Source organism: Pinus tabuliformis, chromosome 4_2, assembly GCF_031772625.1.
Source record: "Pinus tabuliformis cultivar Carrire ecotype Pingquan chromosome 4_2, CPIR1, whole genome shotgun sequence".
NCBI lineage: Eukaryota > Viridiplantae > Streptophyta > Pinopsida > Pinales > Pinaceae > Pinus > Pinus tabuliformis.
Genome location: NC_142304.1, coordinates 13,099,485 through 13,171,573, shown reverse-complemented (window position 1 = coordinate 13,171,573; position 72,089 = coordinate 13,099,485).

Below are 72,089 nucleotides of genomic sequence, written 5' to 3'. Positions count from 1 at the left end.
GTTGGGTAGCAAGAGGACTAACAGTGAAAACTGTGCAATTTTTAGCCAGATAGTAGAGTAGGAAAGTAAGGGAACTACCTTGAAGAATTGTGCAATTTCCTAGGACAGTGTAGTGATAGGGAGAAGGTGCATTTCCCTCATGTCTACGTAGTTTCTATAGGTAGTTCATGTAATCGAGCTGGATAGCTACTGTATAGTTTTGGAGATGAGTGCATCCCTAGGTCACAACTCAAGTCAAATTTTCTAGTTGACCAGTGGGAGGCTTGATGGATAGGCTTGTAGGAAGTGTAGACTAAAATGGCTTCTTGGGCCACTTCTTCATTGCTTTGGGTGACAGTCAACTAGCTTGATTCCAAAATTTCAGAGTGCATACTGCCTAGAGGACAACCTCAAGCTCTACGGAGTTCTGGGCAATAGTGCAGGGTCACTAAGGGTTGACAATGCACAACACACCTTAGTGAAGGTCTGGTTAATGGAGGGTTGTCCAGTCGACAGATTCTTGGAAAAGTGGCTAAGTGTGTGAGCGAGTGAACTTTTGTATACATGACCTTGTGAACACACACTTAACATGACTCAATGACATAAGACCTCAAACCAACAAGACAACATGTCTCAGTGTGACTTTCTAAAGGTTGAGAGCAACAAGTGCAACACTTGGGATAGACCTTCAGATGACCATGACGACACTTTCGTGACAATGCTTACAACATTGTGTGTGAGTGCGACAACCTTTTGCATAGTCCAAACAACTCATGACCATAAAGACAAACCTTCAATATCTCCAAAAGAAGGTCGCAAGAATGACATATCAATCAATATGCTGAAGATGACAGTTGGTCAAACAGGCGAAAATGAAGTAAGGCATGTAGAGGAAATGCATGAAATGAATTTTGTATTTTCACACATGCATGTTACTAAAGACATGATGATATGACAATGAAAAGCAATCCTGCAAACTCAACTAAGAGATGTACTTCAAAAGGTGTTCTTTACTTACCATACATACCCTTGAGATGATCATGCATCTGATGGAGTTTGCATGCGGTCCTAATATTTTGCCATCACTTAGTCTCTTGGTACTTATGCTCAACTACTTTGGGATTATCTTAGCATTTGACCTTTTCTTGTAGTCACTGAGAATAGATCACGGAGTTTCACAGGGTAGTGACTATTGCAGGAATGAGGCCCTAGGAGGTCGATCTGCGCAATTTCTGAATGTAAGATAGATAGGAAAGCTTGGACATCACTATGTAGTTTTAAGGAAAAGGACTCTATTCTAGGATAGAGTCCTGGGGTTCTGGAGACAATATGTTCCGGATGGAGAAAGGACACTAGAGGAAACCATTGTGCAGTTTTCGATGCCAAGGGAAGCTATAGTATCTATGTACTATGAATTTCCAGCAAGTAAGGGAGAAATATTAATGGTTGCAGAAGCAAACTACCCAATTCTGGGAAGGTGGATGAGGATAGGTTTCTCGGGAAATGCCTAAGTGTGAGACAAGTGACACAAATATAAATAGTGATAGGAATTAGTTATGATCGTACACAAATACTTAGTGATACAACGTAGACCATCCTGAATGTATAAAACATACTCTTCTTGATGCAACAACTTTCATGACAAGAGTGCGTGAGGTGAGTGTGAAACATGCCTATGTGATGATAACAAATCGTGCATGCCTCCTTTCCCTTGAAGCAAAACAAAATCCCCATTACATGATAGACAATAATCCCTATGCCCAAATATGATAGATGTTGCATAAAGATGAGAACATGGACAACTCTTATATCAAGGAGGGGATCTCGATATCATCCTCTTACCAACAAGTGACCAAGGAATGATCGATCGTAGTTTCTAAGGTTGGCTCTGAAATTTGCATGGTAGCCAAAATTTTGTAGGGTGGATGTAGCCGCTACAACATTGGTGACACACTGGTAGAACTCCAGCTCTCTTTATGGACCTTGTTTCGTGAAAAGTGAGTATACATGACCTTGTGAACACACACTCAACATGACTCGATGACATAACACCTCTAGCCAATAAGACAACATGACTAAGTGTCACTTTCTAAAGGTTGAGAGCGACAAGTACAACACTTGGGATAGACCTTTAGACAACAATGATGAAAATTTCGTGATAGTGCTTACAACATTGTGTTTGAGTGCGACAAGCTTTTACATAGTCCAAAAAACTCATGAGCATAGAGACAAAATATCAATATCACCAGAACAAGGTCGCAAGAATGACCTATCAATCAACATGTTGAAGATGATAGTTCATCAAACAATAAAAAATGAAGGCATGTAGAGGAAATGCATGAAATTAATTTTGTATTTTCACACATGCATGTTACGGAAGAGATGATGATATGACAATGACAAGCAATCCTGCAAAATCAAATAAGATATGTACTTCAAAATGTGCTCTTTACTTACCATACATACCCTCTAGATGATCACGCATTTGGTTGAGTTTTCTTGCGGTCCTAATCTTTTGCCATCACTTAGTCTCTTGGTCCTTATGGTCAACTCCTTGGGGATTATCTTAGCATGTGACCGTTTCATGTAGTCACTGATAGATATATCACGTAGTTTTAGCCGGTAATGACTACTGTGAGGATGAGGCCCTCGGAGGTCCATCTGTGCAGTTTCTGAATTCAAGACAAATAGGGTAGCTTGGACAACACTATGTAGTTTTAAGGTAGACGACACTATTATAGGATGGAGTCCTGGGGTTCTGGAGACAATAAGTTCAGATGGGGAAAGGACTCTGGAGGAAACCATTGTGCATTTTTCGATGCCAAGGGAGGCTGGAGTCTCTATGTACTATGCATTTCCAGCAAGCAAGGGAGAAATCTTGAGGGTCGTAGAAGCAAAATTAAGAGTTCCGGGAAGGTGGGTCAGGTTAGGTTTCTCCGAAAATGGCTAAGTGTGAGATTAGTGACACAAATATAAATAGTGATAGGACTTGGCTATGATCACACACAAATACTTAGTGATACAACATAGACCATCTAGAATGTATAAAACATACTCTTATTGATGTAACAACCTTCATGACAAGAGTGCATGAGGTGAGTGTGAAACATGTCTATGTGATGATAACAAATCATGCATGCATGTTTTCCCTTGAAGCAAAACAAAATCCCCATTGCATGACAAAGAACAATCCCTATGCCCAAAGATGACACATGTTGCATAAAGATGAAAACATGGACAACTCTGAAGATCAAGGAGGGGATCTTGAGATCATCCTCTTACCAACAAGTGACCAAGGAACGATCGATCGTAGTTTCTAAGATTGGCTCTAAAATTTGCATGTGAGCCAAAATTTTGGAGGGTGGTTGTAGCCGCTACAACATTGGTGACACACTAGCAGAACTCTAGCTCTCTTTATGGACCTTGTTTCATGAAAAGCGAGTCTAACCCTTCTGGAAGTATTGTTCGATTTTTGATCGTGATGGCTTTCACACTAGCTTGTGTGAGAGATGTAGTCCCTACAATTCTATTAATCAATCAACACACATTCGAAGCCAAGTCAACTTAGTTTTTTTGATTGGGTATGAATATATTGATGCATAAGTAGTATACTCCACTACCAATAATCCTGGATAGTACCCCGATGAAGTCACATAGGAGCACAACCATCACTCTGCTACTAGTGAGCCTGGTCAGTACCCTCGCAAATTTACTTGTATCACCTCTCAATAGAGGAAGCCTTTCTCTTCTTTTGCCTTATTCATTTTTCATTTTATTCATTTTTATTTTTATTTTTTCAAAGTACTGTGCATAGGCACTTATTTATTTCAGAGGCGGAAGAGTGATCTTAACTTATTGAGAGAAAAAGAGGTTGTTCCTTCAAAGGAGTATGTTATATATACCTTCGATATACTTGTTAACATTTCCCCCTCACCTTACTCTACTTTATGGAGCTGACAAGGGTTAAGCCAAAGGAATCGATTAGACTACGTGGTACTAGTTAACGGTGCAAGCGTGGTGATTTCAATAAGACTCACTCTAAATAGAACGTGTTTTCCATCAAGGTATCATCGAATGAAGACAACAGGATATTCATAATGAGAGAGGAAAATAGATAACCAGATGTTGATAGTTGTACAAGTCCTCTTATATTTTCCCAGCTTGTCTCAGGAGGCAAACACGGTTTCATGAGAGGCTAACCTATGGGTACAAGAAAGAAAAGAAAGAAAAAGAAAAAAAGAAGTACACTGAATTCAAAAAAAGTAAGAAAATAAAGCAATAAAGAAAACCAAACCAATTAAGCAAGAAAAGCAAACATGCAAACCAGAAAGCATCTTAAAGCAAGAAAGAAAAGACTACTCCTACTCCTACGCTAAACAATGCATGGGCCTACTCACCTAAAGTGATATTTCTAATGTAGCCACTGATGCATTTGCTGACCCATGTTGGTGAAGGCACGGTAAATGAGAAATATATGCATGTAAATGAGTGAACAAGAAATATAGATCAGCAAAGACCAACATGCTCCGAGCTCTAAAGCGTTTGTAGAATAGAAAAGAGCGAATTCATAGGATAGAAATTATGTAGATGCACCATGGTGTTGTGATGCACTGCGTGATGACGATAAACATACACACTCCTTGGACTATGACATAGAAGAAAACATGAGAAAGAAATACAACTTATGCTTTTCTACTGTGCTCGTTATGTAGGATTCCTCCAAGGCATGAGTGATCGGATCATGTGATTCAGCTGGAGGGAGTGAACTCTGTGTAATAGATTGATCTTCAATATGAATCAGAGAGTGATGAGGAGCCTTAGATGTTTCAAAAAAATTCTAATTGGAAGTGGAACTAACCTTGGGACAGTGAGGGACTGACATAACCATCAGCTTAGGCTAAGGTGCCTCGACAACCTCCAGGGTTTGCACTTCGTCAATAGATAGATTGTCAAAGGCCAGTGGCTTAGAAATATTAATAGCAAGTGAGTCAACATAATGATGAAATGAAGAAGTAAAAATATCACGATAACCACGATTAGAAAATTTGTGATTTTCATCGGCATCCTAATGATTTGATGAATCATGCAGAGGGGTAGATGAGAGATAAGGAAGTTAACCCTCTGTGTTTTCAAAAATGGAAGATGATGGATCAAACATATTTTCATAAGAATATGTACTCTCTCCAATGTAATGATAGGCTAACATCCAGTGCATGTTGCGAATGATCAGATTAGACACATCTGGAGATGAGTTTTCGCAGGGAAAATAAAAAGGGGAAAAATCATAAGAGATGTCAGGGTAGAGGGGATGAAGTGTAGATGGAACAGAGTCATTGTTCACTGTGGGTTCTTCTTCAGATTCCCTCACACACTCATCATGAATGATATTGAAGGTTGGTTGTACAACACCTTCCGTCGACAACTTGATCCTCATGTACACAAGATGTGGATTCCATAATGGGATAACACAACACAGCATAATTTGAAGTACCAATGGAATGTGGGGACGTAGGTTGAGGTAACGAGTCCACGTGACAACTAGTAGGCTTGCAAGCCAAATCTACGCAAACTTTGAGAATAAGTGGGGTGGAAGGATGTGACATTTCAACTAATCTATGTGCACCTTCTCCTACCTCACACTACGAAGCTAGAGCTATTTGATGAGAAGGGGAGGCACAATCACTTATGACACCAAACTTTTCTGTCTTAGATTTGGTAGCTCTAACACTGACATGTGCTGGGAGAGGTTCGAATGATTTACGATCAAAATAATTGAAATCATGGGCTATATCGGTGGTCAACTAAGAGAAAGAGTGATTATATTTCTCATGTAATGTGGAACACCATAGCAGTGGGTGCCTTCAAAGCGAGAATGTGAACAACATCAGTCATGCAGTCTTCTTGGATTTCATTCATTTCACATGAGCCTGTGAAGGAAACTGCGTGTCTACGCAAGGTTGCGTCGCCTTCCCCATTTTATATATTATGTGAAAGTTTGAAGACACATTCATACACCATACATCATTAGCGCCAGTAGTGGAGAGTTGGAGCCACTACTCGCTCCTCAAAGAAAAGATTACAGACTCTCAAGGCTATTTTGGAGGAGCCAAGGTGAAATATGTCCTTTGCATGTACAAATGAAGGGGTATATATAGCCAAGGGTAAAATGACCCTTTTGACTATTTGAATTCCCTCATGACTATTCGACTTACATGATTGTTTGACTTACATGAATCTTTAACTTCATCTATGGGTCTCTTTGACTTCCACGTCACATTACATTGATTACACAAGTATGACCCAACCTAGTGATGTGGTCGAGGTGACTCATGACACAACTCGACATGACATTGTTGGTATGCACATGCTGGTTGTGCTTTTTGTGTCAAGATACTATGCTATTGAGTGATGAGTGTGCTTGTGGTGTACCATAGCTTCACCTCTGCATGGAAAAGTGTGTAGAATCTTCGATGGTCTTGGTGTTCGCTTGATGGTTCATGCATGTGCATGTGTCTCCTCACTTGCTACTCGGTATGATTTGTGTGTTCATCCAGCCGCGAGAAACTATTCTAGCATGCGCTCCTTGTTCATCCCATTCATCATTGTGCCATGTCTCATCCATGTACCTATTTCTGTAATCACTCATGATGAGACAACATCAAATAAAAAAATCCCTTAGTATACCATGATGCATTGTCTTTCGTTTCCAGGTGTAGGTGACCGAGAGAGACGGCGAGGCTCTAAAACAGTGCAGAGCACATGTCAGGCTAGGATGTGAAGCTTAAGACACTGTCGGGGAAAAATATGTAGAGGTCACTGCGAATTTGGGTTGAGCAGTCTAGGATAGTAGTGACATCTGTGGGAGATGGCTTAACTGGGAGACAAAATTTTGTAGTTTTTCCTAGAAGGCATTATGTGTAGCAGGGACAACTGGTAGTGAAGACTGCACAGTTTTCCAGAGGAGGCCGAGATTGGGCTGCGGGATCTTCCTAGTATGAACTACGCAGTTCTAGGAGGAAATCAGCAGGACATTACTATGTAGTTTCTGGGCCGAGAAAAGTTTTGTGCAATAAGAGGACTATCAATCAAAACTGCATAGTTTTTAGCATGAGAGCAAGTCAAGCCAATAGGGGGACTACTTGGTAGAACTACGCAATTTTTCGGTACATTGCAGTCACAGGCAGTAGGTGCCTCTCCCTCACGTCTATGCAGTTTATGCAATCAGTGTAGTAAATTAGGTTGAACAACTACTGAGCAATTTTGGAGAAGAGTGCAGCCCTGGGTCACAATTCAAGTCAAATTTTATGGCTGGCTAGTGGGAGGTTTGATGGATAGGTTTGCGACAAGCACAAACTCAAATGGCTTCTCAAAAAACTTTTGCATTGTTCTAGGTGACAGTCATCTACCTTGATTATGGAATGCACAGTGAAGATTGCTTGTAGGAAAGCCTCAGTCTCTGCACAATTTTGGGAAATAGTGAAGGGTCACTCGGTGCTGAGATTGTGCAGTGTAGCTTAGTGAAGGTCTAGTTGATGGATGATTGTCCAGTTGACATATTTTTAGAAAAAATGGCTAAGTGTGTGAGCGAGTTAAATCGTATATACATGATGTTGCGAACACACACTCAACATGACTTGACGACAGGACACCTCAAACCAATAACACAACATGTCGAGGTGAGACTATCTAAAGTTTGAGAGCGACAATTCTGACACTTCGGATAGACCTTTAGACAACTATGATGACACTTGCGCAATAGTGCTTACAACATTATGTGTGAGTGCGACGGGTGTTTACATATTCTAAACAACTCATGCATACAAAGAAAAACCTTCGATATCACAAGAACAAGGTCACAAACATGACATAGCAATCAACATGCAGAAGATGACAGTTGGTCAAACAAGCAAAAAGGAACCAAGACATGTAGAGGAAACACATGAAATAATTTTGTATTTGCACACATGAATGTTACTGACGACATGATGATATGAAAACTACAACAAGTCCTGCAAACTCAACTAAGAGATGCACTTTGAAAGGTGTTCTTTACTTACCATACTGACCCTCGAGATGATCATGCATCTGACGGAGTTTGCATGCCATCCAAATCTTTTGCCATCACTTAGTCTCTTGGTCCTTCTCCTCAAGTCCTTCGGGGTAATCTTAGCATGTCATCCTTTCCTGTAGTCACTAAGAGATAGATCACGTAGTTTAAGCAGGCAGTGATTATTTCTAGGATGAGGCCCTAGGAGGTCCATATGCGTAGTTTCTGAATGGAAGACAAATAGGGCAGCTTTGAAAAAACTGTATGGTTTTAAGGAACATGACATTGTTCTGGGATGGGGTCCTAGGAGGACACATCTATGCAGTTTCAGGTTGGAAGGCGGACTAAGTAGATGACGGACAATACTATATAGTTTTTGGAGATAATGGGTTCTGGTTGGGGAAAGGACACTGGAGGAAATGGATACACAGTTTTGGATGCCAAGGGAGGTTGAGGTCTCTATCCACTGCACATTTCAGAAGGCAAGGAAGAAAGCTTGAGGGTTTCAAAATAAAATTGAATAGTTCCAGGAAGCTGGATGAGGCTAGGCTTCTCAAGAAATGGCTAATTGTGAGATCAGTGACAAAGTTGTAAATAGTGGTAGGAATCGACTATGATCACACACGAACACTTAGTGATACAATTTAGACCATCCAGAATGTATAAAACATACTTTTCTTGATGCAACAACCTTCGTGACGAGAGTGTGCGAAGTGTGTTTGAAACATGTCTATGTGATGATAACAACTCATGCGTGCATGCTTTCCCTTGAAGCAAAACAACATCCCCTTTGGATGACAAACAAAAATCCCTATGCCCAAATATGACACATGCTTCATAAATATGAGAACATGAACAACTTTTAAGATCAAGGAGGGGAGCTCAAGATCATCATCTTACCAACAAGTGACCAAGGAATGATCGATCACAGGATCCAAGATAGGCTTCAAAATTTGTATGCGAGCCAAAATTATGGAGGGTGGTTGTAGCCGCTACAACACTTTCTTGAATTCATCTAGTAAGTATCCCCTATCATTCCTCCTATAAGGATGATAGGGATGACAATAATGATTTCTATTAGAACTAGAAATCGAACAATACTTGTACTCATTGCCCCTCCTTTCCAGAGTGTCCAACAACCTTCCATCTCTCACTATATTAGATCTATCTGACCTGTGTCTACCAGGATATCTACTACCATATGCCCCAATAGTTTTATCCTCATGTCCATGGCTGATCCAAGTGGCCCTTGTCACTGCAAGTCTGACAAACTCTGAATAAGTATAGCATTCACATGTACCTGCTTCTCTTGTGCCTATATGATCTAGTCATTATCTAGCTTACAACTCCTTATCTCTTCCTTCAAACTTCTCATTGTAACTACCAAATATGAAGAGTTACCAACACCATATTGCTCTTCATATTTGTAGGAAGAGTCACTTAGTCAACCATCTTACTAGCCATTTGATATTTCTTTTCCTGCAATGCATAATATGTTAGATAAACCAAATCACAGTAAACCAACATACCTGAGTATACCTCGGGGAGGATACCTTATTTGTACGATCACCAAATAAGCATGATACATGTTTAACATAATCATAATAACATATCAACATATGCAAGTAAAAGTATCAACGCATAAACATCACTCTAACTATCAACATATGCAATGTAAAACCATATCAACGCATAAACATCACTCTAACATTAGGATCCAATCATCATATGTAACATGCAACTGACAATATGCATAAGCAATGCTTATCCAACTACAAATATGCATAAATGCATGTAGGTTAACATAATCGACAAAGTCTTTCAATCAACCTACAGGACTCATACATGTAATCAAAATATTCAAAATGTAACCTAACATACAAGGATGCAAGTAGTGACATAAAATCAACATCTAAGAGACAAATTACCATATATAGTCACTCACATACTAATGTCAAATACTCTTCATGAAATCAACATCAAAGTAGCCATGATAACCATACTAGAACCCTAATCCAACATCAAGAAAATGAAGCAAGTATATCTGTGTAAGAGACACACATGCTACTGACATGCATGCATGGCTAAAAAGTTCAACCCATCCAGTCTGAGAGTTGAACTTGGCTCTGATACCACTCTGTAACACCCTCCTTCCACATCCTCCTAAGTAATCAAATTCAACATCCTAGGTGACCTTAAGGAATTGGAATCGACAAACTATCACACAAAATCATCCAACATCATCAACAAAACCCTCACAAGATAAGTCAACCACTCAGACAACTTGTCCCTGGGTCCCGCTACTGTTCTAGACCTCTTAGGCCATAATCACTCTCATACTATGGGCAAGGGAGCGACTAGAGACCTACAGTCATTGTCATATGCCTACCTGCCAGCGACAATAGACTAAAGTTTCCAGGTCTATCCCAATGACCCCAGGATTTAAGACAATTTTTTAGGCCCAGAGCATAGGCTACTACCCAGAATGGAATGAAAGCTCAGAATCAAGTAAAGTATAGGGAAACAATGATGCAAAAGAAATAAGCTCAACAAGACCTTAACCAGACCTCTACTAGCCATGACAAGTATTGTTTCAAACATATCATCAACATGTAACCTACACGTGTAAACAGCAAAATTAAGTGTATGGATCTCATATTTATCTGAGAATCATTATGAACCATTATTCCCTCATGCCATTTGCTACATTATCCTCTATTGGGCCATAGGCACATTATGTGTTCAAATACAAGTAAAAAAATGCTGAGATCCACACCTAGTTGTTGTCATAAAATGTGCATATAACCAACATAATAGGAACAAAAATAGAATAAACATATCAGCCATCAAAATCCATATATACACCATTACCTTTTCACATAGATAAGAACGGAATGAATTTCTCATTAATGAATGCAATCAACCAATCTGAGATGTGACTACCACATTCCACCTGACCACAAAATGGCTGAGCCAAACCTCTCTTCAACCATTCACCCCAATGCCATATTCCAACCATGAATGTGGGACTCAAACCAAAAGAACCAACTAGGGCATACCGAGGCTAAACCACCTCACCCTCATCAATAGAAACTAGGCTTTACCATAATCCATCCTGGATGACAAGGCCAAGACAATTAACACATCATAACAGAATTTACCATGATCTCCCCTCGATCACTAGGCCAAACAATAATGGATGCCACCAGATTTCTCCACCTACACTGTGAGGAATTTTATTGCCTCTATTCTTTCATGGTTTACCACAATCCAAGCCTGTATCACTTGGCCGTAAACCAAGACCCACTCTAAAGGATTTACTTCATATTCCTAACCCAGATTACTAGTCCCAATGGAGAGAAAACCACATCTTGGCTTTACTGTATATCCTGCCATTCACTCGCAAGGATTCCTAGGCCCATTGAGGCAACACAATCCTTTCTTTACTACAACCCACAGTCTATATTAGGGGCCACTAGGCCAGTTGTTTTACCATGATCCATAGTCTATTTCAGGGACCACTAGGCCATGTACTCTATCATTCATAGATCCGCACCACTCAGCTTCAAATCCATCTGACAATCCAGCTGAACCCAAACATGAGAACCCCATCACATCATGGCTATCTAGAAATGGAAAGGCTATGCTAAAAAACACTGTCACACATCACAAATCCCATGCCATGATAGAAAATAACCACATGCAATACCATGCGTGCCAAATATCACAAAAAAAAAAACATGGAAGTAGATATGTGCAATGAAGCGCATTGTAGCTACTTGATCATGCCTTTCCCTGCTTGATACTTCTTCCTCTTACCTTCTTTTCCTTTCTTACTCCAATGCCAAAGGTATCCAAGAAAAATCTAAGTATCCAAGAGTATGAGAGAGAGATAATTATGGGAGAGCTCCAAAACTGAACTCACAAAAGGTTACCAACTAATCCTCAAAAGCATTTTTATCAATGACGCCTCTATTTTCTTCATTTTCCATTATTATCCTTCATTTTCCTCCTCACATTAAACCTGTGACCTTTCACCTCCCTTTTCTCCTAATTTCCAAAGCCTTAGCCATTTCCTTTACCAATTTCCTTTGCCATAAACAACCACATGAAGAGCCCTTAGGATGTCCTACCCATTATTCAGCTTTGAATTGCCTTTCCAAAGCCTTAGCCATTTCCTTTACCAATTTCCTTAGCCATAAACAACCAAATGGACAAACCTTAAGATGTCCTACCCATTATTCAACTTGGAATAAGTGTCCCATTCATCCGTTGTTATTGTTTTTAACTTTTATTACATGGAATTTTCACCATGGCTATTACAATTGGTATCTCATACAAATATGATGCATACCATCAACTTTCACAACATTCTGCAACACTTTGTTTCTCTTTCATAATCTACTTCACTCGTCCATCACTTGGTTGCTCGAATTTTAATTTTAAAGAATTCTAAATAGATATTTTTGGTATTGGACTTGAGTTAACTTTCACTTTGATATACTACATGGTTTTTCTTAATTTTTCGATTGTCATTTTGAAGTTGGTACTCCTAATCTCCTCTTCATTTTATCTCAACATTCTCTAAAAATCTTAGCCTTTTCTATGAGTTTTTTTCTAGTTTCATTCAATTTTGGCCTTCTATAGATTTATTTGAGGTTAGCTAAATTTAGTGACCCTCCAAACTTAGCTAATACTACCAAAAATCCCTCCACCATAAGTTTGCCAAAAATTCCTCTTAGCAAGTAATTTTATAAAGGAAAACATCCAAAAATAGCTATTGGCCCATCCATGCTGCTATCAGGATCATCCCACCAAAAATAATTGTAATCTCATGTTTTCATGCCAAACCTCAAGGATTTTTAACCTGTCGCTACTGCTAAAAATATCGTTACTGCTAAATAGAGCTTCCACAGGCCTTTTCCTTTTACAATATAAATGTTGCCACCATTCCTATTAGAGGAGAGGGAAAGGGTTCCTAGAACATTCTAGCTAAGTGGGTTTGATGTAGTCTTTGAGCTCATCTACTGTGTTGTAGATTTTTCTATCTACTGTCACACAATTTATTTCCGAAGCTATAGAAGCCTCATAGAGAGAGTCTCTGGGTTGATAGGAGACCAATGCCTAGGGCATCAGAGAGGAGTTCTTTTGAACATTGTCTAATGGATTTCTGCTGCACTCCATATGTCACATAGTTTGAAAATGGATAAGTCAGGGGATTTTTTCAATAGTCCTTCATCAAGGTAAACTTAAGAAAACACATAGATATAAATACCTAGGGGGTAAATATGGTTAATATTAAAGAGAAATGTCTTAGCTATGATGGCTAACACACAACAATAGGCAACTTAATATTGGTGTTGTAGTAAATATTAAGAGGAGGAAAGAAAGGAGAAAATTCAACGTAGAGGGATGGATGCAACACAAAATCCTAAACAACAAGTTTGAGCAGAAGTATGGAAGAGTGAGAAGATTAAAATGCAGAAAGAGTGGAGCATGAATTAAGGTCTCAAACTCTTTGCCTCATGAATACATTTATCACCAAACAACAATTAGTAAATTTGTGGACACGGAAGTACTATAGGCTATAAACTAACACAAGTAAATTTTTCATTTGCACAAGTACTGTTCACTACTTAGCAGCATAGATACATCCATAAATGAGAGTGTAACCTGTAGCTTCATTCCATAATTTCAGAAGAGGAAAGACATACATGAAATGATATAAAAAGGGGAAAAAATAATGCGCATTTTTTTTATTGGAATCAACAAAACAATTTCATTAACCTTGAAGATGGAGTCCATATCACTAATTCATTACATTTAGAAATTATACAGCTCAAGCCCCTCTCAAACAAGCAAAATTGAGCCAATGTGGAACAACAAAATTCGAGCCTCTTGTATGAAGAATTCAAGAACCTTTTTTAGGTTTTTCTTCCTTGTTTTTATAAGTAGAGGGAGAGCTTTGAAAGAAGGTACAAGAATATGTCGGGCGAGCTCTAGCTGTCTGATCGAGTAGTTATCTCAGTGTGCAAAGGTCTTTGGCCCAAATCATTACAATCAGATTTTATTCCTTTCTTTAAAATGAAAAAATTACAAAATAAAAGACAAAACGAATACTGAATGATAACTGAAGAAAATATCTCCCTCCCATTCCATTGATGGCCTCTGATCACACCATGTCTTTGCCACAATGCTCTTCCTTGGCTACTCAGTCGATTCAATTGTCGATTTCCTCGTAGCCGTTTGAACTTCCCACTTTATGGAGTTGGGAGTGACCAGTTGTGGTGGCCTTAATGGTGCCATGAAATCACAACTACTAACTTGTTGGCTTAGGGGGTCCTGACCCAGGTTCAAAGTTAGTTGTGCCAACCAACAAATCCCTACACTTCTGTCCCATTTGGAAACAACTTGCATAGCATAGGCTGCAGTATCACCTGAAGTAGTATCGGGGAATTCAAGAACTAAGATTTTGCATCCAGAGATTAGTGTTATGTCTTTTAGTGCCCCATATCTTCCTTTGTGCATACGAATACACTCCTAGGGCACACTGCTTGAAACTTTGTCAACATGGCCTTTAGACATTCGTGAAGGTCTATGATTAGTTTTTGCAGACCTTTAACAATCAATCTATCTACTTACGTGCATTAGAAAGCAATCCTAAGTTAATGTTTATGCGGATTTACTTGTTATTAGTAAATATCACAAAGATCATCAGAGTCTTTGCGAAAATATATAAACATTCTTTGCATACATCATTAATATTTATTCAATAAAATCGTGTAACATTCAATCAATATTCCATAAAACACATCATTCATTGGCAACATATATCATAAACACAAGTAAATAGAAATACACAAGAATTCTTCGGAAACTATCTTTATTGATCTTCAACTCAGGATTACAGACTCAAAACTACCCTCTGCACTCAGCTGGAGGGGTCCGCGCACTCAGGTACATACTCTACCTAGGCCTCTGCGCACTCAACTATAGAGAATTTCTTCTCCTATCTGATCCACTTCTCTTCGCTATCACTTCTCAACCATCATCAATCACTATCACACCTCCTTCCTTAGACTCTATAAGAAACACCTATTTATAGCCTTTTTCATACAATGCCATGGTCCACAGTTCATGGGTGGATCTCAAAACTTACTCAAACTTTACGTAAAATAAGGGGCTAAAACCCTTCGACTCCTAATCATATATGCACTTTGCATCCACAAATCGTGGAGACTTTACATTAATTTAAAGAATGTACCAAAAATAGGGTTATATTAACCCCAAAACCGACAGAGGGGACCCCATCCCAACAGGCCCCCAACACAAAGATTGTGAACCGCCCTTGAGTCACTCTACTGGTGTTGCAATCTTACTATGAAGACCTCCCAACTCCACCTCGATCATTGCAACTTCGGCAGTGCTCTGCATTGTCGCCTTCTTGACTTCCTCAACCAGTTTTTCCATGGTCGGTCCTTCTACAGCCAACCTCATCGTCTACTATGTTTGTTGGAGTCCTTTAAGCTTATCATGAATAGTATTCGTGACTTGATAAGCCTCCTCCAACCATGGCTACAACCTAGCCTTTAGTAAAGTCTCCTTCTTCTGCACTTCCTCTACCTGTGCTAGGAATTGCTTTCCCTCCTATAATTTGGCAAGGAGTTGCACTGGTGTTATGGAGTGCGTAGTTTCCTTGACTTCATCGTATTGCTACTAAAACTCCCTTGCTTCTGTATTCAACATCTGCAGGTCCATATCCTCCTGTAGATTGGTCACTAAATCCATTGCTTGCTCGAACAATGATGTACAGTCAGTGACTGTGGCACCCAAGGTAGCCATTCCTACCTTTATCGTGGCTCCACGTTCTGCCCAGAAATTAGGTAAAGTCATTGACTGCAACTTTAACTCTAGCTATGTGATCTTCATGTTGAGCTCAAACTGGAGTCGCCCAACCTTTGCTTTAGCCCCAAGCACACCAATGACTAGTTTTCTGATCTTTGCTTCTGGTTAGGCAACCTGCAGGATGTGAAGTTCAGGAACTATTTTGCATGCCTCTTCTACTGTTGAATCCATACTAGAATTACGCATCTAAAGTGCCCCCCTTTCCTTTAAATGCTACATCTTTTTAGTGAACATCTGCTCATTGATCACTCTGTACTCATTGATAAGGATGAAGGCGCGTTGCTTCCTACTTCTGAATTCATCTACCACCCCTATATGTAGTGCGTGGAGGGTCTTGTTGGAGAGCGCCACTATATTCATCCCGATGTTCTTGATTGTGCTTAGGACAATGTGATTGTCGGCTGATTCTATGCGAGGGACCCTTCTAGAAATTCTATGATGTGGAGGTCAAGGGTCCTTACTAACTTTGTTGCTTGGCTTTTCCCAGGTGCTAGGCTCCCATGCTCTGTGCTCGCTTTTCCAGTGCTCACCTGTATTCTACTTTCTTGGATCTGGAGCTCATTCAAATCCTTTTTGACACTCCCTAGTGTCTTCATATATTTCTTCTCGAGCTACTGCAGCACTTTAGATGTGGTATCCATGACTTTATCCCTGATCTCATCATGATCGCCTTTTGTTAATACCATGGGATCAACTTGTAACTTAGCTGATTTCTCCTTCTTTCTTCTACCTTCCTAATACTCCTTGCCATGTTTCTTCAAAATGAATGTGGTTCTCTGCCCCTTATCTCCTCTGTCGCCTTACCCAGAAACTTCCTCGTCCTTTATCTCTAGTGAAGGTAACTTGTCACCATTTTGTGACTCATGCTACTCTTGTTCCGTCTGCTCCTTGGGAGCGAGTTCTATCTCCACGCGAGCCCTTTCAACAACTTCCTTTTCTGTGCTACTAGATTATGTGCAACCCACTTAGTTGACTTCTTTATTTTCTGTAGGGTAGAGCTCTCCGCACTCGTGCTTGGTCCCACAGCTAAGTTTGACGGGGCATGCCACTCTGCAGGCCATTGTTCTACCACTTCCTGTATATTTATTTCTAACACCAAATATGGCAAGTCATGCCATTTCTGCTCTAGATCCTTTTGCACTTGAATGTACACTCTGTGGAATTTGGCCTTGAATTCCAAATACGGTGATAGTTGCGTGAACAAGGATGAAAACAACATCAGACATTGATTGATGGCCATGTGGAGACTCATTTCTATAAGGACCCAAAATAAATTTGTTTCTGTAATTCAGGAAGGATCATTTGTGGCCCATAAGGATGTGAATTACGGTCCCTCCGACAATCCTTCCTTTAGCAGAGAAAATTGGTTGTGCTATGACAATTCCCAGGAAACAACCACAATTGATAGAAACAACCAAGCATAGTGGAACGACTTGGTTTCATCTTGGGCCTCTCGGCAGTTCCCTAAGAACTCATAACATAGGTATCTTGACCATTTAAATTGCACACCCTTTGTGCACTATGTGGCTAGGGAAACTACAAGTGTCGGAACTTCATCTGCGTGACATTTTATCATCAACTTCCCTGCTAAGATCTGGGTGGCTAATTGAACTGTTAGGTTTGCTATAGACATAATTGAATACCCTCGTGACTTCTTCATGAGCCCATAATATCTCTTCATTCTTTCTGCGAGGTCATTTTCCCTCGTCTTTCCACCAAACTCCTTGGTTGGGTTGGTGCCCTTATAACGCAGGTGCATGATTCTGTGAATAAGAATATCTATGATAAGTATAGGCCCTCCTAGCCATATACACCCATTGTGCACCAATGTGAGCAGCTGGTGCACATAGAATTTTTTAATGGAGGTGCGGTGATAATGGGATACCCACAGTAGATTGAGTAACCGCGAGTGCTCCACACCGCGGACCCATTCCTCCATCTCTAATTCTTTCACAGTTGATTCTTCATAATAAACCATTCTCATATACTTATCTATCACTAAGTGGGGAACCTAGTGTGATCTATGAGGTCCCAATTCTCCATTTTCAATAGTGGGATCCTTGCAAGCTGCGGACCTTCAAATGTGACCTTGCTCAGGTCGCTGAGGCATGGATACGGTGAGATTCTTAGAATCTAGGTCCTTTGTGACCTTTTTTTTTTCCTCTGCAGAGGGATATACTTAAAGAGCCTAGTTATGGGCTCCACTCCATCAGTGTCAATGTCTTTTGTTCCCTGGCCTTCTTCCGCCTCTAGGTCAACTACTTTCTTCAGCTACTTATCTTTCTTCTATTTCTAGGTTTCAGTATGCTTCCCAGGGGACACGTGAATTGGCACCAACTTCTTTTGCTTATCCTTCTTTGATTTGGCTATTTGGTTCTTTTTGGTAGGGGTAGGCTTCGGTCTAGGTGACCTCGGTTTCGTAAGCATAGGAGTCAGAGCTTCCATACTTACAACTTCTGGGGCGGCTACCTCAGAGGCAACATTGCAAGTACTCATAGTTTAGCAGGACTAGGTGCAAGCATTTTTTCTAGAATAAAATTTTGGTTTAGCTTAGATAACTTAGCAAATGCGAGGCTCACAACTAAATATTCCCACGCTGATTAGTTTATAGGTTGCAGATAGAAAATTTCATTAACAATTATAATACCGCAATGTGTTCTCTGTTGGACTGGCACGCGTAATTTATAGGGAGATTTTAATTCAAATCTGACCATTCCTCCCAATTTTTGATAATAAAGGTTGTTTTTGTGGCATATCTTCAAAGCTTTTTTCCTTAAATTTTGCCATCCCACTCCTCTTAACTGTCTCTTGGCCGTCAATTCATGAAGATTGACTGTAATGGTCACTTTTCTAATGTGTTGCGCGACACCTCCCTCAATGACGTAGCTTCCTGCGTGCAACTTCGTAGGCTACAACTTCGTCACTTTCTGCATCACCTATTTGTTGCTTGTCCTCCAAAATGGGAAGTGTAGTTTATAGTATCACGCTCACTTGCAACTTCTTGGAGCACTAAGACTATCCTACCACCATATACTCATTATGTAGGATCCCCTGTGTACAATTTCAACTTACTCCCATTCACTCTTCCTGAGAAAGGTTCCCCATTTAGCTTCACGAGTTGAACTGCACCTTCATCTGTAATTTCTTTAATAATATATGGCCCTAGCTAATGCGTATAGAATTTACCAAGAAATTTAGTGAATTTACTATCATATAAGATGACAAGATCATTTACTTTGAAAATTTGAAGCTTGATGTGGCAATCATGCCATGCTTTTTCATGTTCCTTTTGTACTTGTTCATAAAATCTTGCAAAAAATCAATCCTCTTAAAGCTTCATTAGTTGCGGGAGCCGTTCCTCCAAGGCCTCATGATCTTCCATACCTGTCAGAGCTATTATGTGCAAACTAGGCATAATATACTCCATCGACATTAAATATTCTACACCATATACCAATTTGAATGGTGTTTGCCCTGTCAACTTCTTTCAAGTAGTCCTATAAGCCAATAGTACTACAACTTCACACACATCCCAGTCATTCCACTGAGTGTTGCAGATATTTGTCAACGCATTGTCCAAAATATTATTGAAAGCTTCATTTTTCCCATCGACCTTTAGGTGATACGGTTTACTCTTCTGATGATATACCTTAAATTCATCATTCAACATGCTAATCCTTTCATTCAAAAACTGCATACCTCTATCACTCATCAACACTTTCAGGCAACCAAATTTGGTTAAAACATATTCAAACAAAAACCTTGCTATCGTATCCTCTATACAATCCTTAACCGGCTGTGCTTTCGTGCATTTGGTCATATATTTTGTCACAGTGGTAATATACCACACACCTATTTTCTTTCCTAGGGATGAATTTGCCCAACCAAATCAATCACCCATTTCTTAAAAGGTTTTAAAGATACTTCATTATGGTTGGCTAGTTCACTGACATGCATTTCACGCCTTACAGTATGCCTTGGAATCCTTGTGCAGCATTGGCCACTATAGACCTGCGCACAAAATCTTCTGCACAGATGCCTTTTGTGCGTAATTCCATCCAATAGCTCCCCCATGAGCTTCAATAAGAATGTTATCCCTCTAAAAATTTGACACATATCTTCACAATATTTCATCTACATCCATCTTATACATATGTCCTGCAATAACCAAAAAATCTATTGTGCACACTACTAATTCCTTTTTTTGTTTACTTCTGTATCCGTTTGGTTCCATCCACATAGTTAAGAAGCGAATAGTGTCTGCAAAATGATTATCTGTTATGCGCATGGCAAAGAGATGCACGTTTGGAAATCCTTCCTTCAGATTATTGGGCTCCAGGCCTATTTCCATCTGTGATAGATGGTCATGTCCTGCATTTAAATTCCCTGGCTTCACAATGACTTCAAAGTCATACTCTTGAAATAGTAGAAACCATATGAAGATATTCCCTCCAACACAAGCTTATCGACCAGGTACTTCAAGGAAGAATGATGCATGTACATTTTTAAATGCCCTCCTAACAGATAGTGCCTGATTTTCTATAGCGCATACACCATGGCCAATATTTCATGCTCAATCATTGAATAATTCTTCTCAACCTGCGATAACTTCCTATTGGCAAAGGCTATAGGATGGTCCATTTCTCCTTCACTAGCCTGCATTAACACTTCACCCAACACAATGCAAGAGGCATCCACATATATGTGGATCTCCTTTTTCCAATCAGGGAATACCAAGATCAATTTGATGACCATCTTTTCTTTCAATACATCTAAGTTGCACTGGCATTATTCATCCCAATGCAATGTTGCATCTTGCTTCAACAGTTTCTCCATGGGTGTAGTAATTTGAGCATAAGCTCTGATAAATTTCGATAGTATCCTGTATGTCCCGGTGTTTGGGGCCTCCAAATTCTCAATCACTACAATCTTTGCAAGGTCCACCATCAATCCTTGCTTGCACACCACATGACCTAGCAAGATCCAAAAAGGAACACAGAATATGAATTTATTCAAATTTAGCACGATTTGGTATCTATGACACGTATCCAACATCAAGCGCAAACTTTCTACATGGCGTTTTACTAATCCAAACACCATCCAATCATCAAATTATACTTCCAAGAACTTATGAATGTACTCCTTAAACATTTCTATGATTATGCGGGAAATTACTGAGGCACATTCTTAAGTCCAAATAGCATCATCATGTACTAAAAACAACACCATTCCGTTGTGAATGTCATTTTGCTCCTATCCTCGGGCATGATCTTAATCTGATGATACCTAGAAAACCCATAAGTGAATGAATATGCATCCTTCCCTCCAACATTGTCTAACACTTGATCAGTAAACGGTGTTGGGAATGGGTCGTGGACACATGCATCATTAAGCTTCCACATATCTATGAAAATCCTTATTTCTCCCTTTGTTTCTTTTGCTAAACCACCATCAGGCTCATCCAATCAGATTCTTCGACTGGTTCGATGATGCCTTCCTCCAACATCTTATCCAACTCTAGGCAAACCTTTTCCTTGTATTTAGGATTAAGGTGATATGACCTTTTCTTAATAGGCTTTGCGTCCGGCTTCAGAGTGATCTTCATAATGCCCAAATTGCCAATTATTCGCTTCAAATCTGAAAACTTGATAGGGAATAGATCCTAATATTCACGGAGTAACTCAAAAGCTTTATCCACAATAGAGTCATCCCAATAATCTCCAAAAATTGCAAACTTCAGTTCTGCTTCAGTACCAATGTTTATTTTCTTTGTCTTCAATGGAGCGATGTTGTCTAGGTTGTATATTTGTGGGCCTTCGACTTCGATATGCCCTTCTTCCTCTGGAATATTAATATTTCTTGAATCTTTGTCCTCCTCTTTAGCAGTCACATTATAGCATTCCAAGACATGGCATAGTTGGGTGCTCCAATGTAGTTGGACCCATTCCATAGGCTCTTGCGGCATTCTGAAGATAACAGCCTTAATTTCTTTTAGAGCTTCATTGATGCTTGTGAAGCCATATTCAAAGTTGAAGGTCAATAAGAACCCTTCCTTCAACAAATCCCATTCCATAGTACCATGGGAGAGCTCCGTTTGTAGATGCCAGTTCATGGGAATTGTCTCTAAAGTATGGTGAAATATGTGTACCCACTTTGGTTGCAGTTTTGTTCCCCATGCTTTAGTCCATTTCAATAGGTGATCACGCAGATCATCCTTCCTGTTATATTTCTCAATGAATCGAGTGTTAGGAATCCCAAACTGTAACTTCATCATCCTTCTGTAATCTCGCCATCCAGCAAAACTATCTTTATGCGTACCCCACCATCATGCAAGCGTATCACACAGTGCCAGATATAATTCTTGGAAGTGGCGATCCTCAGGGACATCACATTAAAATTCATCCAAAAACTTATCTACATCAATTAAACCATCATAATAGGTTAATTTACTTACCTCCGAAGAAACATAGTGCAACGACTTCATCATCATATTGCATAGCAATGTGGATACTTCATGGAAGTGATTCTGCCAATGCTCCAACTCTTCATTTCAATCCGAGGTGTAGGAAATCTCCTGGTCCCATGCAATCCTTCCATCTGTCATCAACTTGACCTAGTCTTGGTCTCGCGATGTTATTTTTTAGATTTGATCTAGTTCATCGTCACTTTCTTCATAATCATGAACTAGTTTAGTATAGCACTCCCCTTCTACAGGGTCCAATAGTACTACAAGCTAAAGCGATTTTCTTTCAAACGACATTGTCCTCTTCTTCAGAATGATGACCCTATTCATATCAATGGCATAGTAAATTCCCAGGAGCACAAGATACAGATTGTTGTCATCGATGATCTCTATAACCTCAAAGTCGGCCATTGTGCTCGAACGTTCTATATCAACTGTTACTCCATATAATCGTCCCATCGGGATGATTTTCTATTGGTTCGCCATTCTGAGTTGAATTAGAGACCAATGCAGTGCATGTCTCCCCATTCTTTCCCATGTTTGTTTTGGAAAAACGTTCACATCGGACCGTAGAACTAAAATGACCTAGTCCATCTCATAATCACCTATCTGTGCAGTGAGCCTCATCGTTTGCCCCATTCTTGCCTTATGTTTGCCAATATTTCAGGCCACCCAGTGCCGACAAGGGACCCTTTCTTTGCTCGCACATTTTTTTATTAATTCCTGTAGGCCTTCCATAGCTTTGCTATCATACAACAGTTTTACACAGGTCTCCAAAAACGTAGTAAGTACAAAGGGATCAACCTTTATAGGCACACTGGTTTCTTGCACCTTGTTATGGCTTCCTAAGGTGGAGGCCTCAGTGAATCTCTTCTTGGCTTCCATAAAATTTTCCTTACCGTGCTCCAAATCAAAACCAAATTCCTTCTCTGGGACCTTATGGACCAATCCATCCTCTTCGGGTTGTTTTTCTTTATCATCGCCAGTTGCTATTCCACTTCTCAGCACTATATTCACACTTTGATCCTCTTCATGGGGCTAAGCTCTCATCATTTGTAATTTATGAGTAGGCTGTTAAGGTTGCACTTTCTTCTTTTGCATTTTAGCTATCAGCACCAGCCACTCTTCTATAGTATGGTCAAACTGGTTGCAGTATTGACATGACAAATGTGTTTGATTCTGGCATTCTCACGCATAGTGCCCTGACATTCTGCATTTGTAGCAGATGATCTGACCTCGGCATCTACCAGGTCCTCCTACTCCTTAGCCTCATCCACATCCCTAATAACCTTCACATGCCCCCTCAGTGCCCTGATATGGAGGTCGATTTTCTACATGCATTTAGTATGTAGTTGTTCTTTACATCATCAGCTCATAGCTCTGAAAATGGTGCTCATTGTGGCCCACAGATTTGCATAACTTACAAAAAAACTTCTGAGGTGTCTCGAAAAGCTTTTGAAGTAAATGATAATTATCTGTCGCATGTTGTCCAATGACCTAACAAATAGCACACAATAACACAGCCCCCACGCTCATCGCTACTGGGGCTTTTGGCTTTAGGGGGATTGGCCCCCCTCCTGTATTACAATTCGATACATGAGACAATGGTCTTGATTGTGCCCCTAGCTCTTGCACTTCAGACACCAGACTTACGCACGCACCTCTGGTTTAGTCTCCTTACCTTTCTTCAAGCTCTGCAATTCTAAGTGCAAGCTCTGTAACTGAGAGTGGATCTACTGTACCCCCAAGGTCGCATCGTAAATAGGTGTTGCATGCAACCTCATCACGATCTCCAAGGTTTCTACATGTGTTCATATCTTCTATTGTGACAAAGAAATTCTCAGGTGGGGGAGAAGCAATTCTATAAACCTTTCGCGATGCTGACTATCTGTGAGCTACATGTTAGCTTTTCGAACCTAACACTTCAACCTTTGATCTAATTCCCAAGGTGTCTCATCGAAGCTCATCATGATTCCTTTGAATATGATTATTAACTGTGAGTCATACTTATGCTTACTAAAATCCTGATTTAAAACTGCCTTAGTTTCGACTAGCGATGCAAGAGGATTATCATAACAATACTTGATATAGCAAGTTAGCGCATGATCTTGCAAAGTAGTAACCAACTGTGACTTATTTATATTGTCATCAGTAATATATTGTGCTTTCCATAGATCATTCACAAGAAACTAAAGCTTTTATATATCTTCACTTCATATTCGCTTGAAAAACAACAGCTTCATTGTGTTTGCCATGTTGAATGGTGGTGGTGGAGGTGGAGGTGTGGGTGAAGGTGTATGCAGTGGAGGTGGAGGTGGAGTCAAATTGGATAGATGATGTGTTCGTGGAAAACCCTATGTTATCATCTAGACAACACTTCGCAATGAAGCTTGCACCGCTCCTTCATCATCGCTTGAAGGTGGTTTGATTAATGAAGTATATTCTGGACTTGATCCCTCTCAATATCTAAATAGTATTCCACTTTTTGTAGCTCCGAACATCAAGGCAATGGCATAACCCATTTTTCACATAACAACATTTTAATCCAAGTATTCAAAGATCTTAAATACTTACCTCACGTTCCTTTAAAAAATCTCCACTCCGCATCATTGTAGCTAACTGACGTATCAACTAAAAATTATGTGACAAATCTTCCTATAATTCAATCCAGCCAATGATCGACAACCCGCATGATCTTGTTTTCACAAGCTTCTAACCATCACACTAATTCTCGAGTCCACACTATTGAATTATCAAGCTTCCACCTTTCTTGGCTATCTATCAATTTATCCAGCCACTCATACAGTTCAATGGGGAAGGTGCAGAATAAGATCTCGTGTATCTCCATATGTAGGTACCTATTGAACCACGCTTCCCTTGACAGGCATGGATTCTAGTTTTATTTTACCGTGAACTCAAGAATCTTCTGACTCAACCACTTCTCAATTTCTTTCTTGGACAGATTCCAATGATGCGACCTCACGCTTCTCTTTCAAGCAGATCATGGTCCCAGCAATGGAACCATTTGTTGTCTTAGGGGGTCCTGACCTAGGTTGAGATTTAGTTTCATGGGCCAATGGATCCCTACACTACTATCCCTTTTGGAAACAACCTACGTAATACAGGTTGCAGTCTCACCCGAAGTAGTATGGGGGGATGCAAGAACTAATTTTATACATCCAGAGACTAGTGTGATGTCTTTTAGTGCCCAAAATATACCTTCGCACAGACTGATACACTTCTAGGGCACACTATTGCAACTCTGTCAAAATGGCCTTTAAACATTCGTGAAGGTCTACGATTATTCTTTGCAGACCTTTAACAGTTAATCTATATACTTACGGGCATCAGAAAGTAGTCCTAAGTTAGGTTTTTCACAAATTTACTTAAGTTATTAGTAAACATCAGGGAGATCATTAGAGTCTTCATGAAAATACATAAACATGATTTGTGAACAGTTATCCAAAAGAATCGTGCAACATTCAATCAATATTCCATAAAACACATCATTCATTGACATCATATATCATAAACAAAAGGGAACAAAAATACACAATAATTCTTTGAAAAATGTCTTTATCGATCTTCAATTCAGGATTACAGACTCAAAACTACCCTGCACACTCAACTACAGGGGTCTACGCACTCATTTGCAGACTCTACCAAGGCCTCTTCACACTCATCTGCAGAGCCTTTCTTCCCCTATATGACCCACTTCTATTCTTTATCACTTCTCATCGATCATCATTTACTATCACACCTCCTACCTTAGACTCTCTATGACACACCTATTTATAGCCTTTTGCATACAATGGCATGGTCCGCGGACGATGGGTGGATCTCAAAACCGAATCAAACTTTACATAAAACAAGGGGCTAAATCCCTTTGACTCCTAATCATCTACCAGTTCTGCATCCACAAATCATGGAGACTTTACATTAATTACAAAAATGTACCAAAACTTGGGTTATCTTAACCCCAAAACTGACCTAGGGGACCCCATCCCAACACAACTCATCCATCTCTTTAAACTTCTATGTTTCACTGTTAGAGTGCTATATGCTATGTAATATAGCCATAATGTTATATCATAGTTATGCCTTATCTAAACTTTATTCTTAACAAACATTATGAAAACAATGAGTTTTGATGTCCTTGGCCCCTTTTGTTTAGGCCATTTCCACATTTCTCATCATAGGACCAAGGGTTGTGGCTCACTACTTAGCCTTAAGGTGCTAGGGAATTTTTTTCCTGTTGGGGGCCATTTTTCCTTTGTAAAGTTCTTTGCATGTCTAGTCCTTTAAGTTCTTCTAGTCTATGTGCTAGCCCAATATTGGAGCTCCTCTCATCAAAACATTTTCAAGTGTCAAGTATTACAAAGTGTCAATATCCTCAACCTCTTATATACTACCTCTGATATGATGTCATCACTTGTGCATGGGACATGATGAGTGGTGACATGTGTCACTCAGATTTTCCCTAGTAGGCCCCCTCAAAACACCAAAACTGCCTACCACATGTCCGTCCATACCTCCACATCATGTTGATGTAAGATGCCACTATAGATTTATCGGAGCCAATCCCATGCTGCCATGTGTATTTATATAAGCCAATCATTTTCTGCCACATTTAGCTTAGCAGAACCAATCATATATTGCCATGTGTCGTGTTAGAGGAGAGAGAAATGAGCCCATCCACCTTTGGTTTTGCAATGAAATCCTTTGTTAATATTTATTGTATTCCTTGATGGTTTTGACACTATCAGCACATTACCCATGTCACAACTTTTAAAAGGTTGTCACCCTAAAAAGTTTTGATTCTCTGATTTTTTATGTTCTCCAAGCTCTGATGTTGCGACCATTTATCTGTTGGGCTTGTAACATCTAGACCTCTGATATGCGATCGTTGATATCTTGACCTCTGATACATCCAGAACTCTGATATGGGATTGCCAATATCCCTAGACCTTCGACATGTGATCTACGATGTTTCTGATATGCCTTCATAAGGCTTCAATCCATGAAACTTCAGAAGTCGATTAATTTTGATCCAGGAGTCCATTTTTGGACTTCCACAGATTGTTGCAAACCTTGTTCATAGAAATTTCCAATGGATAAGGTATGGTTTAGGCTTCAAGTCATTGGAGGCTTCGAAGATGATTGCAAACTTCTCTTCTCATTTACTCTTTGGACAATTGAGAACACATTTTGCAGTAAGTGACAACATTGGCTCCAATTGTGGACAATGCCTTGCTGGCAAGGTGCTGAGAACTTGTAGAGTAGTAGTCTTCACCATTCGAAATGGAGTCAAAAATATATTGAACCTATAAAACTAGAAAATCTCCATGGGAATTTATTTGCAGTGGGTCATTTCTTCATAATATTTAAATGAAGAAATATTAACTCTAACAACTAAAAATTAAATGCTCATCTAGTGAGTTTATTTATATACAACTCGCACTTATGCATAAGGCTTAATTCACCCAAGTAAGGTCAACCTTCCAATGGTACCAGGTCATTAATTGGGTGCTGGACCCAATGCCTCCATGTTGCTGAAATTTAAAAATAAAAACAAGCTTGCACCATGAAAAATCTTCAAGGAAAAACTTGATACATACTCTAGAAACAAAATCTACTACTGACCAAAGAATGTTGTCATGTAGTCATCTACTAGGTCATAGAACTAGTGAGAGAAAATTGCGTTTGCCTCATTTTCTTAAGAAGTCTACTGACCAATATCTTCTTGGTTAGGGTAGCCACAAATATTGTTAAACTCTTCAACTTTGGGCTCCTCGTGAAGAATTTGATGCTATTAATATTCCCCCCAGTTGCTGGTAAGTAAATCCGTTTGAATATATGCAGCAATCACATTCTCCTCTGAATCGTATGAATAATAAATCAGAGAATCTTCATCAAATTTATTACTAGCTTCTTGAACTTGTTCTGTGAATCGTGAACTGGAGCCTCTTTGTTCACCTCCTGGTGGGTCTCCTCTTTTTTGACATCTTCCCATCACTGGGACCATTGCAGTCCTGCATTTCTCAACATCCCATTGGAGTCATACAAATCATAAAAAGGAGAATCACACAACTCAATAGAATAATATCTCTTACCATTTTTTTTTAGCTCGGTTATGTCTCCTTCTCTTTCTTGATCGATGGGTGATGCTTCTTGATGTGAGTACATATCTTATTGGAGTGGAGCCCCACAAATATCTTTTGCAAGATCATTAAACTTGGAAATATTTTCAACATTAAAATGTGCAAAAAAATCTTCAAACACAACATCCGATGGATATAATCTTTTGCAATAATGATTAAATGTTATGTAAAAAATATTTAAGGAAGATATGCTACCATGAGGTGTTATTCTGTACCAAACTATATCATCTTCATCTCAAGAATACATGAACAATTTCATTTTCACATGTTCAAAAATAATACCCTATATTTCCATTAATTCATGAAACTCCTTGAGGTGCTGGTCTAAACTTCTATCTGTGTTTCCATTGAATGTAGGAAAACATGTATACCATTCATGAACTAAAGGGATATGATGGGGATAACCTACAACAGAAGAAAAATCTAGTGGGGAAAATTTGTTGGCCAAGAATGCAAGAGTGGCCATTTTGAAAACCCCTTTAAGTGAGTGATCTCAATTTCACATGTAGGGGACATTTTTTTTTTTAGCATCACAACCAGTATGAGGCCTCTTGAAAGCCAGGATGACCAAATAAGGATATAGATAGTGGATTTTCCAGGGTGTTTACAATAAGATTCAAACAGTGGAGCCGTCAAGATGTTTACAATAAGATTCAAACAATGGATTTGCCAAGATGTTTACAATAAGATTCGAATAGTGCCGTTTCCAAGGTGAGAGATCTTCAACCCAGACTTCCCTTGCTCACCTGATAAAGGGAATCTAAAAATTGTCGTATCCAAGGAAAACTATTTTGATTCGTTCCCTCGCAACCACTCCAGAAAGATGTTATAGCCTTTTATATCTCTTGTCACACAATTTATTTTAGAAGATATAGAAGCCTCCTAGAGAAAACCTCTACGTTGATAGGAGACGAGTGCCTAGGGAATCCGAGAGGAGCCCATTTGAAGGTCATCTAAGGGCTTTCTCCTGCACTCCATATGTCACGTAGTTTGAAAATGGATAATTCAGGGGCTTCATTCAATAGTCCTTCATCAAGGTAAACTCAAGCAAACACAAATGTAAATACTTAGGGGATAAATGTCACTAATCACAAACAAAAATGTCTTGGTTCTAGTGGTCTATGCATAATAATAGGTAGCTTAATATTGGTGTTGTAGTAAAAATGAAGAGGAGGAAAGAAATGAGGGAATTCGATGTAGAGGGTTGGATACAACACAAAATCCTAATCAACAAGTTCCAAAAAACGTATGGAAGAGTAAGGAGATGAAAATGTAGAAAGAGTGGAGTGCTTCATCAATACATTTATTGGAGAAAAAAAATTAATAAATCTTTGTACACACAGGTACTCGAGGCTATAAAAAGACAAGTAAATATGTCATTTGCACATGTACTTTTCACTACTTAGCAACATAGATACATCCATAAATGAGAGTGAAATTGATAGCTACATTTCAGAATTTTAGAAGAGGAAAGACATACATGAAAATATATACAAAGGGGAAAAAATATTGTGCATTGCTTTGATTGGAATAAATAAAACAATTTCATTAACCTTGAAGATGGATGCAAATTCACCAGTCCATTACATTAGTAATTGTACAGCTCAAGGCCATTGTGAACAAGAAAAATTGAACCAATGTGGAGCCATAGAATTCGAGCCTCTTGGATTCATAATTTTGGAACCTTTGTTAAGTGTTTCCTCCCTCTTTTTATAAGGAGAGTGAGACATTTGAAAGTAGCTACAAAAAGATCTTAGCCGAGTTCCAGTTGTCTCATCGACTAGACGTCTTGACGTGAGAAGGCATGCTACCACAATCATTATGATCATATTTGATTACTTTCTTTAAAATTTAAAAATTACAAAATAAAAGAAAAAAGGAATACTGAATGATGATTGAGGAAAATATCTCCCGGTTATTCCTATGATGGCCTCTGATCAAGCCACGTCTCTCCCACGATGATCTTCTTCAACTACTTAGATGATTCACCTGTCTCTTTCCTCTTAATCATTTGAACTTCCCACTTTCTAGAGATAGGAACGATCAGTTGTGGTGGCCTTAGTGGTGTCGGAGAATCATAGTTGTTGACTCATCCATCTCTTTAAACTTCTGTGTTTATCAATCGGAGTGCTATATGCCCTTTAATATAGCCATAATCTTATATCAAAGCTATGCTTTATGAGAACTTTATTCTTAACATACATTACGAAAACAATGAGTTCTAATTTCCTTTGTCCCTTTTATTTAGCCCCTTTTTGCATTTCTCATCATAGGATCGAGGGTTGTGAACATCTTCTTAGTCTTAAGGTGCTAGGGAATTTTTTTCCTATTGGGGGCCATTTTTCCTCTGTAAAGTGATTTGTGCCCCTAGTCCTTTAAGTTCTTCTAAACAATTCGCTAGCCCAATATCGAAGCCCATCTCATCGAAACGTTTTCAAGTGTTAAGTGTTACAAAGTGTAATATCCTCAACCTCTGATATGACATTGTCACTTCCACGTGGCACCCCATGAGTGGTGACATGTGTCACCTAGATTTTCCCCCATAGGCCCCCTAAAAATGACAAAATTTCCTACCACATGTCCTTCCATACCGCCACACCATGATGACATCAAATGCCACTATATATTTATTGGAACCAATCATATGCTGCCACGTGTCTTTATTTGAGCCAATCATATGCTGCCACATGTATCTTATTGAAACCAAGCATATGTCACCACATGTCCTACTAAAGGAGAGAGAAAAGGGCATGTCCACCTTTAGTTTTCCAATGAAATCCTTTGTTAATATCTATTGGAGTTGTTGGAAATAATGATGCTTTTACAATGACTCTGTACAATGATACTTTTACAATGACTGCATGTAGTGCTGCCCACTTGAAGATTTCATGTGGTGAACTTCTTGTTGTTGTTTTGCACCTTTATTGTTGCTCTTTTCATGCTACCCTTTCTCACTCTTCAGAACATTAGATTATGCATTGAGTATTTTCTTGATGAATATATAATACCTACAAAAATTCTTCAAGGAAATACCCATGACATGATAATAACAAAACTTACCTCATCCTGCAGAGCATATGTCAGTGCTAAACAAAAAGAACAAATTAGAATACAAAGAACCTAATGAAATTAAGATATGAACATGCATATATAGAAGATAGTTACCTAGAGCTTACCTCTTCTGCATCATTATTTTGCACCATGCTCTTTGGTGCCCTAGAAAGTCTGGTCCTTTGTAGCCCTTGACAACACTTGATCTAGTTTTTGTTTCCTTGCCTTCTATGAGTATGCTATTTAATCTGATATATCTATGTGATTTCATATCCCTAATATGCGATCTTCAGTCCTGTAGTATCCCTCTTAGTCTTGTTTTGAATGCCATAGGTTTGACCCGATTTGGATTCCTCAAGGCAAAGTTATGCACAATCTCTCACAATGACCTAATTATGGACTAGTTCAGTAGAGCGAACTTTTATGACCCACCACGTGTCACTGTTTCCTCTTTCATCTTTGAAATTGATACACAAAAAGCTAGAGTCCATTCATTGTCTTCCACTTTTCACATAATTCCGATCCCCTTCTCAAAGAGAGAGTTATGACTATTTTCCCAAGGTCACCTCTTTGACATGAAATTCATGAGCCTGCACACACCCTAACTTCCATAGTTCATATGTTTGAAAATATACTAAACCAAGATCTGAAATTCAGTCATGATGTTCCTCGAGATTTTGGATCACATGGGCTTTAATTTAAACATCTAAGACTTCGCAGAAATAAAGTGATAGCACAAATTCGACGCTCGCTAATTTTGGAGGATATATGAGATTTCTTTTTATAGAATTGAGAGTGGCTTGTATAGAGAATGCTTGAGGAATTTTAGGAGCTTGAAAAATTATTGATTACTGACTATTGAGTGACAAAGATCAATGATAAATTCCATGCCACAACCCCATGGGGTTTTAGCCCACTAATTGGGGTTACTAACTTCAATCTTGAATAACTCACAAACCATGAGGAATTATGAGGAGAGGTATATACCGATAGAAAGATAATTTGAGTAAAGTATTCCTACAATGGTTATGAAACAATAAACCATGAATTATGATGCCCAATGTGCCATGAAGTTCAAGGTCATCTTTGGTGCTGCTTGGGTTGACATCAATGACAACCTCAGATCATCTTTAGATCAACAATCTCCCCCTTTGGAATTGATGGTAACACAGGCACTCCCCCTTCGATCAGGGCACCTATTCCTACTGCTTTCTCTCCCCCTTTGACATCAATGGAAAAGGGTAACTCCCCCTGGAACACAACCATCCTGCAAACTTGTACACACTTCCACGCCCCCTTTATTTTTTGAATAAGGAAAATATAATGAGAACTCGGGAGAATTCTAAGCTTCTGGCAGAGATATTCAAATGCTTCACGAGATAAAGGTTTAGTGACGATACCAATGATGTGTTCTTTTGTACCAACATATTAAAGTTTTATATTTTTTTCAGCGACTTGTTCTCTAACAAAATGATATTTGATCAGAATGTGTTTTGTTTTTCAATGCATGATAGGATTCTTAGAGATGTTGATGGCACTGGTGTTATCACAGAAGATGGGAATAGGCTCACTGAATTGTACTTGAATATCTTGCAAAGTTTGTTCATCCAAACTACTTTAGTACAACAAGCTGCCCCTACAATGTATTCTTCTTCCGCTGTAGATAACGATACTGAGGTTTGATTTTTTCTCAACCATGATACAAGACAACCACCAAGATAGAATGTCGATCCACTAGTACTCTTACGATCATCAACGCTTCCTGCCCAATATGCATCTGTAAAGGCTTGAATAATGAGATTGTTGACCTTGGGATACCCCAAGCCATATTCTATTGTTCCCTTTAGATATCAAAGAATTCTTTTGATGGCAATAATATGTGATACTTTTTGTGCTGCTTGGAATCTCGCTACTTTTCCAACTACTTGCATAACATATGGTCAAGAGGCTATTACATATACAAGAATAAAAATCGTATATCTGTACAACCTTTGATGCAAATCCTTAGATGAGCCTTCTATGCTCAATTTGCAACCAATTACCATCAGAGTAAGGATGGGTTTGCAATCTTCCATTTTGAATTTTTTGAGCATTTCTTTGATGTACTTGGCTTGACATCTAAATATTCCTTTCTCTTGCTGAGATATTTGAATCTCTTAGAAGTATGTCAACTCACCAAGTAAAGACATCTCGAACTCACTTTGTATCTTTGTAGCAAATTTTGTACTTAGTCGATCATCATTGCTACCAAAGATTACATCATCCACATATACATCAATGATTGTTAAATTGTATTTATCTATTTGTACGTAAATATTGCTATCAACAATACCTTTCTTTAACCCTTGTTAACGTAGATATCAATCAAGGCGAGCATACCATGCTCTGGGAGCCTTCTTGAGACCATACAGAAGCTTCTTTAACCTACAAACATAGTCTTCTTTTTCTGATAGTAGAAAACCTTCGAGTTGTTCGATATAAACATCTTCTTCTAATTCACCATTCAGAAATGTTGACTTAACATCCATTTGGTAGACTTTTATTTTTCTTGAACATGCATAGGATAGAAACATTTGGATGGCTTCCATTTTGGCGACTGATGAAAATGTTTCTTCATGATTGATTCCTTGAACCTGTGCATATCCTTTACAAACTAATCTTCCCTTGTTTCTGGTAACCTGTAATCCTTCAATTATTTTTCTATCCCTGAACCTTTAATGAAACTACCATATTGTTCAAACTATCTTATTGTCAATCGTAGACTTCTGCCATATACTGCTGCATGGACTCCTCCTATACAAACATCAAGGGGTCAACAAGCCAGATTGTTCAAAATAGTGAGTCAATTAATTAGCCATCGTGAGTTGAGTCATTATCTAAAGCAACAACTAATTCCTCATGACCTTTTGCTTTTACAAATCCTGAAAGCATAATTATTGAAACCTTGTTATCTACTTTGTTATCCTTTACCCGTTTCCTTTTACAGACCTTCTTATTCATGCGATATCGAGCCATGTGCCCATAGTTATGAAACTTGAAGCATTAAATGTTGTCCATAGGTGATTCCATCAGATATCTATCATCACGAGTTCTATGGCCATAGTTATGGAATTTGAAACATTCAATATTTTGCCCATCTAGCATGTATTTTCTTCTGACAAAATCGTCGTGGAACCTGTCTCTTGATCCCGCAAACTTGCTTCTAGGGTTTTCCAGATAATGATTGTACTTGTCAAAACTTGACAATCCCTAGTCATGTGTCCACATTTAGCACATAAAAATAAATAACCATTAAATAAATGAACATACCTAGAAGATTTTTCATTCTTCTTTGAAGGCAGTGTTGTAGTTTGTTGTGGTCCTTTGTTCTTGATTGATTTAGTCTTGCTCCTTGGAGTTGCAACATTCTTCATTGGATTTTCACCTTGATCAACGTCCTTCTTAGAATCATCCTATGAAGATGTGGAGCTTGTACCTTCATCAACTGGAGCTTTACCATCTTTAATTGCCTTCATTTTTTCTTCTTCATCTGTCTTATCTTGTAAGTGTTCTTTTTGTGATACCTTGAGTTTGTTGATCTCATCACGGGTTGCATCAAGTTCTTATTTCTTTTGAGAAAGATCTTCTTGAAAACATATTTTCAAGATCTTCCTTCGTTTCTTTTTCTACTCAACCTATAGCTTGAGAAGAGTGGTCTTCTCTACTCCTCTGTTGAGAACCTATATATGTTCCTTCTTCTTCTCATTTTTGATCATGAGACTTGTTATTTCTATTGAAGATGTTTCTAATTCATTTTGCTTTTGGTCAAGAGTGGATATGTATCTTTTATCAGATTTATTCCTTTCAATTTATGCTTCCTGTATCTGTTGTGTGATCCTGCTAATCTCTACAAATGTTGTGTCGAGTTCTTGTTTCTTTTGTTGGACTTCTCTCTTGAGGTCTCATGTCAATGTATTATTCATTTCTTCCAACTTCTTTTGAAGTGACTCTTCAATACATTTTTTCCTTTCAACTTCAATTTGAGACCTTGAACTTGTTCTTCAAGAGTATCGGAATGAATCTTCTCAGTCTTGAGCTCTTTTATAATCTTGATTGCCTCCTTAGAAAATCCTTTTATGGTCAACCCTTCTTCTTCGTTGTTTGATACCTCTTGTTTATTGTGCTTGGCCATAAACATTATTCTCTCACTAGCTTCTTCTTCACTATCATTGTATTCATCGGATAATGAGCTATCTTTGACATTTGAGTCACTTGTGTATATATTCTCAAGCTTGTCACATACATCTTTTGCGGTTTTACAACCCAACACCTTATGATAAGCAGATTCAATAATTCCACTGATAATAATATTCTTTTCTTTTGCATTATTTACCAAATTCTTCTTACCTTGTTCATCCGCAGTTGGTGTAAAGCCATTTTGAATAGTGTCCCATACCTCATAACCTTGAGTCAAGAGATAGACCTCCATTCTTCCTTTCTAGAGTGTTACCTCATAACCTTGTGTCAAGAGATAGACCTCCATTCTTCCTTTCATTGAACAGAGGTACACCATTCTTGGTATGCTCCATGATCTCCTTACAGCTGTTAAACTGCTATTGAAGGAACCAAGCTCTAATACCAATCGTTGGAAATACTGGGAGGGGATTGGGGTGAATAAATATTCCTTTCAATTATTATTATTATTAATCTTTCAAAGCATTAGTTAATCTTTAATTATTATCAGTCTTTGTAAAATGATAGGACTAAACAAAAGGAACACAAATGCACACAATTTTTAAGGTGGAAATTCCCTCCGAGACAAAAACCACCTGAATGATTTTCTAATAATTCTTTAATCTTCAACTCCAATTTAAAAGGAGACTTCAACCTCCTAGAATCTAGAAAAGCATTCTTCTCCAGCTCCCATCGGTTGGACGCTCCAACGGCTAAGATTCTTCATTAGTCAACTGAATGGATGCCCCAACACCAAATGAGCTACAATTCACCCTAACAGCACCCTACCACCCTGAATTTTTCACAGGCTTGAACCTATTGGAGACTTCATGCACCATCCTAGCACCACCCTACCACCCTGTAGAAGAATAAAAGAAGAATGGACTCACGTACCAGGGAAAATGGTCCACTTTACAATGATATAGAATGATGTAGAAGAAGAAAACACACAAGACCATAACCCCGACTATGATACAACGACCTAATGCTAATCCTAGACCTCTCAAAACTGCCTCTTCAAATCTTGGAAGATAGACACTTGTACAACTTTTACAATGATGCTTTGACAATGACTCTGTACAACGATACTTTTACAATGGTTGTATGCAATGCTGCCCACTTGCAGACTTCATGTGGTGGACTTCCTGCTCTTGTTTTGCACCTTGATTGCTGCTCTTGTAATGCTACATTTTCTCACTCTTCAAAACATTATATTATGCATTGAGTATTCTCTTTATGAATATATAATACCTTCAAAAAGTCTTCAAGTTAATACCCATGACATGATAATAGCAAAACCTACCTCATCCTGCAGAGCATATGTCAGTGCTAACCAGAAACAAAAAATTAGAATACAAAGAACCTAATGAAATTAAGAGATGAACAAGAATATACACAATATACTTACCTATTTTACCTCTGTTGCACCATGCTCTTTACTACCCTAGAAAGTCTGGTCCTTTGCAGCCATTGACAACACTTGATCTAGTTTTTTTTTCTCGCCTTCTAGGAGCACAATATTGAATCTGATGTATCTTTGTTATTTCAGATCCCTAATATGTGATTTTTAGTCCTGCAGTAGCCCTCTGAGTCTTCTTTCCAATGCCACAGGTTTGACCCGATTTGAATTACTCAAGGCAAAGTTATTCCCAATCTCTCACAATGACCTAATTATGGACTAGTTCAGTAGAGTGAACTTGTATGGCGTGCCACATGTCACTGTCTCCTCCTTTATATTTGAAATCGATACACAAAAAACTATAGTTCATGCACTATCTTCCACTATTTACTGAATTCCAATCCGCTTCTAAGACAGAGAGTTATGATGATTTTTCCAAGGTCACCTCTTTGCAACGGAAGTCCGGATCCCGCAAACATGCTAACGTCCGTAGACCATATCTTCGAAAATATAGCGAACCAAGATCAAAAATTAGGTCACGAAGTTCATCAGGATTTTTGCTCAGATGCGTTTTAATTTCAGCATCTAATACTTCATAGAAATAAAGTTACATTGAAAATTCCATGATCACTACTTTTGGAGGATATATGAGATTTATTTTGATAGAGTTGAGAGGGGCTTCTATAGAGAATGTTGGAGGGATTTTAGGAGCTTAAATAGTTATCAATTATTAACTATTCAATGAAAAAAATCAATGACAAATACCACGCCACAACCCCATGGGGTTTTAGCCCACTAATTAGGGTTACTAACTTCAACCTTGAATAACTTACAAACCGTGAGGAATTACGAAGATAGCTATATACCGCTAGAAAGATATTTTTGAGTAGAGTATTCCTATAATAGTTAATGAGAAACCGTGAATGATGATGCTAAATATGCCATGGAAGTTCAGGTTCATCCTTAGTGCTGCTTGGGTTGACATCAATGACAACCTCAGATCTTCTTTAGATCAACAGGAGTCTCCTAACAATTTTTACACTATCGGAACATTACCCATGTCACAAATTTTAAAAGGTTGTCACCCTCAAAAGTTTTGATTCACTAATCCCTGATTTCATCCAAGATTTTATGTTGTGACCACTAATTTATTGGACCTCTGGCATCCAGACCTCCGATATGTGATCATCGATATCCCATCCTTGGGTACATTTGGACCTCTAATATGAAATTGTTAATATCTCTGAACCTCTGACATGCGATCTCTAATAACTTTGATATGCCTTCACAAGGCTTCAATCCTTGAAACAACATAAGACCATAACTTTTGATGTAGGATTCGATTTTTTTACGTCCACATATCGTTGGAAATCTTGTTCAGAGAACTTTCCAATAGAGAGAGTATGATTTAGGCTTTTAGTCCTTTTTAGGCTTGGAATATGACTGCAAAATTCTATGCTCATTTAATATGAAGAACTGAATATAAATTTTGCGGTAAGTGAAAACATACTGCCTCAAGAATGGTTTCAAACTATCTTCTATTCTTTGAACCTTGACCCTCCTTCTTGTACCTAGAAACTATTCTTCTAAGAAACCTATGCCAGTTGCTGATACAATTTTGAACCATTTGCTTAATGCACATCATGTTAACATTAGAGTCTATCCTCTTGACATCAATCACAACATATTTCCAACATTCTCCCCTTTTGGCAATTATGGAAACACCAAGATCAAACAAAACATCCTTTAGGAGATATTATTGTGTCTTTGAATTATTGCTCCCTCTGAGATGTTCTTCTCTTATTGTTTTCTACTTATTCTGCTACTGCTCATGTTGCTTCTTAAGTCATGGATGGATCACTAACACATCTCCTTGTACTCCTTTATTTGAATATTATTATCACTCCCCTTATTTGTTTGTTTAATCACCATTACCATTCCCCCTTTGACATCAATAGCAAAGAAACCAACATCATCCCCCTGTTTCCATGCTGCTCGTGTCAATAATATTTATCTATCATGTTGATGCTATGGACCTGCCAGCTTCATCAAGATATGCTGAAGATACAACTTCCTTTCTTCCTCCTAAAGGAAACATTAGCGTAGGGAGGCACTAGGAACAACACCCAATCTTTGCCTCGAATACTCAAGTTCTTTTCTAGGAAGTGGCATAGTGAAAATATTATCAGCTTGTTCTTTTGTAGAAACATACTCTAGCTTCAAAACATTATTTGAAATGCGCTCTCGCAAGAAGTAATACTTCATTGGAATATGCTTTTCCTTGGAGTGAAAAACTAGATTCTTGGACATGCTGATTGCACTTGTGTTGTCACAAATAATGGGAGTATGTTGATTATAAAACACTTGTACATCTTGTAAGGTCTTCTTCATCCACAATAGTTGAGCATAATAGGAAGCTGCTGAAATATATTATGCTTCATATTCTAGATAAGGAAATATAATCTTGCTTCTCGCTCAACCATGAGAATATACATTCTAAGAAAGGAACACCACTTGTGATTTTTCGATCATTTACATCACCTAACCAGTCAACATCAATATAAATAGTTAATGAAAAATATTTACCTTTGGGGTACCTCATACCATAGTCCTCTGTTGCCCTGAGATATCTAAGAATCCTCTTGGCAGCCAACAAATGGATTTGTATGGGGAAAGCTTGAAATATTGCAACTAAAGAAACGACCTACATGATGTCTGGCATTGATGTTGTCAAATATAAGATACCGCTAATGATGGATATATATAAAGTCTAGCCCATTGTTGGAGATACATCCATCTTGCTAAGTTTGCAGCCTGTCACCATTGGAGTTCTCACTAAAGAGAATTCTTTGATGCCAAAAATTTTCAGCACTTCTTTTAGATACTTGATTTGAGAGATAAAAAATCCTTTAGGTGTTTGTGCTATCTGCAATCTAAGGAAATAATAAATATGTACAAGCATTGAGATATCAAACTCTGCCTTCACATCAATTGCAAATTCATTTGTCAACAAATCTGAATCGCTAGAAAAGATGATATCATCAACATATACAATCACCACAATGAGTTTGCTATCTTTTTCTTTGACATATAATTCGATGTCAACTATAACTCTTTCTAATACACAATTAAGTAGTTAGTTGTCTATCTTGGAATACCAAGCTCTATGGTCTTGATTGAGACCATACAAAGCCTTGTTAAGTCTAAAAACATAATCTTATTTTTTTGTTAATTGAAAACCTTCTCACCGCTCTATGTAGAATTCCTGCTCTAGCTCTCCATTGAGGAAAGAAGATTTGGCATCTATTTGGTATATTTTGAATTTACTAAAGCAAGCAAATGACAAAAGAATTCTTATCGCTTCTAATCTAGCAATAGGAGCAAAAGTTTCATCAAAATCCAAGCCTTTATTTGAGCATACCTTTGCACACCAACCTAGCCTTGTTTCTTACCACTTCTCCATGGTCATTTAATTTATTCCTGAAAACCTACATTGTGCAAATGACATTCTTCTTAGCAAGCCTTGGAACAACTTCTCAAGTCTGATTTTTCTTTATTTGATCCAATTCTTCATTCATTTCCTTTAACCAATGTTGACCTTAACTGGCTTGAACAACATCCCTTTGTTCGTCCATGGAAGATAGGGCAACATGTGCTTGCATAAGGGAGTCTAGCAACTTGCTTCCTTTCTTCACATCATTATTTAATTCACCAACAATCTAATCAGTTGGGTGGTGTTTTTGTACATATCTTGGGGAATATTTAGCTTTAGGACTAGATGATTCTTCATCATTTTCTTCTGAGTATGACCATCATATTCCTCGCTAATGATAACTAATTCATTATCACTAGTTTTTACTGTTGTTTCTCTTCTTTCTCAATGTGTTCATCCACTTTGAAATCAATACAATCAATGATCCTCTTAATAATTTTATTATAGCATCTTCATCCTTTCTTATTGTGTGAATTTCCCAGAAAAATGCCTTCATCTGCTTTGGCATCGAACTTACCAAGTTTTTTGTCATTTCTATTAATGTAGAATCTACTATGAAATACTTTGAAGTATTTGACTATTACAGGTCTTCCATACCACATCTCATAGGGAGTTTTGTCACTATTCAATATATAATGATCTTTCTTGAGGATAACTACTACCATATGAATAACTTCTACCCAAAACCTCTCCTAAACATCCCTTCCAATCATCATTTCTCTAGGTAACTATTGTACTGATTTGTTTTCCTTTTCTGCTACACCATTTTGTTGGGGAGTCTATGATATTGTAAACTACCTTTTCATGTCATTATTTTTATTGAAATAATCAAATTATTTTGAAGTGAACTAACCTCCATTTTCAAACCTTATGCTTTGGATTTTTCAATGAATTTCATTCTTAGCCATAGCTTTGAACTCTTTAAATTTCTCAAAAGTTTCAAATTTATCTTTAAGGAAGGAAACCCACATCATCATGTGAAAATCATCAATTATAAGCATAAAGTATAATTTACTTGTGGGTGACTACGTTATGGATGGTCAACACAAATCCATGTGTACCAGCTACAATGGTTTTGATGATGAGTTATCCTTTGCCTTCAATGGAACTAGAGCTTGATTTCCTGGTTGGTAAGATTTATAGATTGTATTCTCTAGTTTTTAAAGCCTAGGAAATTCCTTGACAACATTCTTTTTGTTGAACTTTACTATGCGATCAAAATTCTGACTTTCAAGCCTTTTATGCCATACCTAACTCTAATATGTCTTTAATAAGAAACACCTTTTTATCTTCTCTTTGAGCACAAAGACATTGTTGTCTATTCTTACAGCTACAAGAACTATCTCATCTATACATGTGGACTTGATTTGAAAATTTTTGGCTTTAAAAATCATTTCATCGCCTTGGTCACACATCTAAGATACACTTAGGAGGCTATCCTTCAGTCCATCAACATATAATTTTTTTCTGGATTTGTCATTTCCATTTGATAGAATAACCACCCCTTTTGCAATTATTTTACCAAGAGAATGATTTCCAAAAGTCACTTTACCTTTGTTAACTATTTTCCATGTTAAAAACTTACTTTTGTCTCCTGTCATGTTCCTAAAACATAAGCTATCCACATACCAATGGCTCCCTCCATTTTCAGCATACATATCAATATCACATTGCTCTAATTTATCCTTTTCTTTCCAGACTTTGGGATTTTATTTAATTTTCTCAATTACTGGCTCAACCTTCTTTTCCTTAAGCATGAAATTCACTAACATATTCCAAAAACTTTGACACTTAAAACATTGCACCTGATAATTCAGAGACACAAAAAAATTATTGCACCTGGGTATGATTTTCCTTTTTTGAACTCTTCTCTTAGATCTCAGCTTCCTCTACGATAGATTGACTCTGAAATTTTCTACTCTATGGCTATAGTTAGTGCATGTGAAACAATGCCTTCAGAAAATATCATTGTACATGGAATAATGTCTTTTACATTGGACTAAATGCTAGGTAGTTCGATTTTCTTAGCCAATGTTTTTCCTTTCTTTCTGTTGATTTTTATGGACCTGATTATTGGGATGCATGTCTCCTTTTTACTGCTATGCAAACCTCTCTTTTACTAGAAAAAAGCTAATTTCCTTTGTATCTTTTAATTCAACTATTGCGCTAGACTTGGCTTCAAATCCAAGACCACTAAAACCTAAGGAGACTCGTTGTGCTTCTAATATGCCATTTAAATCTTCAATTTATTTTCTAATTTTTTAATTGAAACTCAGCTGTGTTTTAGCTTTCTCCAGTTCCTTTCTCAACAATACAATTTCTCCTTCCAACTTCTCACATGCTTGAATATTTTAATTCAACTCTTGGTTCAAGGATTCTTGAATCTTCTTACCTTCTTCTATTTGCAAGAGAGATGGATCTACAACCTCAATTTTTTTTATTTTTATTTTTTGTCAAAGACTCCTTCAAGACTTTATTTTTCTTCTTCAGCCTTTCTATTTTATCAGGAACACTTACTAGTTTTCCTTCAAGATTTACTTATCCTTCTTCATCATCAGAATTAATGGCCTCGACTTTCATATTTTCTATGGCCATCAACATAAATTCTTTAGGTTTCTCATCATCTCTATCCTAATCTCACAATTGGCTAGGGTCACTTTCTGAGGAGATATGTTCTTGAAGATAAAAACCTCTATTCTTAGGCTTCTTATTGTTGTTGTATTTTTTTTTCAAATTTTCTTTACGACCATAATATTTCTTCTTGTTTTTAGGGCACTTCAATGCATAATCACTAATGTTTCCGCAATTAAAACATCTAAATGGTAGCTTACCTTTATACTTTATTGATGCTTCCTTGAGTTGCCTCACAAAGTTGGCTTCTTCTTCATTTGATTCATAACATGAGTCATCATGCTCATCCTTTTACCTTTTTCCTTCTTTAAAGGGTGATTCATTGGCTACGGATTTGCCTTTAGAAATCCTCATCTCATAGGGAGTGAGTGTTTAAAGAATTTTATCTAAAGAAAGTGCTTATATTGGTAGTTTCTTCAATGGATGAATCCTTGGGATTAAACCTCCTAGGAAGAGATATTAACACTTTTTGAACTACCATAGGTTCATCTAGCTGCTCATCAAGCCCTCTTATGTTGTTTACAACTTCGTCAACTATCAAAAAATACTTTACAATATATACATCACCATGCAAGTTTAAAGATTTAAATTACATCATGTAAGCTTGGAGTTTATCTTTCCTTTCATTATTGTCTCCCTCATAGAAATTTCTCATCTTGTCACAGATAGCTTTGGTAGATGTGAAATCTATTACTTTGACAATTTCTGATTTAGGTAGGCTAGAAATCAAGGCATTCATTGCTTTATCATTGCATGTGAATAACAACTTCTAATATTTGGTAACCATTGTTGGAGACCTTTGATATGTTTCTTCCACAACATCCAACACATCAGCTCCAAGTGATTGAGTGTAGGTCTTCATCCTTACTTTCCAAAGCACATATTTTGTTCCATTGAACATTGATTCCCTATTCATAAAACATCCTTCATGGTTTTCCATGATCCTTGATCTTTCGTCCATCTGTTAAACTAATTTGAAGTAACCTACTTTGATACAAATTTTTCGAAACTAGGACAATACTAAGGGGGGGGTGAATCAATGTTACACGAATTTCTAACAGTTGACAACTTTATTTCACCTCTAAACACTTCAACAATTATGAAGCATAACAAGAATCAATATCACTAATCTCAATGGAGCACACAAAGAATAACTAGGGTTTAAAAACTACTCTTCAATTCCTTCATAGGGAAAGCTACAACTTCTTCTTACATTTCTCTGCCTACAACCAACACGAAGCTACAACTCCCTATTTTATTAGCTACAACTGAATGGAGCTACAACCACAATTTTTTACCAGCAAAAATGAGAAGAGAACCAATCCATAATATGAAATCTACAAATTACTAGACACTCACTGGTTCATATTTCATCCATTTTCACATGATGCATGAATTTCATATTTTCTTTCATAGTAAAAGAATTTCTCCTTGATCATCAATACCTTTAGCAACCTCTGATTGCTTCTCTAAAACAACTTTCAAATACCAAGATTGGTCTTTAGATGCATAACATCATATTTCGCACACATTCAACAACAATCTACTTCTCTTTTACAATTTTCTACACTAGACCATCACTCTAATACTCAAATTCTAGTTTTAAAGAATTTTGATTTGATATTTTTGGTATTGGACTTGAGTTATCTTTCTCCTTGATATACTCCATTTTTTTTCTTACTTTTTCCTTTTTCATGTTCAATTTTATCCTCTAAATCTTCTTTTCATGTTATCTTAAGGTCCCCTGCAAATCTTAGCCTTTTTTGTCATTTTTTTGCTTGTTTAAGTCAATTTTGGCCTTTTACATGTTTAGCTAAGGTTAGCTAAAGTTATCAACCCTCCAAACCTGGAAAAATATGCCAAAACTTCCTCCTTCACTATAAGCCCAACAAAAATGCCTCTTAACAGGAAGATTTTCCTCCAAAAATAGTTGTCGACCCATCCATGACACTATCGGGATCATCCCAACAAAAATAGTTGTCATCTCATATTTTCATGCAAAACCTCAAGCCTTTCTAACCTGTTTCTACTAGTAAAACAACCTTACTCCTAAATAGAGCTTCCCCTAGACTTTTCTTTTTACAATATTATTGATGCAACCTGTCCTATGGGAGGAGAGAGAAAAGGTCCCTTAAACCTTGGTTTTGAAAGTGACTGAGGGTCCCACACAATACCATGGTTGTATAAAAAACAACCCTCAGGACCACCCTTGGTGCTTTCTCAAACCGAGGAGAGTGCCCCGGAATAACTGTGAGTCATAGATTGAAATCTGTGAAACCACCTTCCGAGACTACCGTATTTGTTAATGTTCGATAAACTTCATGTCACTACTCACCACTGGATACATTGAAGCCAATTTATGTTGTTAATAAAGAGTTTATCTGATCCATCAATTGTGATTCATTGTCATGCACCCATGGGAACACCTCCACCATGTGTTGGAAAAAGCTCTATCTCCTATCGTTATGTGATTTAACAATCCCTGTTACCCATCACCTCTTTGCCCTTTATGCATTAGTAAATAGTTACTGAGTTTCTTGCTTCCATGTTTGAGATTTTGTTCTTCCTCAATCCAGGATTCCAGCCTTTTGGGCTTCTTACCTCTGATATTCTGACCTTCCGTGGCTTCCAGGGTTCCAAGATTTTGACTTTTGTATGCCCAACTTTGAGTGCCTCTATGTTTTGATCTAAGAGGCCATTTTCAGACTTATTTATAGTGTTGGTATCTCTTTCATAAGAATTTCTAGTTAAGTGGCTCTGATGTAGTCTTCAAGCTCATCTACTACTTGAAAAATATCTTCAATCTCCCTAATATTATTTTCACCTTGACCCTTCTTCTAGTTATGCCTGGAACTTGTTCATCTGAGACACTTCTGCCACCTACTAACACCATTTCGACCATATTTTCAATGGACACCCTTTTGACATCAAGGACTATCCTATTGACATCAATGACAACATATTTCCAACATGCTACATTGATCATTGTTTCTCCCTATATGTTGTGGTTTTCCTCATGTTGATTCCCCAGAGTTTGGATCACTACTAAATCAATGGATTTTTTGGCATATTTAGTAGAATCCTTCTACTGCTCTTCTCACTCCTCCACTTGGGATATTTCTTGATTATTTGCTTCTAGTTATTAAATAATCTCATACATTTCTTCATCATCATCATATGCAGAAGGTAAATTTATAAATTACCATCCCTCTGGATTTTGCGATCTTTCCTTTGTTCTTTTATTCCGTTAAGGGCATGAGTTTTTTAGGTGAACTATATAATGGTAATTTCAACACCTAAATGTAGTATTTTCAAAGTCTATCCATTGTGTACACTTCAAATATTTATGATTCATAAGGATGTTATTTTGTAGGCCTTTTCTTAGGGTCTATCTCCACATAGATTCAGACAAAAGTAAAGATACCTTTCTCCATTCGTTCTTGATTCATATTTAGAAATATCCTTAGTGAATTTCTAATGCCTTCTAAAAGTTGATGTTATTAAAAACAAAGAGGATGAGTGTCCAACCTTACCCATACCAACATATTTTCAACCACCATCATTGTGGCATCAAAAGATGGAAACTTTAAAGTGACAAAGAGACCAATCCTTTCCAAAAATGATTGTGCTTTGTTTATGACATAGCCCAAATCTGTCCAATTCTCGAATTGAACCACAAAAAATCCCTTTGCACATAGGTATATATCACAATATTTAGTCAATTTGAGTTAGATACATTGATGTAGATATTCAGAATTGGGTTAGAAGCCATTAAATACATAGATCAAAGCTCTTCTTTGGATAATAATGAAAACCCCTCTTCCTTTTGTGAATTTTACTGACATATCTAGTGCTTTCTTTTCCTTCTGAAATGGGTAAGGCCCTATGATAGTTAGATATGGAGTTTGTGAGGCAACTTTCCCTCTCACTACATCCTTAAAAAAGAATCAAACCATTAATGCTGATTTTGTTCCTAGTGGAATGCTCGATCCTAGGGCTCCACCCCACAATCTCAAATATATAATAATGAATGAATCTTGAATGATTCCATATTCATGCAACCGAAAGGAATCTTGCAAATATTCCCCCACATAGATCATACTTTGTAACTTCATTGGAATTCCCAACTTATCTTGAACCTTCTATTGGAAATAATACTGAGGGGGGGCGAATTAGTATTATTAGATCAAGAATTTTTCTTTTTCATAATCAGATTTATATACACTACTTCAGAGAGGGGAACTAGCGTGTACACGCAATTGTCTTTAACGCAACCAACGTTTATGAAGTAAACTTATGATTCAGTTAATTCATCATATGTGGATATTTAATCAGTGCATCAGTACTTCATCAATCATTAAACAGTAACCATGTGTAGTATAAACATAATAAACCATTACACATAAGCAACACACATGAACAAGAATATTTAAGGTGGAAACCCAATGTGGGTGAAAATCACCTGCTGCTATTGTCTCTGTCTTCTTTTAATAATAAGAAAATATGTTTACAATCTTGTACTGGTGCAGAGTCATACTAATACATAGGCTTCTACCTGCAGAAGGTTACAACCTTCTCTCATTCTCCGGCTTCTACTAGAAGGGAGCTACAACCCCTTAGCTCTTGTACTAGCCAATATGTTTACTAGTACATAAGTACCAGCCTATAGAAAACTCCACTCTTCCACGAGGGACCACATTTCATGAATTTTCAAACTGGATGCTCCTGACACATATCAAGACATATGAAGACCTTGACTCATCAATAACCCATAAAAAATTTAGGAACTCAAAATTCATCAACCAACATGCGGTTAATCTGAAACAATCATATCACTATCATCAGAACACTATGCTGAACCCAAAAACCTGTATCAACATTCAGAACCAACTAAAACCTCTAAAATTCACGTGTTAGACTGTATACGCTACTTCAATGAAGAAAACCTACGTGTATATGCCACTTCCTTTAGCCCAACCGACGTATACCTCTAAAGATTCTAAATCATAAAATCTCTGAATCATAAACTGTACCAACGAGCAGTGTACTAAAGATCTACTGTCAACGTACAGAAATTTATACAAGTAGGCAATAGAAAAAACTTCTTCTCACTTATACAATCAACCAAATATCAACCTCCTTATGAATTCAGATTTACATTCAGATCTAAGAAGACTTCATTGATAGACAACAGGAAATAGCAGCAACAATAAATCAGCAATATTGATATGATAGATCAGTCATCTCTGAACATCAAGCCTTTCTTTTGTATACGCTACTTGAAAGAATAGAACCTACGTGTATATGCTCTTTTCCCCTGACGAACATGCGTACTGATCTTCAAATATTGACATAGAACTTTGCTGCAATTCCAAACTTCAGACAAACCCAGATCATGATAGATAATGAATAAAATAGTCGCAAAACATCAAATCTAGCCTCAACCAATATCAGATCATTCAAGAATAACTCATTTCAGGTCGCATGATCCTCATCCAATATTGAACTCAAGGTGCACATAAATATTTTAGATCTAGTCCCAAACATAATCCTACAACATAAAATATACTTCAAACTGAAGTATTCCTTAGAATCTTATTCACTTTCACATCTAGCCTTTTGATCCTCTCTTCCTTATATAGTTTTTTGCCTTTCTCAATACGATGGACCGAATCCACTTAGGACCAATACCTTGGATCAAATACCACATACGGAATACCTCAAACTAAATACCTAAGGTCAATATCATGGTCAAAAGATACCTTGGACCAAATACCTCGGACCAAAACCATGGTTTTCAACATATACACACTTTTCCTTCTATGGGAGTGCGTGTGTATGTTATACACTATTTCTATTATGAGTAACTGCATATATATGCTGCTTGGACTAAATGAACCTGTGTGTATCTCTTAAACTTCTCTTACATCATCTTCTTCCTTCAACTTCTTTATTCTGATCAATAGACATTAGTTCCATCTTCCTGATCCTTTGTAGGACTAGCCTATTGCCTCTAAATATTCCTATTAGCCTCTTATCAAAACTGAGTTGACCTATAGAGTTTTCATCAGGGACAATACTTGTATCATAATGCCAATAATCTCCCCCTTTGGACTTGATGGCAACCAAGATGGTGTTGAGTAGTACAAGCTGTAAATATTGTTAGAGATACCATACAACATCAAAATACCAAAATACTATCCCCCTTTGACATCAAGGGAAAAGGGTGGACCACTCTACTCTCCTTTGAATGATGCTATCCATACTCCCCTTGAGTACATGTCGAGTTTGCAGAGAGATGATTCAATATAATAACATGACACTATAACTCAACAAAGTGAGTATGACCTCCTTGTGACCATGGACTCATACATTCGTCAATCACCTAACCAAGTGGGGATACACCATATTTGACTCATCTGCCCAACCAAATGGGCATATGACAAAGTTTATACATGACAGAAATACAACAATTATTACATCATCCATCCCAAGGATATTGGGGAAATAAATTACATCATATGACCAATAGAACTTAGTGAAATATAGACCATGATAGAAGAATTTATATCACACTAATGACTGATGCAACTAAGAAATAGTTGAGCTCAGCAACAATAATGCCAACAATGTGGAATGTGAATTCTCCCCCTAAACCTGTGCTACCACTATTTCTTTTTGTTGTTGTTAGAAAAACATATACACGATTTTAGCCAAGGAAACCCACGTGTAACCACACATATATTTCATGAAACCCGCATGTAGTAACCTTCTTTTGAAAAACTAGATTTAACAATAGGATGATGCAACAACAACTCCCATCTTTTGTCTGAGATATGCAAATGTTTCTCTGGGAAGTGGTTTAGTGAATATATCAACAAACTATTATTTGGAGGGGACATACTCCAATTTGACCTTTTGTTCAAGAACTTGTTCTCGTAGCAAATGGTACTTAATGGGTATGTGCTTGGTCTTGGAGTACATGACTGGATTATTTGAAATACTGATGGCACTTGTATTATCACATAGAATGGATATGGCTGGAGTACATGTGATCTGAATGTCTTGCAAAGTTTGCATCATCCAAAGTAGTTGTGTGCAGCAAGATGCAACAGCCACATATTCTGCTTCAATTATAGATAAAGCAATTGAACTTTGTTTCTTGTTGAACCAAGACACTAACCTGGAACCCATATAGAATGCACCACCACTAGTTATTTTTCTATCATCAACACTTCCTACCTAATCTGCATCTGTATATGCATGAAGAGTAAGATTTGCATCTCTAGGATACCATAGTCCAAAGTCCCGAGTTCCTTGAAGATATTTGAAAATTCTTTTGACTTCCTGAAGGTGTCATTCCTTTGGATTTACTTGGAATCTTCCAACTATTCCTACTGGATGCATGATGTCAGGTCGGGTACTTATTAGATAAAGTAGGCTGCCAATCATTGATATGTAAGTTGGTTGATCTACTATTGTTGATTCATCATTTGAGCTAAGACTACATCCTATTACCATTGGAGTACATACATGTTTAGAATCTTCCATTCCGCACTTTTTCAAGATCTACTTGAGATATTTGGTTTGTGAAAGAAAAATACCATATTTAGTTTGCTGAACTTGTAGACCAAGAAAATAGGTAAGTTCACCAAGCAAGGACATTTCAAATTATTGCCACATTACTAAAGCAAAATTCTGACTCATGGATTCTTCATTGCTACCAAAAATGATATCATCAACATAAACAATAATAATTAGCAATTTATCATTTTGAATCTTTGTATATAAACTGGTATTTGTAGAACCTTTTTTAAAACCTTGTTGGTGTAGATATTTGTCAAGGTGGTAATACCAAGCCCTTGGAGCCTTTTTCAGACCATAGAAAGCCTTTTTGAGTCTACATACAAGTTTTGCATCATTTCCAAGAATGAATCCTTCTGCATGTTCGATATAAACTTCTTCTTCTAAATATCCATTAAGGAAGGTTGATTTTACATCAATTTGGTATACCTTGAATTTCTAAAAACTGGAAAGAGAAAGAAACATTCTTATTGCTTCAAGTCTGGCAACAGGTGAAAAATTTTCTTCAAAATCTATACCTTCTTGTTGAGCATACCCTTTACAAACAATTCTGGCCTTGTTTCTAATGACTTCTCCATTTTCATTCAGCTTGTTCTTAAATATCGATTTAGTTCCTATAATATTTTTATCATGAGGTCTACGAACTAATTCCCAAGTGTCATTCTTTTCAATTTGCTCAAGTTCTTCATCCATGGCCTTGACCCAACATTCATCTTTGCATGCTTCATTTACGTTTTGAGGTTCGATGGAGGATAGTAATGCTAGATTGCTTGAGGTCCCTGTAATAGTTCTTCTTGTCTGTACACCAGCCTCCCTTTCTCCTAAAATTTGAGTTTCTATATTATTTTTCTGAACATGCCTGGACAGAGTCTTTTCTTCTACCATTATATCTTCTTCTGGTGCTTCATTGGTTTCTTCTTCAATATAATTTTGATTTGATGTGGGAAAGTAATCCCCATCTTCCTCATTGTCATAATCTTCTATTGATTTTATCTGTTTTGGGTTTCTGCATGGTTCATCAACTACAACATCAATGCTTTCAAAAAATCTCCCAAGTCTTTTATTATAACATTTATATCCTTTACTTCTGGAATAATAACCAAGAATAATCCCTTCATCTGCTCTGGGTTCAAACTTACCAAGTTTTTCATCAGTCCTTTTGATAAAACTTTTACTTCCAAAAACTTTAAAGTATTTTATAGTAGGAGTCTTACCATACCAAATTTCATGTGGAGTTTGAGTGCTATTTACCTGAACATTTGCTTTGTTGAGAATAGTCAAGGTAGCGAATGCAACTTCACTCCAGAAGGTTGCAGGAGTTCTAGATTCATCTAGAATGGCTCGAGCCATTTGTTGAATTGTTCTGTTCATCCTTTCTAGTACACCATTTTGCTGAGGTGTTCTTGCAGTGGAGAATTCCCTTTTTATTCCATGTTGTTCACAAAAGTCAAATAATTCATCCGATATAAATTCCCCTCCTCGATCAGCTTTGAGGCATTTGATTTTTCGATCTGAATCATTTTCAACCAAAGCTTTGAAGGCTTGGAACTTTTCAAATGAATCATATTTATGATTTAGAAGACCTATCCAACACATTCTGGAAAAATCATCAATGAACAAGATAAAGTATTCTTCTCCATGAGGTGACTTTTTCCTTGTTGGTACACATAAATCAGTATGGATAAGTTCAAGAGGCTTACTAGCTGACCCTTCCTTTTCCATGAAGTGAACTTTGGTTTGCTTACCTATTTGACATGGTTTGCATATTTTATTTTATGGGATGTTGATATCTGGAAAATCACGAACAACCTTCAGTCTGCATGCTTTTCTCATTTGAGAAAATCTTAGATCTCCCGATATTCTATGCCACAACTAGTTTTCATCATTTTTTCTTAGATAACACTATTGTATCAGTTGTTTGGAGTTCTTGTACTTTTGATCACGGTCTCTCTTGTATCAAGATCATGAACAACACATCCATTTGATCAAAATACCACTTCATTTCCTTGATCACACATTTGACTGACACTCAACAGGTTATGATTTAAACCATCTACATACATAACATTTCTAGCCTTAACCTTTTCTTTCAAGAAAAAATAACCTTTACCTTTTATGATAGCTCCAATGTCATTTCCAAATGAGACATTATTTTCCTCTTCTAAGGAATATTATGAGTGAAGCTTCTCTTTGTCACCTATCATATGTTTGGAGCATTCGTTGTCGATATACCACTAATTTTCTTGTCCTTCTGCATACAAGGCTATACCACATTTTTCTGTTTGAGATTCTTTCCTTCTCCATATCTTGGGATTTAATGGTGTTTGCTCCTTTTTAGGTATTTATCAAAATTTTCTCCTGCATTCAGATTCTTCATGACCAAAGCTGTTACAAATTGAGCATTCTACTTCATTCTCAAGAGAAGAAAAGTTATTATAGGAACTTCTCTTGATCCCTATTACATTCCTTTGATTTCATGCTTCTCTAGTCATTATGGTTTTGTAACCACCACATTGAGCAGCTTTGTTCCCAAAATTATGACATGAAAAACATTGTCGATTAAAGAAGATTCTGCGGCTATCAAATCTATTTACCTGTTGATTGTAGTTTCTATTGATATTCATCTTTGGAGAAAATTGAGTATGATTTTCCTGAGGTTGGTTGTGGCTTCTATTGATATTCATCCTTGGAGAAAATTGAGTATGATTTACCTGGTGATCAGCTTTATGCCATTGCTAATGATTTTCATACTGTTCACTGGTCTTTGTTGTATCAAGATAGTTTTTCATGGAGGTTGATGAATTTTGTGATTGAGATGCTTCTTCAGTATATCCAAGACCTGTCTTTATCAAAGGAGAATGCTGAAATTTGATAATTTCATTTAAAGTTTTTGATCCTTTAGCAAATCTAAGATTGAGATATTTTGTTTTCTCAAGATCTTTTCTTAGACCCACAATTTCACATTCTAGTTTTTCATTGTGTTTTTCTTTTTCAACAAGTTGGTACGTGAAGGTATCTATGATCATATTCTTTTCTTCTAAATGGATTTTGAGTTTAGATATTTCTTCATGAAAGTTTTCCTCTTCTAAAGCATCCCAAAAATCATCATTGTCATAAGCCATGAGAAGTCTATAATCATTACTATTAGATAAACCATCACTATCCACTTCTAAACTATCCCAAAAATCGTCGCTATCACAAGCCATGAGAAGTCTGTAATCTTGACCAGTTTCATCTTCATCACTATTAGAGAAACCATCAGTATCTTCATGTGTATAGTAACTCCTTCTATTCACAACTTGTTTCCTATTCCCTTTTGCATATTTCTTTCCTTTTTCATATTTATCTTTATGAGGACATCTAGCAGCATAATGACCGACTCTACCACAAGCAAAGCATTTGAAAGGTAGATTACCTTTGAACCTTCCAGAACCTCGTTGAAGGTTCTTAGCAAAATTTACCTCATCTTATTCTTCTGAATTGTGTCCTAACTCATTGTGTTCTTCCTTTCCTTTTCCTTTTGTTGAAGCTTTAAATGTGACTTCTCTCATATCTGATGGACCTCCTTTTCTCATCTCAAAAGTAGTTAGGATTCCATGAATTTGTGTCATAGTGATATTCTATAGATCTTATTTTTCTTCAATGGTAGAAACTTTTGATACAAATTTAGCAAACAAGGATCTCAAAATTTTCTCAAATAAAGTAACTTCCTTTATTTCTTCACCCAGATTCTTCATAGAATTAACAACCTCATCTATATGTAATAAGTAACTAGCTATATTCTCATCACTATGCATCTTAAGAGTTTCATACTGAATTCTGAGAGTTTGAATCTTAGCATGTTTTACCTGAGAGTCTCCTTTGTAGCTCTAAACGATTTTTTCCCATATCTCTTTGGCTTATTTGAGCTGCATCACTTTGACAAACTTTGATTGTGACAAACTTCCCAATAAAGTATTGAAAACTTTGGCATTGGTTTCATATTGCTTTTTACCTGTCGTGTCTATAGGAATTGTTGTTGGAAATTTATATCCTCCTTTCACAATTTCTTAAACATCTATTCAAAGAGATTGTAGATAGGCTATGGTTCTTATTTTCCAATAAACAAAGTTGCTCCCATCGAAGATTGGTGGTCTGATGGATCGCATGCTTTCATGATTATTCATCTTGACGGATCTTCCTTGAAGCGATCAAGCTTCTTCTGAAGGACTTGGTTTGATACCAATTGTTTGAAATAATAATGAGATGGGGGGTGAACCAGTAATATCAGATCAATAATTTTTCTTTTTCATAATCAAATTTATATACGCTACTTCAAAGAGGGGAACTAACATGTACATGTAAATGTCTTTAAGGAAACCATCATTTATGAAGTAAACTTATGATTCAGTTAATTCATCATATGTTGATCTTTAATCAGTGCATAAGTACTTCATCAATCATTAAATAGTAACCATGTGTAGTATAAACATAATAAACCATTACACATAAGCAACATACATGAACACTAAGATTTAAGGTGGAAACCCACTGTGGGTGAAAACCACCTACTGTTGTCATCTCTGTCTTCTTTTAATAATAAGAAAATAAGTTTACAATCTTGTATTGGTCCAAAATCATACCAGTACATAGGCTTCTACCTGTAGAAGGTTACAACCTTCTCTTGTTCTCCAGCTTCTACTAGAAGAGAGCTACAACCCCCTAGCTCTTGTACTAGCCAATACGTTTACTAGTATGTAGGTGCCAACCTACAAAAAACTCCACTCTTCCACCAGGGACCACGTTTCATGAATTTTCAGACTGGATTCTCCTAGAACATATCAAGACATATGCAGACCTTGACTCATCAATAACCGATCAGAAATTTAGAAACTCAAGCTTCATCAACCAACATCTAGTTAATATGAAACAATCAGATCACTATCATCGGAACACTACGCTGAACCCAAAAAACTGTATCAACATTCAGAGCCAATTGAAACCTCAAAACATCATGTGTCAGACTGTATACGCTACTTCAATGAAGAAAACTTGCGTGTATACACTACTTCCTTTAGCCCAACCGGCATGTACCTCTAAATATTCTGAATCATAAAATCTCTGAATCACAAACTGTACAAACCAACAATGTACTGAACATCTACTATTGTTGGGTCCCTATAATACTAGTGATTACCCCATTACTATTGTAGTTGTATCCCTTATTAATATTGTTGTGCCCCTATTGTCCCCATATTGTTATTATTGTGCCCCATAGAATCCCTCTACTGTTATTTTTGTGGCTTTATATTATTATTGTTAGGTCGGCTGGGTTATATTGTGACTCCTTAGACTCCTATATATAGAAAGGAGGTTTTTTCATTTGAATCGTCCAAAAATTGCTCATTTATGTAATGTAAAGGAGATTGCCCCCTCGAAGAGGCTGAATTCTAAGGCGTGGATCTCTCTTTTCTATCTTTTTGTGAGCTGGTTTCATAAAAACTATAAACTTACAGAACTTTGTAGAGGCAGGCAACAGAAAACACTTCTTCTCACTTATACAATCAATCAAATATCAACCTCCTTATGCATTCAGATTTACATTCAAATCTAAGGAGAATTCATTGACAAACAATAGTAAAATAGTAGCAACAATAAATCAAAAACATTGATCTGATAGATCAGTCATATCTGAACATCAAGCCTTTATTTTGTATAAACTACTTGAAAGAACAGAACCTACATGTATATGCTCTTTTGATGAGACGAACCTGTATACAGATCTGCAAATATTGACTCAGAACTTTGCTGAAATTCCAAACTTCAGACAAACCCAGATAATGATCAATAACATATAAAATAGATGCAAAACATCAGATCTAGCCTCAACCAATTTTAGATTGTTCAAGAATAAGTCATTTTAGATCTCATGATCCTGATCCATTATTGAACTCAAGGTGCACATAAATATTTCAGATCTAGTCCCAAACATAACCCTGCAACATAAAGTATACTTCAAAGAGAATTATTCCTTAGAATCTTATTCACTTGCACATCTAGCCTTATGATCCTCTCTTCTTTATATAGTTTTTGGCCTTTCTCAATACCATGGACCGAATCCATTTAGGACTAATACCTTGGATCAAATACCACAGATTGAATACCTAGACTAAATACCAAGGGTCAATATCATGGTCCAAAGATACCTTGGAGCAAATACCTCAGACCAAAACCATGGTTTTCAACATGTACACGCTTTTCCTTCTATGGGAGTGTGTGTGTACGTTATATACTATTTCTGTTCTGAGTACCTGTGTGTATACACTACTTGGACTAAGTGAACCTACGTGTATCTCTTAAGCCTCTCTTACATCATCTTCTTCCTTCAACTTCTTTATTATGATCAATAGACCTTAGTTTCATCTTCCTGGTCCTCTATACCACTACCCTATTGCCTCTGAATATTCCTTTTAGCCTCGTATCAAAAATGAGTTGACTTGTAGAGTTGCCATCAAGGAAAATAGTTGTATCATAATGCCAACACCTTCTGCTTTGAATCTAGCACTAAATTCCTAAACTCATATAGTTATTGGGACTGATTTCCCATATGGGTTTTTGATAAAGATTTGGAAAAAAATCCCTTGTCCAAATCTATTTGAAAACCCTCGCATCCAATCAGTTTTATGGATAGATCTCCCAACTTCCACATTTTTGCATAGATATGAGAATACTCTTCTAGATCTATAGGAAGAAATACCATATGCATGTGAATAAAAAAGAACACAAACACACACACATAAAATTTATTTTATAAAATAAATGTTTGAAATATAAATAAATATAAATATGTTTATCCCAACTCGATGCTCATATGAAATACCACAATAACATTGATATGATGTTATGAAAACATGACAGGGGTAAGTTAGTAAGTTGCCTCCACCTAACAACCCACATGGCCACTCGACTGTGGTGAAAGTGTTGAAAATGCAGCAAGAAAATCTGAAATTGACTTTTCCTTCAACAAACTAGAAAAAATTCAAATTTCTATTTCAATAGAAACCTTGGAGGTATTTAAATAAGGTGACATGGCACTTTTCACTCTATTAAATTAGTTAATTCGAGTTGGGGAAGCTTGAGTTCATTTCAATATGTTTGATTTCTAATCTATCGCAATCCATTTCAGTTAATTTGAGTTACTGTCAGTTTAACTAGTTCTAACTATAAGAAGAACTGGTGGAGGTCAAGTTGTGGAAGTGGAACTTCAACCACACTTAGTGATCAACTAGTTAACTGATCATCCCAAAATAAATGTTGTATGCAGAAAATTCAAGTTACGCAATTTAGGTGGAGATTCCAAGTTAGTGTACTATCAGTTGTAGCATATCCCAATGTGTATAGGTGGTTCATGCAGTCAGAGGAAGGACTTAAGGTAATTGTACAATTTCATGGTGGGAAATTCCTAAAAAATAGAGGCAATTTATCAAGGGAACATCACAAGGAAATAGGAGCTCGGAGGCTTGAAAATTGGCTGAGTTTTAGTTAGATTCATTCAATTAGGCAAAGGGATAAACTATACACTTGGAGGGTGTGGTCAAGCTTATGCAAGAAGATGTATTTAATATCTATTATCTGATTAATCAAATATAGATACTAATGGGTTTTGAGCAGTCTCTTTCCCATAGATAAATCTGTATGCATGTGTGGTATATCCTTTTACATGTCTATGATTCTTTTTCTAGATGGTGAATTAACTTCTGCATATCAATAGAGTATCTTGAAGTCTTGTGATTTAGAAAATTTCCCGAGAAATATTGAGTATACACATTAATTTCTACATGGTATCAGAGTTGGAGTCACTATAGAACAAAGGTTTTGAAGTTGTCATTGCAGGAGGTTCAAATTTGAAGATCAGTGTTGCAAGTTTTCTTCAAGAATGAGAAGATGGCTTTCAATTGACTTAGGCTCGAGTATGCCTTGGAAGGAACTGCAAACATTTTGGCATCGAAGGAAAACATGGAGGTAGTATTGGATGACAATGGGCTACTAGAATACATCAAGACAAATGTAGAAAAACCCCAAGGATCTGGCGCCCAAAATCTTCCTCAATGGAAGAAAGATATGGCCAAAGCGAGGAGAATCATATTGGAGGGTGTACGTGATCATATTGTTTAGAATCTCAAAGGAGAATACCAGAGAGGAGAATTCATCCAATGGAAAGGATGAGGAGAACTATGACTTGGCTGGAAAGCAAAAGAAGGGGAAAGGGAATCAATCCCAATCCAAAGCAGAATCTAGTCAAGGGGGCAAGAAGAAAGACTTGTCCATAATCAATTTCTTTCACTATCATGAATTTGGGCACTATTCCATGAAGTGTCCACACAAGAAGACAAGCAAGAAGACCTCAAGAGTAGCAGTAGGTGAATCTTTGGCTTCATAGTTCAAGCTTGATTTTACTCTCTTTGCATGCATGGCTATGACAATTATGGGAAGTGTGTGGTACCTCGACAGCGGTGCCTCATTCCATATGACGAGGAGTATATACTTTTTCTCTGATCTGGAGGAGAAGAATCTCCAAATGCACATCGAGACGGGAGATGATCAAAGGTACAATGCAATTAGGCTTGGTACAGTCACCTTTCAAAGGGAGTCGAGCTCCCCTCTCAGGCTCAAGGATATGATGTTTGTTCCGGATCTAGAAAATAATCTTGTCTCCATTGTAGTTTTGGAACACCATGGTTACGATGTTATCTTCATCAAAGGAAATGAATTATTGAGAAACATAGCCACATGATAGGAGAAGCACGCCGAGGTTCGTCTAAAGAATATCTACAAGAAAAATATGGCAGATTGTGTTGCATTGAGCACAAAGGTGTACAAGGTGCAAAGTCACAATCACGATAAACATTGGCATAGAATACTTTGCCATTTTCATCATGGAGCTTTGAAGATCATGCAACATATTACCACAGGCCTCCCTAATGGAGAAATAGAGCAAGAGGACACATGCAAAGGGTTCACCTTAGGGAAGTACACAAAAGCCACTTTCCATGATCAAGATAATAGAGCACATGCAACCACTGAAAGGACCCACTCTGATGTTTGTGAACCTTTATTGATAGCCTCCACTTCCAAGAACAAGTGTTTTGTCATCTTTATTAATGACTACTCGCGGAAGTGCTAGATATTATTAATGTAGAAGAAGTATGAGAATTTCTCCATGTTCTTAGAGTTCAAGGCACTGGTGGAGAAAGAAATCGGCAAGAAGGTGAAGGCTCTCAGCAGAAATAATGGAGGTGAGTTCATGTTGAATGACTTAAAAAAATTCTTTGGAAAAGAAGGAATTCAATGAGAGTTGACAATACCCCACAACCCATAGGAGAATGCAGTGACTGAGAGGAAGAATTGTAGCATTGTTGGAGAAACATGAGTGATGTTTAATGAGCAAAGTCTACCGTTTCACTTGTGGGCTGAAGTATGCAACACAACAATTTATTTACAGAACAAGGGTCCTCATCAAATTCTTGGGATGATCACACCAGAGGAGGCTTTCTCAGTGAGGAAGCCATATTTCTCACACTTGTGGATATTTGGAGCCTCTATCTATTGCGATGTCTCTAAAGAATCACAAAATAATATAGATCCAACATCATATTTGAGTGTATTTGTGGGTTATATAGAAACTCCCCACAACTACTATGTGTATTTTCCATCCCTTAGAATGGCAGTTGTGCGATGAGATGTCAAATTTGATGAAGATAAAGTCATTCGGTGGTCTCTTGAGAGGGAGATTTAGATCCCACCAGAGGAGGAGATTTTAGCTCCAAAGGAGGAGCCTCAAGATGTTGTGGAGAATCCACAAGTTGAGGAGTAAAGAGTGGAGATAGCCACTTAAAAAAAACCATCCAGAGAAGGCAGGAAGAGAACGAGAGAAGTTGAGAGACTTGTGTAGTATGCGAAGGAGAATGTAAGTTTTCCTTCACATTAGTGAAGGCAGAGAAGGTCACCACATTGGTGCACTAGCTATATGGCTTTAATTACTAAGCTAGTAGAGATCGAGCCATAATCTTTCGAGGAAGTAGTAGACCAACTTGTATGGGTTGATGTAATGTTGGAGGAGTATGAATCAATTGTGAAGAACAATGTTTGGGAGGCGGTCCCAAGACCAGCAGACAAATCAGTTATGGATTCGAGATGGATCTTCAAGGTCAAGCAGGTAGCAAACATAAGCATAAAAAAGTACAAGACCAAATTTTTGGCCAAGTGGTACTCTCAAGTGGAGGCGATTGACTATGAGGAGACCTTTGCTTCTATAACAAGGTACTCAACCATCAGATCAATCCTTGCTTTGGCTACAAATATTGGGTGGAAGATCAACCAGAGGGATGTGGAAACAACATTACTCAATGGACTTATTGAGGAGGATGTGTATATTGAGAAACCATAAGAATTCAAGACGTTTTATGAAGAGTATCATGTGTGTAGATTGAAGAGAGCATTGTATGCTCTCAAGAAAGCTCCCCTTGCTTGGTACTCCGAGATCAATAGCTATCTCACCAGTTTGGGCTTCACCAAAAGTGAAGAAAATGCAAACCTCTATCATAGTTTAGTAGAAGGTGAATTGTTGATTATTTTTTTATATGTTGATGAGTTGATCTTGACTAGTGATGAGCAGTTGATTAGATCTTGTAAGGAGGACCTTGAAAGATATTTCGAGATGAAGGACATGGGTCTCAGGCACTACCTCCTCAGATTGGAAGTATGGAAAGGTGATGGATAAATATTTGTCTCTTAGGGAAAATATGCGAACAAGATACGTCAGAGGTTTTGCATGGACAGGTGAAAATCCATGGTGACTCCTTTATCGACCAACAGGAGGAAGGAGGTTGCCACTTCAGGTGAGAAAGTGGATGTGAATATTTACAGATAGTTGGTGGGTTTACGCATGTATCTTGTGAACACATGACCAAACATGTGTGTTGCAGTTAACCAATTTAGTTACGATATGGTTAGGCCAACCAAACTGTTTTAGAGGGTACCTAACCATCTTCTATGGTACCTCATAGGCACTACCCAAATTGGAATTTTGGGTAGACGGACAGAGGGAGTGAAGTTGTGTGGATTCATAGATGTAGATTGAGTGAGAAGTCCATCAGACTGGAAAAACACATTAGGTAGAATTTTTAGTGTTGGGTTTGTAGCAGTTTCTTAGAACAACAGGAAGAAAATATTAGTGGCACTTAGCTCAGCAAAAGCGGAATACATGGCTAAAAGTTAAGCAACATGTGAGGGGATCCAGATGAGAAAGACACTTGTTGGCATGTTTGTTTAGATGATCAATCATACTATGATTTATTGTGATAATCATAGTTGGATCAAAATCTTCAAGAATCTTGTTTTTCACGATCGATCCAAGCATATTGATATCCGATATCACCATCTATGGGATTTTGTGTAGAGGCAGATTATGTTTTTGCAATACATTCCAACATAGGAATAAGATGCTGATATTTTGATAAAGTCATTATCAAGAGGGATGCTCAAGTTCCATAGGTCCAGGATACAAGTGGTTGATATTAGCTTTCTTCCTTAGTGGCATTGTTGAAAATGCAGCAAGAAAATTTTAGTTTCACTTTGCCTTGGTCAAACTAGAGAAAACTTGAATTTCTTTTTCAACAAAAATCTTGGAGGTAGTTCATTGAGGTGAGGTGGTACTTGTCAATCAGTTAATTCACTTAATTCATGTTGGGGAAGGTTAAGTTAAGTTCAATAGGTTTGATTACTAATTTGTAGCAATCTGTTTCAGTTAATTTGAGTTATTGTTAGTTTAAGTAGTTGTAACTGTCAGAAGAACTAGAGGAGGTCAAGGTGTGGAAGTGGAACTTCAACCACACTCAGTGATCAACTCGTTAGCTTACTAATCAACCCAAAATAATTATTGCATGTAGAAAATTCAAGTTACCTAGTTAAGATGGAGATTCCAAGGCAGTTTACTATCACTTGTGGCATATTCTAATGTGTACAGGTGGTGGATGTAGTGATAGGAAGGACCTAAAGCATTGCACAATTCCATGGTCAGAAATTCCTAAAAAAAAGAAGCAATTTCTTAAGGGAACAATGAAAGGAAATAGGAGCTTGGAGGGCTTGAAAATTGGCTATGTGTTGGCCAGAGTTTGTCAGTCAAGCAAAGGGATAGACTATATACTAGTAGGGTGTACTCAATCTTAGCCAAGCATATGTATTTCATCTCTATTCACTGATTAATGCAACATAGATAGTATGGGGTTTTGAGAAGTTTCTTTCCCCTCAATAAAGCATTGTCCATGTGTGGTATTTCCTTTTGCACGTCTATGATTCTTGTTCTATATGGTGAATGAACTTCCGTAGATCAGTAGAGTAGCTTCAAGTCTTTTGATTTAACAAATTTCATGAGAAATATAAAATATCCAAATTAATTTCTACATCAACATGAAGTAAAATGAGAAACTTAATGTCTGCAACATTAGCACAAACGTTAAGCATGAAAATGCTAGGGAAGCTATGTGTTATACACATTCAGGGACAAAGAGAGATAATCATAGAAGGATATAGGAAGTAGCATGCCAATTATTCTAGGAAGTGGAAGGAAGGAGATGGCTTGGTGAGCAAGGATCTCTTTAGAGCACTTATAGCTAGCGAGCAATGGTGGGAGGTGAGCATGGTTGGTGTATTAGGCATGAAAGAGCTAATCCAAGGAGCAACTAAGACCATAGGTGTTGATTTTAATTATGTATCTCAATAGCTCTAGGCTACTCTCACCTCTGCATGTGATGCTTGCAGTTTGACCAACTTAATGAGGTATAATTTCTTTGTTCTTATGCTCTACAATTCTACCTCAATCTTGAATTTTATATCTTCTATTTATTTGTCATTCATGGGTTCCTTTTGCATTTGGATCTCTCTCCCTCTACTAGTTCTATTTATCATAGCTTCTTCACTTTAATGTGATCACTCTCAATTCCTTTGATATACATTATATTTCACATGCAAACATCTTGTGCATTCACTGATTCCCTCTCCTCATCTATTGACCTCCCCTTTGGGCCATGCCCTTCCCTCACCAGTCTAATCCTATGTTATGTCTTCTTTCTCGTTTTCTGAGCCCTCCTCTACTACTCCCTTCTCATTTACTAATCTTGTGGGTTTGGCATCCCCCCCGCCACACTATTTTCCATGTTGGTTTTGTTGGCCTAGTATGGTTAAGCATTGACTTGTTGGGCTTGTATAGTATTTATCTAGGGCTACCATGGAAAGATATAGGCATATGATCCTTCAAGTTATCAGAAGAGAATATCTAATGTATAAGAGCATGTTAGAAAATCCCCTTGGTACATTATTAATAAACACATGGACTAGGAAACTAGAGACTAGATCCTAGACATAGGGAACCTCACCATAGATATAACTTTTTCTTATATGTAGACTGCCAACCCACAATGGCACATAAAAACTCCATTAGGGAGACTCCTCACAAAGCAGACACTCCATAAGAAATCATCATTTGTATGGCTAAGATAAGGGAGAGAGTGGATAATATCAACAAGAAAATCCCCTTTTGACAAGAGAATCACAAGCATGGATCCCTCCTCTTTAGACACTTTTAGAGAACCCTAGCTATTAGGGATAGAGAAATGAGATTTCTACATGATTAGAAAGATGAATTTCCAAAAAAGGAAATATGTAAATTTCATCTTTTTATTGAAAATATAGACCTTTTAAAAATTTGACATAATGTCTAACCTAAAATCTTTTCACCTTATCTTCACTTTTTTATGCATAATCTTCCGAGACACGAATTGATTTTCATATAAAGGAGTCATGATTAAATTATTTTAATCTATCAAAAGTAGAAAATTCCAAAATATTACACTTTTGAGGAAGGTTAAAGGTTTGCGTTGTTAATGTATTTACTAGATAATCAAATAAATGTAATATAAAATAATAATGAAAATAAAAATTAAATTTACTCTAATTTAAAAAGCCACTTGTTATTCTTATTATTTAAAATACAACAAAGTATCCCTTCTTATAACAGTGAAAAATTATGATAATTATTAACTATCATGATAATTGAATATATATTTATAATCATGGAAAATTATGAGAACTAAATATTATGTAAACTTATAACTAACCATACTAACATATCTAAACTTAAATTTCACTATATATAACGTAGTGTATAGTACATGCTAAACTTAATTTTTACCATACACTTATAACACAATGTATCATACAGGGTTAAGAAATTCAAATAAGTCAGATGATATAAAGTCCACCGTTTCATGTTCAAATTTCAAAGCAAATACACATGAACTGATAATATAAATTTAGTCGTCTATAGTTCGTAGGTATGGCACATTGTGAAGTAGTAATGAATTGTCGTTATGTTTTCACTAAAATGTTTTTTACTTGTTTGTTATGTTTATATGTGTATTTATTAGGTTTATATGTGTAAAGTAGGTTAATATAAGTATTTAATAATTTAATTTAATTAATAATAATTATAAATAGTTATTTAATTAATATTGGGGAGTTAATTTTCATAAAATATTTTTAATAATATAGATAGTTAAAGGTTGAGGTTTTTTTTTAAGTATATATGATTTTTTATTTTTAATTAAATTCTAATAATAATAAGTGTTTTAGTTAAGTAGTATTTATAAGACACAGTATTGGCCCATGATATTGTAATAAAGTATATTTTTTCATTAAAAATATCTATGATGATAAAGTGTCTCTGAATCTTTGTTACATGATTTTTAAAATTGTAGATATGTTTAACTTATATATTAGTTCATTTTATCATTAACAATACTAATAATTTTTTAGTTATTTTTACACTTAACAATAGTAATCACTATTTTAAATCATGTTATAATTTACTTAATTATTGGTGAATTATACTTATTATGGATTGATGCCAATCATTATTTAAAATAAATTTACTAGCAATTTAATGTATATGATTTTTCTAGTACTTAAGCTACCTTTTTAACGATAATAATTTCATATGTTTAATGATGAATCACTATAAATTTTAGAATGTAAAATTAGCTGAATTTATCTTAAAAGTGAATTTCAATTTGGTTTAATGTGTTTATTAGGTAAAAGCATTCTTATAGAAATCTTTTTAATGTGTATTAGTTACAGTGTAATTCGATGACCATCATATGTTCTAGATATAGAGTGATATAATCACTCTTATTCTCTTAGATACCAAACATTAGTGACCCATGGCATAACCCATATTTCGTGCATGATCTCCATATTTTGAGCATTTATAATCATTGCTAATGATTCATTGTGAGAAACTCTCTTATGTATAAGTTTTTTGCAATTTTTTTGCATTGATAAATTTTTCTTAAGTGGCCACCTTCGCTTCGGCCATGTGGTGTTTCTTGAGTTTATAGGGTTTAAAATACATAGAAAATATTAGTATTATGATTTCTAATATGGTTGCGTGAGTGGATGTTTAATGTGTTTGTGCTACATAGAATACCTTGTTTTATCAAACATGGTATCAAAGATTGTTTTAATAATTTCTCCCATTATTGATCACAGTATTGTGCCATGTTGATGGATTTATAACATTTATTATTTTCATAAAATTGTAGCCTAAGAAAACTATTCCATTACATTTGAGGCATGTCTCCTAGAAGTGGACTTTTCATGCATCTTTTTTTTCTCAACTTTGATAGTTTAACAGTGGTGGACTTGAGCAAAAGACTATTGACCTTGCCTCATTAGTGCTTTAGTAAGCCCCCTTCTCAACCAAGAAAGACTTTTAACTAAGCAGGGAAATAGAGAGAGAGTCAGTTAAGAACATCTCTCATTTCATTCAAAAAAATGTCTTTTTCCCGAGAAATAGTTTTTTTAGTCTGTTGAAATGTGGCAACAAGAATATTCCAATTTTAATTTGTCCTTGAATTAAAATTGAGAATTAAAATTTGAATTTAGTCCCACCAGCTACTTGAAAAATAATTAATTAATTCATCTTGAGTTAATTAGTTGAGAAATTCAAGCTAGAAGCCTTAGTGAAGTCATGCAACAGTTATCCCTTAAATTAAGGAGATTATCCCTTAATTAAGGAGATAAGGATGAGTTTTATTTGAGTTGTAATTAGTTAGCATAGTTAACTGAGTTAAGTCCAGTTAAATTAGTTTCAAACAATTTGAGGAACTAATTGTGAGTTCAGATAGTTAATGCATGCATGCATGAAACTAGTGTACTCCAGATAACTAAGGATTCTCTCATAAATAGCTCATGCTTGTCAGTTCAGACAAAATCCCAGTTGAGATTAAGGACAGGGACAATGTACTATCAGTTGCAAGAATTTTTCTATAAGAAAATCTCTTGCATGCAGAAGGAATTCATTCCTTTAGATTTGCACAGTTTTATAGTGTGTCGGAGCAGTGTGTGAGATCAGAGTCACACAAGGGTACAGCTGGAGCACCCAAGGAAAATTGTGCAAGGAAATAGGAGGCTTCGAGGATAGAGGAGAAGGCATATGAGTTGTCTATTCTGCCTATGAGCAGTAGTGAGGGATTGTACTGAGAGTTGGATAGCTTTGAGAGCTAAAGCTTTGTGCAATCCTGAGATATTTCCACTAATGTGATAATACAGATAGGGGGATTTTTAGCTGAGGCTTTCCCCAGAGTATTCTTTTGTGTTTCATGTGTATTGATTCTTCTTCTCTGCTATATGTTTTCTCCTTGATCTTTCTCAAATCGATTAAGCTTCCACAAGTTTGATTGTAGAAGTAGATTAAATATTTTGCTTTAGTTATATTGCATAATCAAGTTAATCTACAGTAAGAATTTCTACATGGTATCAGAGTAAAGGTGATTAGAGCTATGAACAGTATACTGAGAAGGGAAATTCAAAATTCAAAGTTCTTGGTTGCAGGTGCAAAATCGAATTCTTATCACACCTCAAGGTTCGCCAATGGCATTCAATGGCTTGAGACTTGAGTATGCTATAGATGGTAGCTTGAATTACATAGCATGGAAGGATGACATGGAAGCGATATTAGAGGACAATGGTTTGAAGATTTTCATTGATCAAGAAATCCCCAAGCCAACTGCAGCTAATGCAAAAGAATTATCTGAATGGAAGATGTGTGTGGCGAAGGCGAGAAGGATTCTTTAGGAGGGAGTTCAAGACCATATTGTCTCAAGTCTCCATGGGAAGGAGACTCCGTTTTCAATGTGGAAGACATTGAAGGACCTATATCAGAAAAATAGCAACTAGAGGAAACTGGCACTCAAGGATAAGATTTGTAAAATCAAGATGGAGAAGGGTGACACTATTTCTACATATCTGAACAAGCTCACCACCTGTAGAGATGAGCTTGGTAGTGTGGGAATAATGACTGTCAATGATGATATGGTGAGCCTTGCTCTCCTCAGTCTTCCAAAGATATGGAATAGCTACCAATACTCTGTGAATGGAAGAGAGAAACTGTCAGATTGGGAATGACTGTGGTCGGATCTGATGCAGGAGGAGATCAGGAGGAGCACAAGAGATGGTTCTTCATCTATGCATGAGGATGAAGAAAATTTGGCCTTAGCAAGTAAGGCAAGGAAAGGGAAAGGGAAGGCTTCCCATTCCAAATCGAATTCTTCTCATTGAGGGAAGAAGATTGACAAATCTAAAGTGATATGCTTTAATTGTCATAATCTAGGCCATTATGCAACTAACTTCCCATTGAAGAAATCCAAGAAGGGATGCTCGAAAGAATCAGAAGGTGAGGCATTAGCCTCTCAGTTCAAATTTGATTTTACACTCATCGCATGCATCGCTTCATTGATGGTGGGTTGTGTTTGGTATCTTGACAGTGGAGCCTCATTCCACATGACCAGCGATAAAAGTTCATTCAGTACCTTGGAGGAGAAAGACCTCAAGATGCACATAGAGATGGGTGATGATGGAAAGTACTATGTTTCAGGAGAAGGCACGGTTGCTTTTTGGAGGGAAGATGGAGCTCCTCTCACCTTGACTGATGTAAAGTATGTCGTTGGACTAAAGAATAACTTGGTATTGGTCACGATGTTGGAGGACAAAGGCTACAATGTTTTCTTCAGTAAAGTAAAGGAGTTTCTGAGACACATAGCCATGGGTCAGACCAAGAGGATTGGGATTCGAGTGAAGAATCTCTATAAACTAGAGGTAGATGACTATGCTGCATTGAGTTCGAAAGAAGAATTGGTACAAACCCAAGACATTGGCGAGTTATGGTGTAGGTGGTTGGGCCACTTGCATCATGGGGCCTTGAAGGTAATGCATTAGATCTCTACTAGACTTCCCAAAGGTAAACTTGAGCAAGCGGACACATGAAAAGGTTGTACCTTGGGAAAGTATGCCAAGTCTTCCTTTCATGATTGAGACAGTCGAGCTGAAGCAATCTTAGACCAAGTTCATACTGATTTGTGTGGACCATTATTGATAGCATCCACCGCAAAACAAAGGTATTATGTGATTTTCATTGATAATTTTTTGCATAAATGCTAGATTTATTTCATGCAAAAGAAGGACCGAACCTTCTCAAAGTTTCGTGAGTTCAAAGCTTTGGTTGAGAAAGAGTGAGGGAATAAGATCAAGGACTTGAGAAGAAACAATGGTGGAGGGTATGTCACTCAAGAGTTTAAGGAATTTTGTGCAACGGAATGAATTAAATGGGGGTTGATGGCACCTCATAACCCACAGTAGAATGGGGTGGCCAAGAGGAAGAACATATGAATGTGGGGGCAGCTAGGGCGATGCTGCATGACCAAGGCCTACCACTTCACTTGTGAGCTGAGGCATGCAACATAGCGGTCTATTTGAAGAATAGAAGCCTGCATTGCATACTTGGGATGAAGACACCAGAGGAAGCTTTCTTCGGGAAGAGGCTAGATGTGGGTCACTTGAGGATCTTTGGCTCATAGGTATATTGCCATGTGACCAAGGATGCCCGAAAGAAACTTGAGCCGACAGTTGAGTTTGGAATACTTGTGGGGTACACTGATACACCTCACAACTATCGAGCGTACTTGCCTACCAGTTGGAGGATAGTGGTTCACAGAGATCTCAAGTTTGATGAGAAGAGGGCCATGCGAGTTTCCCTTGAGAAGGAGCTCCAACTACAGGTTGTGGAGGAACTTTTGGTTCCTAAGGAGGAGGAGCCTCAGACTAATGCAGAGCATCCTCATGTAGAGGTTCCAGGAGTGGAGATATCCTCTAAAGTAGAGTCTTCTAGAGAGGGATGGAATCGCATAAGAGAAGCTGACAAATTGTTGTCGGATGTGAGAGAGAATGTGGGATTACCATCCTCTCAGCACAAACATAGGAGGTCACTTGATAAGTACAGTGGATACATGGCCCTTGTTGGGGAATGTGTTGAGACCGATCCATCTTCCTTTGAGGAAGCAGTGCAACAACCGATTTGGGTTGATGCTATGGTGGAGGAGTATGATTGCATAGTTCAAAACATTGTTTGGGATGTGGTTCCAAGACCATAGAACAAGTCAATTGTGAGTTCCCGTTGGCTTTACAAGGTAGAGCAAGCAGCTGATGGTAGTGTGGAGAAACATAAGGCAAGATTTGTTGCCTGTGGTTTCTCACAAGTCGAGAGGATTGAATATGATGAGACTTTTGCTCTTGTAGCAAGGTACTTATCTATCAGATCGATGTTGGCACTATCAGCATAGATGGGTTGGAATATCCATCAAATGGATGTGAAGACTGCATTCCTCAATGGAAAGATTGAGGAAGAGGTGTACATAAAGCAATCGGAAGGTTTTGATACCTTCGATCGCCAGTCGCATGTGTGCTGACTTAAGAGAGCTTTGTACGAGCTGAAGCAAGCACCTCATGTTTGGTACACTAGGATTGGCAACTACTTCATCGGGTTGGGCTTCACAAAGAGTGAATCAGATGAAAACCTGTACCACATCATGGTAAAAGGTAAGCATTTGATCATTGTTCTTTATGTTGATGATCTCATATTCACAGGTGATGATAAATTGATCCTATCTTGCAAGGAGGAACTTGCAAGAGAAGTCGAGATGAAATATATGGGTCTCATGAACTACTTCCTTGGAATGGAAGTGTGGTAGAAGGATGGGGAGTTATTTGTGTCTCAAGGCAAGTATGCCAATGAGATACTCAGGAGATTCCACATGGAGAAGTGCAAGCCCATGCAGACCACTCTAGCAGGTAGCCGGAGGAAGGAGGATGCTACTTCAGGAGAAGTAGTAGAAGGTATTGTGTATCAGCAGCTTGTGGTTTCACTGATGTACTTAGCGAACACATGACCAGATTTGTGCTATGTGGTGAACTAGCTAAGTCAAGCTATGGTTCAGCCTACCAAGATGTCTTGGAATTCAACTAATCATGTTTTGAGATACCTTAGACGTAGATCTCAATATGGATTATGGTATAGACAGACAGAGGGAGTGAAGCAACATGGTTTCACTAATGCAGATTGGGTAGGGAGTCCATCAGATCAAAAGAGCACATCAGGAGGAATTTTCAACCTTGGGTTAGCTGCAGTTTCTTGGTACAACAGGAAATAGAGGTCGGTTGCACTCAGCTCAGCAGAGGCTGAATACACGGCTGAACGTTAGGTAGCATGTGAGGCCATTTGGATGCGGAAAATTCTAGTTGGTTTGCTTGATGAGAGGATGGATCTAACAGTGATCTATTGTGATAATCAGAGTTGTATCAAACTCTCGGAGAATCCAATATTTCATGATAGGTCCAAGCATATCAACATTCGGTATCATCATCTCAAAGACTATGTAGCGAGGAGGATCATGTTGTTGCAGTATATTTTGACCAAGGACCAAGATGCTGACATTTTGACTAAGGCATTGTCAAAGTGTAAATTCGAGTTCCATAGAGACAGGATCGGGCTGGCAGATAATCTCTTTCTTATTGAGAGGGAGTGTTGAAATGTGGCAACAAGAATATTCCAATTTTAATTTGTCCTTGAATTAAAATTGACAATTAAAATTCGAATTTAGTCTCACGAGCTACTTGAAAAATAATTAATTAATTCATCTTGAGTTAATTAGTTGGAGAAATTCAAGCTATAAGTATTTGTGAAGTCATGCAACAGTTATCCATTAAATTAAGGAGATTATCCCTTAATTAAGGAGATA